General features: G+C 43.4%; 1 protein-coding gene across 6 annotated transcripts; it reads right to left on the reverse strand.

The window, feature by feature from the left end:
- Window positions 1-9,660: 9,660 nt before the first annotated feature.
- Window positions 9,661-51,950, reverse strand: LOC105471549 (ETS homologous factor). 6 transcript variants are annotated; one of them, XM_011724069.3, is made up of 10 exons: window positions 51,781-51,949; window positions 31,386-31,572; window positions 30,863-30,962; window positions 26,958-27,203; window positions 24,524-24,586; window positions 21,967-22,035; window positions 21,780-21,848; window positions 16,346-16,408; window positions 14,217-14,412; window positions 9,662-14,113 (listed from the first exon to the last, which is right to left on the reverse strand). In XM_011724069.3, the coding sequence occupies exons 3-10, from the start codon at window positions 30,957-30,959 to the stop codon at window positions 14,014-14,016; spliced, it is 903 nt and encodes a 300-aa protein (XP_011722371.1). In that variant the 5' UTR covers window positions 30,960-30,962; window positions 31,386-31,572; window positions 51,781-51,949; the 3' UTR covers window positions 9,662-14,013. The 6 variants fall into 6 exon arrangements, with proteins under 6 accessions (XP_011722367.2, XP_011722371.1, XP_070930988.1 ...); XM_011724065.3 differs by lacking the exons at window positions 31,386-31,572; window positions 51,781-51,949 and adding an exon at window positions 40,515-42,015 and having other exon boundaries at window positions 9,661-14,113; window positions 16,346-16,405; XM_071074887.1 differs by lacking the exon at window positions 31,386-31,572 and having other exon boundaries at window positions 16,346-16,405; window positions 51,781-51,950.
- Between the last annotated feature and the right edge of the window lie 20,139 nt (window positions 51,951-72,089).

Raw genomic sequence — 72,089 nt, forward strand, 5'->3', positions numbered from 1 at the left:
TAATTTGACTGTTGCTTTTAAGCTAACAGCTAAAATTCTCTATCTTTTCATATATTTTCTTAATTTTTTTTTGTATTTTTCTCAAACATGTTAATCCTAACTATTTTAAAGTTCACATCTGATCAGTTCAACACTTGGATCTCCCATGGGTCTTTCTATCAGCTAGCTTTTCTCTTGGTTTTGGTCACTTGGTCCTAGTAATTTTTGATTGAATTGCATATGAGAAAGACTCTGAATAATGTTATCTTCCTCCTGAAATGGTTCACCCTTTCCTTCACCGGACAGATAGATTGGGCACTATCAACTTTCTCCAATCAAGGACTAAGCTCATTTGAAGTAGATTTTCAATTACAGCTAGGATCATCTTTGATTTATCTCCTCTTCCTGGAATTCTCAATAAGACTTTGAGGTGTTAACTGGAGGTTTTTCTGCACAGTTGGTCCTGAATTCTAAATCTCATCCCTTTGGTATTCTGAGACTACCAAAATTTCATTCTGTTTTTCAGAGTCTAAGTTCGTTCATCTCCTGCCCCAAGAAGTTTCAAATTGACAAATATTAATGGTAGGGAACTGATATGATGTTGGAATCAGTTATCCAGCCCTTTCTTCTCACTGACATTCTGACCCTTCAAATATTTTTTTGTCTCTTCGGCCTCACAAGACTAAAAATCTCACTGAGTTTCTCTGCCCTCTTAGTAGCTACCCCTTGCTTGGGCCCTCTTTCCAAATCCCAAACTAAAAAATTCCCAGAGATAAAAAGTCACAATGTCCTTTCACATTTCTGCATCTCTCCCTCTTCCTTGGAATTTTGTCCCCTTGAATCCTGGCTGCCATAGCAGCTCTCAATGCCTTCTTGGATTCCTTACATTTTTCCAGCTCCAGATAAATGTTCATGTAAGGAAATAGCTTATGCTCTAAGAGGCAAGCCATCACTACTATGTTCTATTCCTCCTTAACAAGAGTAAGTCCCCTTGTAGGAGCATGAGAAAAAGCTAAACTCCCCAAAATTGGGCCATGTGCCCTCTGTTTTTTGACCTCTGAAGCTTTGTTGCTGTATTTTCTCTACAGAACTGTTTTCCATAAGCCCCTGTCACCAGCTACCTTCACAATTTTATGAACTAGTGCTCTTCATTTTGTAATCAACAGAAAACTTATACTATCTAAAATAAGAACTTATTGGCTGCTGTAACCGAAAAGTTTAATAATAGGGGTTACTTCAGATCTAACCTGGTCCAGGAGTTCATGATATCATCAGGGACCCAGCAAAAGTCCTCCAAAATTTGGTTTGTCCTAACCCTTCCCAATGTGTTGACTTTATCCTCAGGCTAACTTCTCTCATGGAAGCAAACAGATAGTTGCAGTAGTTCTGGGATTTCAATCCTCATATCATTCAATCTTGAGAAAAAGAGTTCTATGCTCCAATATTTCCACCCAAAAGTCCTAAGATTCACTCTGCTTGTGTCATCTGAGGTCATACAATCTGAGGTCACACAGATAACCCTCAAAAAGGATGGAGAATGCTGTGATCTGCTCAACCTGGGTAGTAGGTTCCATGTCTGGAGCTGAAGAAAGAGCTAGTTTCCTCAGAGTCACATAGTTCCCCGTGTAAACTGAGAACTACCAGAAAGAGAGAAGAGAAAAATGTAAACTCAGGAGGAACCAAGAAGAATTCATTACATTATGAAATCTGGCCAACCAAGAGGTGAATCCAAATAAAGAAGTACGAGATGAATAATAAATGTGAAAAAACAGGTGGTAAATATTTGACACACATAGATTTAGATCTAAGATTAAACAACTTTGGGGTTTTGGTTCTGATTTTGTCAAAAAGAATAAAAGTATTTAAACCTCAGTAACATAAAAATAAAAATAGACTAACCCAAAGCAGTAAGTAGGGAAAGTAAAATGTGAGAAACAACACAAGAGTTAACTTTATCATCTTTTACAGCAAGAAGCCAACCAACCCATCTAGAAATGAATGGATTTTGTAAAAGCATAATTACTCCAATGTCAATCTTTTCATAATTTTATTTTTGTAAACTTACAGATATCTTTTGAAGATACGGTATATTAAAAGAACGTTTATTTGAATTGACTCCATCTCTTTTTCTTCAAGTTGAGTTCAAGTCAAACTGACTAATTTTTAATTTTTAAATAGCATGTCAGGTCGTATTTTTATAAAGTTATTTGTCTATACAATTATTCTTTTTAATGAATAACTAATGCATTAATATGACTCAGATACAAAGTTTTGCAAATCTTGATTCACTGCACCCTCTCACTTTCCATCCCTCAATCATCTATCTTTTTATTATTCTAGAACCCTGGAAAGGTGTCTACCAAATGTATATAAGGATTCTTTGAGTTGTGAGATTTGTAGTATACATTTTTTAACTTCCTTTGTATTTTCTATATTTCTTCATTTTTAAAATAATGATCAGACATCAGGTTTTTTAAAGTTATAATATTAGAAATGAAAATGATTACTGTCTTTTAATGGAAATTAAATTCCATGCTTTGGGGGAGGCTTTCCTGGCTGTCAGGACCAGAGATCGCCTTTCTTTTTTCTGCCATCCTGTATCCTAACTTTGCATCACTCACACAACAAACATATTCCCTGAGACCAACACTCTTAGTAGACATGTAGCATATTCCTGTTGCAGGAGCTCCCTGAGAGTCCAATCTGTGATTCCATCATTAGCATTCCTGAGACCAACCAGATTCAAGAAAAGGCAACATCTGTCAAGAGTTTTGAATTTCAACTTACACATGGTGCCCCAGGGACCTGTTTATTTTTACATTTTTGGCAAAAGTCTACTTCCTGTTTCTAAGAAAGCAGACTCAAAGAAAGAAGGGACTTCACTTAGCTGTTCAAACCTCAGGCAGTGCTTCCTTCAGCAGTTTAGGAGTTTCACTGAAAGAAATGCCATTGCTTGGGAGCTGGGTTCAAATCCTAATTCTGCCACTTGGGAAATTTCCATAATCATTCTGAATCTCAGTATCTTCCTTCCAAGGGAAAGATGATAATAATGACAGCACCTAGCTCATAGAGTTAAGTGAAATCATACAGGTAAAGTGCAGTACTTTGTCTGACACAGAGTAAACACTTAATCAATATCAGCCTTCACTGTTACCTGTGAGACAGATCCCCAAGAAGCAGTGTTAGCAGATGGGGATGCAATTCTTAGATCCAAAAGGACAGCATCCCTTGGAACTGGCTAAGGATGTCCAGGGATCCAGGCTCTGCTGATTTTTTCTCCACTCCCCTCCCACCTCCTCAACCCTAAAACTCCACTAGAGATGGCTCAGCATTCACTTTAGCTCCCAGCCCATTCTAGGGGGATAAGGGAAGCCATTTTTAAATAGTGTGGCTGAGATATAAACATTTAAAGAAATGTTGGACTTGATTCAAACTTATTTTCATAAATTCCTGGAACTTTCTGTTTGGAATGGCCTGAGATGATCTAGTCCAATCTACTGATTTACAGGCAAATAAACTAAGACAATAGAGTTTTTAACATTTGTGTAGGGTCCATGGCTACTTAGAGTTACAGCCACACCTGGAAACCAGGCATCCTGTCTCCCTGCAGTTCCCTGTTATTGATCATACTGCAATGTAATACCCTGGTTATTTGGTTCTCTTCCCCAAAAGTATAAGTTCCCACTTAGAACCTCTGCTTTTTCATGAGGAAGCTGAGGCTTGGAGAGGTTAAGCCACTTGTCCAAGGGCACCCACCTTGTAAGTGAAGGTATGTGAATTAAAACAAGGGTTGTTCTAACTCAAAAGTCTATGCTTTTTACCCTGTTAGCCTGTATTCCAGTTTCCTTACTAAAGAAAGAATGGCGCTAGGCACAGCAGCTCATGCCTGTATTCCCAGCACTTTGGAGGCCAAGGTGGGAGGGTTGTTTGAGTCCAGGAGTTCAAGACTAGCCTGGGCAACATAGCAAGCCCCTGTCTCTAAAAAAGAATTTTAAAATTAGCCAGTCGTGGTGATGTGTACCTGTAGTCGCAACCACTTGGGAAGCTGAGGTTGGAGAGCTGCTTGAATCCAGGAGGTTGAGGGTGCAGTAAGCCCTGATTATGCCACTGCCCTCCAGCCTAGGTGACAAAGTGAGATCCTGTCTTAAAAAAAAAAAAAAAGAGAGAGAGAGAGAGAGAAAGAAGAATGGGCATCAATGGAGGCAGCATGGTGGAGTAAAACTGGAAGTGAGATGGGCTCTCATGCTGACCTACTGTGTGAACTTGGACCACTCACAACCTTGTCTTCAGTCTGTCTGGTGCAATACGGCAACACCTAGTGCAGTGAATCTTGATTGTCATCAATTCATAGTTGAAAGTGTTGAATAAGTAAAGCACTTATTTCTTGCACCATGAAGCCATGTCCTTCACTTCTTTTTGCTATCTTTCTCATAGGCCCAGAATCTTGCAAGCAACATCCAGGTGAGATATGTCCTCAGGTCAAAACTAAGAGATGCCCTCTATTTTCACAGCTTCAGCAGGGATCACCGATTCTATCTAGTGTGAATACACTGTTTGTTTTCCTTCTTCTCTTTCTGTTTGCCATTGGAAAAGTCCATTAGTGCTGAATGACATGACTAAACAGTAAAGGAGAGAACAGTTGATGTGTTAATAACTCTTAGGTAAATACCATTTGTTATTGTCACCACTGAGGCTTTCAGAGAGATGGCACCATTCCTGGTCCTGGTCTGTCCTCTTGTTGGCTCTGTCTTTCAACAACCTGGAAAGACAGGTTTGGAGAGGGAAGGAGTCTGAAAGGGATTGGTGAGCAAGAGGAAGGAAGGGTATGGGAAAGGAACAGGGACTCTGAAAGAGACACAGAGAGTAAGAGAGAGAAGGGCAGGCAGACATACAAACAGACAACATGCACACACACACACGACACGACACACACATACACACAGTGAAGCAGAGGAGAGAAGACAGAAGTGATGATTAATGGGATCTTTTACCAGACTCCAGGAACACTCTGTGTCCCTTCCTCAGAAGTGCTGGGACTTTTGCATCCATCATTTCTTAGCAGCGCTGACATGGTCCCTCTGGTTCCATACATCTGCCCTTCCACCAATGTCTAGGATGTGCAGTTCTTCCTCCCTGACTTGGCTGTGGCCCAGAGGGAAGATGACGTTGGCTGGATTTGAGGAATCAGCACAAGAAAGTTGCATGGTATCACCATGCAGGCCAAGAGGAAAGAGGAACTTCCCTGAAGATGTCTCTGCTTTGGGGATGGAAGAGCCCTGTGAATATGGGAGGACCATAGCCAAGAAGATTCACATTGGGTGGAAGGATTTTTGAAGAGGAAAGTGGGAAGACTGGCTTCCCCTTCTAGCCAAGAGCCTGGGTGACCTTGAGTTTGTTCTTTAACCTCTCTAAACTCTTATGACAAGAGTTTGTACCAAATAATCTTCCAGCTCTGGGGCTATGATTTTAAGGCAGATCAGACATCAAATCCTCCTTGAATCTTAGTCCTTACCCAGAGATGGTCAGATATGCCCTTTAACACAGGGTAAAATGGCTGGATGACACCAGTGTTGACTAGTTATCATTGCATTCCCATGCTAGACACTCTAAATATTAATACCTCTCTTTGGGTCATCATAAATTCAAAAATAAGTTTCTTATTTTGTTTAGTGCTTAATTATTTTCTTAATGCTTTCAAAGGAAGACAATAGAGCATCATGTTTAAGACCTAAATTCTGGTTTCAGCCAGACAGCGGTGCAAATATCAGCTCTTCCACATCAGCAGAATGAACTCAGGTACAATTCTTCACCTCTCTGAACCTCAGTTTCCCAAACTTGTCTCGTGAGGTTAGAGTGAGAGTTACAAGAAAAAATAAAATCAAAGTGTTTTGCACAATGCCTGCACATATAAACCCTTTAAAATTATCAAATGGGCCAGGTGTGGTGGCTCACACCTGTAATCCCAGCACTTTGGGAAGCTGAGGCGGGCAGATCACCTGAGGTTGAGAGTCTGAGACCAGCCTGACCAACATGGAGAAATCTGTCTCTACTAAAAATAAAAATAAATAAAAATTAGCCGGGCGTGGTGGTGCACGCCTGTAATCTCAGCTACTCGGGGAGGAGGGGGCTTAGGCAGGAGAATCGCTTGAACCCGGGGGGCGGAGTTTGCGGTGAGCCGAGATCGTGCCATTGCACTTCAGCCTGAGCAACAAGAGTGAAACTCCATCTCAAAAAAAAATTATGAAATGAACAGGGGCTAGAATCTGCTTGATTCCCACAACAACACTGGGAAGAAGGTATGTCTCCATTTCATAGAAGAAGAAACTAAGGAATGGAGGAGTGACAGGTTCATAGTCTCCAGCCAGTTAGAGTTGAAGTCAGGACCAGGAAGAAACAGCCTGTACCTCCCTTATATCATTATGAAGTTTCTTAAGGCTGAACTTTCAAGAGGCTAAACTTTGAGGCAGAGAATGGGAGGAAAGAAGGGGGCTGAGGATTTAATCTTGGGGAACGCAGACAGAGGAATGGGAAGAGAAAGAACTGAAGAACGAATACTCAGGAAAGCAGAAGGGCAAGAATTTCACTGGTGCAGAAAACAAAGGATTAGATTATTTTCCAAAATTAAAGGGGGCAGGGTGTCACCAGTGTCAAAAATCATAAAGACCTTGTAATTTGAAAATAAGCATGTCCTTTATTTATTTATTCATTCTACAAATATTAATGGGGTCAGGGGGACGTGTCAGGCACATCCTCGCTCTAGGAACACATTGGTCAACATGGAAGTTTCTGGCTCCCGTTCTCCAAGAGCTTATGTTCTAGCAGGGATAAGAAATACTATAAAAGTAATGAATTTTTTTTGAGGGGGTTGGGAGACCAGAGTTTTATTATTACTCAAATCAGATTCCTCAAGCATTCGGGGAGAAGTTTTTAAGGATAACTTGGTGGGTGGAGGGAAGCCAGTGAACCAGGAGTGCTGACTGGTCAGAGATAAAATCATAAGGACTTGGTGAACTAATGAATTTTTTAAAATAATTTCAGATACTGTAAGTTCTGTGAAGATTAAATGTGGACAATGTAATAGGAAGCAACGTGAGGTAGGTGGGCAGCTGAAGCAAGTACAATCAGGAAAGCAATGTTTTGAACTGAGACCTGCACAACTGGATGGAACCAGCCACATGAAGACCGAAAGTGCATTGTCGCTAGAGGGAACAGCTGCAGCAAAGTTCCTGACGCAGGAATGAGTTTGACTATGACCTCCAGTAGGGCATTGTCAGTGACTTGATGTGAACAGAGGCCAGATCATGATAATAATGAAGGAGAACTGATTTATAAGGAAAGAGTGCCTAAGGGCAGTTGACTCACGCAAGAAGCTGTTCTTGAAAAGAAGGAATAAAGTGGTATTAGTGCCATTTATAGCAGAATGGGCAGTGGCAACCATTTCTATTTGGGGACCCTCTATTTCCCTTCCCATTTTGGTCATCTCCCCTCAATGCCAATATTCTCAACCAAAAAGCCACATCCTTGGAACATTCATATTAACGACTGTAGGGTATTTTTGGGGTTTGGAGATAGGAATAATCAAATCCTCCCACACCAAGGCTCCACTGACAACATCAAACCTGTTTATACTGGCAGATACTGTCATCACTCCAGCAAACACAGTTATTTGCTTTGGATCTTTATTTTTTGTTCTCTACAATTCAGGGTCACCTTTGGTTTCTAAGGCTCCCGGGAATCCTATTTCACTGTTGGTTAGTTTTGATCACTATCATTTCCACCCTTACCCCACCCTCCCAGGTCAGATTTTAGAGCAGTATTAGCTTATAGAATTTTCTCTGATGATGGAAATGTTTGGTGTCTTCACTGTCCAGTAAAGTAACCATTTAGCCATATGCGACTATTCAGCACTTTAAAAGTGGATAGTGTGACTAGGAACTTAAATTTTAATTTATATAATTGTAAGTAATTTAAACTTAAATTGTCACCTGGGGCTAGTACCTATAGTTTTGAGTAGGTAATTCTAATGAGTTAAAATTGAGGAGAGTTCATGGTTTTCAAAGAGTCACTTTGCAAGATCTTTATGATTACTGAGAAATGCATCAATGCAAATACATAATGCCCAGGTCAGTAAGTAAGGGATTTCTTCTCAAGGAGGAAAAAAAATGGAATAGATTCCATTTTTTGGAATAGATTCCATTTTGCAGAAATATTATCAGAAAATTTATTTAGCCCAAACGTGAAAAATACTACCTCTTCTGAGAAGTAATTTTTAAAGATTAGGAGTGTCCTAAGGGGTGCTGGTTTCACGAGGCCTACTTTGGTGAAAGGTGTCCATCGTCAAATAGGCTTAGGGAAGTGGGCACACTTTTTCCCTCTCTTGTAGATTCACAATGCACATTATTATAGTAAAAACTCTGAGAATTCTTACAGTAAGTAGCTCTGTTTAACTATAGAAACCTCTGTGTGTGTGCGTGTGCGTGTGCGTGTGAGTGTGTCTGTGTAAAAAAAAAATTAGCATCCTGAGAAACTAGAGAAATATTATTGGTAGAACATGGACTTGGGTTGGGGGTGGGAGGGAGGAAAGAGGGACTAGTGTAAACAGTGTCAGATCTACCCCTTATTACTAGCTGTGTGACCCTCAGAAAGTCATTTAATTTTTCTGATCTTCATTTCCCTCATTTGAAAACTGGAGATAATATCTATATATCTAAGTTTATATGAGGATTGAATATAATAATATATGTAAAGAATATTATCATAATTCCTGGGACAAGTGAATCTTCCCAGAATAGTTAGCATTATTATTTTCATGATCATTTATGACATCATGTGATTAAATAGCTGAGATTTTCTGGACCCAGGGAGAAACGTGCTATGAACTACTAGAGCTCACTTACTGCCTAGAGACATTTTTAAGTATTGTATTGGAGACCTGGAGATGAGGGTCATCTTTTCTACCTTTCTTTATATCCAGCATGAATGCTTTCCTGCAATCCATTCTCAAAACAACAGCCAGAGGAATCATTTTAAACCAGAAGTTGGATCATGTCACTCCTCTAGTATCTCCATCGCACGCATGCAAAGGAAAAACTAGAGCCTTCATAATGGCCTCCAAGCTGTATGTGATCTAATCCACCAGTACCTCTGTTTCACCATTTTTTACTATTGCTGGTCTACTCTGGCAAACAGACCTCCTCACTGTTCCCTGGGCATGATAAGGAACACACCCACCTTAGGACCCTCTCATATCCCTTCACTATGGATCACTCCCCCAGTTATCTGTATATCTGTGTGGCTCTTTCCTTTAGATCCTTCAGTTCTTTACTGAAATGTTTCCTTCTTAACACTGCCTAAATTTACAGCACGCCCCTATCGTATTAAGTGCTCTAGCACTCTCTGCTCCTCTATATTTCTTTACTACACATCCGATATGCTATGCATTATTTATTTGTTTGTGTTTTTTCTTGACTGTTTCTACTCAATACAACATAAATTTTATGAGAGCAGAGATTTTTGTCTCTTTCATCCTCTGCTACAATTTGGTGCCTAGAACAACATCTGGCACATAGTAGATGCTCAATAAATGCTTTTTGAGTAAAGTAACACAGAAGCTGTATATGTTCTGTTGTTAGAAATTAAGTGCATTTTCTCTAAGCCCAGCGTTGAATGGCTTATTGAAGAATGAAACACACATTTCCAGGCTGGTCTCTGTGGTTTTTATTAGTGTTTCCTGGGACCCATCAAACAAATAAATGTATTTTGAAAAATATAATTCTTTCATAAATCAGGAATAGTCTGAATTTAACATAGCTTAAAGGGAAAGATTTCTGATTTTTTTTTAATAGTAGCAATAGAGTTGTTTCCCACAAATTGTCAACCCAGGAGTCAGATGGGAAGAAAAACAAGAATTATGCAGATAGCTACAGAAAGATTAATCCCAATTTAGTTAAACTTGTGAAGGCTTGTACATTTCAGAGGTTCATAAGACATAGTCTCAACAGGAATTTTTTTATATAAATGTTCTATCACTAGTTCCAGAAACTGAATTCCAAGAAACAACACTGAGGATAATTCAGCTCTGATATTGTGATTACTGTGATGTTCTTTCATTCATACAGTAAGTATCTGCCCAATACGTAACTACCAAGATCTATTGCATCCTACATAATTAGACAAGCTCCTCACACATATGGGCCCATGCCGTGCACATAGTAGGCACTCGACAAATGTTTGCTTAACTACAGAATAATAATATAATTGCCTTCCTTCTTAACTGTTTTACCTTTTTCTATACTTGATACATTTTAAAAACAACATGCTTGCAAAACTAAAATCTAATATGCATTACTAACTTTATCAAAAGATCCCTCAGTATTTTTCAAAAAGGAAAAAAAATAATAAAAACCAATCCCCAAATACTAAAACTTAGACCTGCTTTACACTTAAATAGCAATTTACATCATATTAACACATTCATAATCTTCATTGGTTAAAACAGGTCAAAGGTTCATTACTGGCTTCTAATACCAGATAAGTCTCACAGTTCCCAACAAGGCAACAGAATTCTCATCCAACATATGTTTACTTGTGGAACCCAACGGCCTGTTTTGGTTTCATTTCAGCGCAAGTGAAGGCAAAATAAAGAGTCTCACAGTAAAATGTTCATAGTAGATAATATGTCCTTGAAGGTTGTGCCATTGTGCTCTTATTCCATTGAAGAAATGATTCACATCCCAATTATAGATATGGTCTCCCAATCAGAAGAGTCTTTTAGGAGACATTCATTCATTCATTGAACAAATATATGTTGTGTACTTGTTTCATGCTAGGTAACAGGAAAATAATAGTGATTGATAAGACATAGTCCCTGTCCTCAAAGAGCTAACAGTCTAGCAAGGCAGGAACTTTGAGAAAAGACCAATGTGTTCAAAGGAAAACTCATAACCTGGATCTCCCTTCTCAGATGGCACATTCAAGAAACTGTTGCTTATGCCCCTGGGAGCCAGAGCCTTGCTTAAGTCTTACCAGGTTAACTATCTAGCAGCCTCAGATGATTTGAGCCTGGTAAGGTCTTAGCAATAGATTTGCTGCCTCAGGTTCCCATGAAAACCTAATAAGGGAGAGGCCTTTCAACTCAGGCATAAGGGGGGTTTAAGGATAACATGATTAGTGACCATGTGGACGTTCAGCACAGGTGAGCTTCTCAAGTGAGAGCCATGCATCCCCAAAAGGAAGGAGGGCTTATCCATAGGACTTTGCTCTCCCTTTCAACACTGTGGTGGGAAGTACTCTGTTCCCACCTCAAGCTGGCATAACTCGATTACTTTACGTTCTCCAAGTCACGAACAGCACGTAGAAAATGCGGCAAACTCAAGTCAAGACAATAGAAAGATATGCTGAGAACTTAATACTCCAGCCTTAATCAGGCACCAGGTGCCAAGAAACCTTCACTCTCAACAAACAACCCAATCCACTAATTATCTGTAGAACTGTTGTAGTTGGTACCCTTCATATTCACTTACACCTTAGCAAAGATTGCTCTTGAATGGAAAGGTTGCAGAAAGAGCCAAAGCCAATTTGAAAGAAGTGAGAAACTTACAGGTTTGAGGAAGGGTGAACTCAGAGAAGGATCTGGCCTCCTTAGATGATGAACAGGCAAAGTCAGAGAAGGAACCGCAGTGAGAGCATTGGTAGATACCCCTAATAAAGTCACACAACTCAGACACACACAGACACACAAATATTCATGCATTATACCCATTCAAGTAACTGGATATTTAATTCCTTCTATGTAATGAACAGTCAAATGCTGGGAAGGCCCCATAGTTCTTTGGCCTTGCTTGTAAAGCAACATATGTCTTTTCTGCAGGAATGTCTGAGTTGCATAGTCAAGATCTTTGCTGTTCATTGTTCCTTTTCTCAGCTCTTTCAGTAACTGTTACTTGACAACACCAAGTTAAACCTTTACAAAGGTGACTAAGTCAGGCAGAAATAAAAATGGATTTGGTTGCACCTTTGGAAACTTATTCATGGCTCCTCCAAGATCATGACCTAGAATGGTTCTCATTATAATTAGGACAAATTTTTGACTCTTCCTACTTCTAGCCTTGTGAATATATTACAAACACTTTGCAACCTTTGAATATGAATTGCTTACCTCTACCAGGTAAGACACTGTGGTAGGTGCTCTATTAGTTGATGAAGAGCACTCCCTCTTACTGATACATGTCTTCATTTGCATATCATTGCTGGAGAAAGAGAGGTAGAATGGAGGAGCAAGCCAAGGACATGAGAGAGCCCAAAAGAAAAGCTGCAAAAGGGATAAGAACATTCAAATCCATTTTCAAAGTGTCTACTGATTCCTGTGCTTCCCACATTGCACGGCTCAATGATAAGTCTCCAGGACCCCCAGAACAATTCCTCTATTGAAGAAGCAGCTTCCAACTCCTTGGTGACAATTGTGCCTGAGCTGAGTTTTCGGTTTATTTTTTTCATCCTTTCTTTCTTTTCTTAAAAACAAAACAAAACAACCCTCTGAGTAAAAAATCTAGGCAATAAACCATTCACTTGGAATCAGTTCAGATGACACAGTAAACAGATAATCCAAAAGACAAAAAATTATGAGAATTAATACCTGCAAAGAGGATTTTCCCTAGAAATTCTTTTCTTGGTGTTTCCTTCTACAATATAATTTTAATTCTGCTTTGTAATTCCAGTGAAAATGTCTTCTACTGTAGTTCCTGCTACATTACTATGTTTACCTTATCTGACATTGGCTCTCATCTGGGGTTCTGAAAAGAAGTTCCTCTAGCTATTTCAACTTACTGCCCCTAACATTTAAAACATAAAGATAGGTTGAGGTTGAAGTCTTACTTTTGCTTCACTCTAAGGAACTAAAAGACCTTACATATCTTTTTCTTCTGAGAATAAACCACCATCCTCATATTGACTAGCTAAACTGGTGGTTCTCAATCGAGGGCAGTTTTGCCCCCCAGGGAACATTTGGTGACGTCTAGAGACATTTTGGATTATCACAGCTGCGGGTGTTCTGGTGTCAAGTGGTTAGAGGTCATCAGTGGATGCTGCTGAACATCTTACAATGCACAGGAAAGCCCTCACCACAAAGAACGTTCCAGCCAAACAATGTCAATTGCGCGGATTGAGAAACCTTGGACTATAGGGATACAAGAGCAAACTCTACAGTCATTTCCACACCACCGTCTCCTTTATCCAACTTATTTTTAAGCACTTGGAGCAAAAAAGAACCAAGCTGGGCTCTCTCTTAAATAGCTAGAAGTAAGCAGAGAGGGCAATTTTTTTAAAGTATTTCACCAACCATCCAAGGGAGAGGAAGGAAGACAGCCCTGGCATCAGATAAACCATTCCTGAATGAGTATAAAGACCCCACCATTATTCTTCTTGCTGATTTAAGTATTCCAAGTCACGTGATTATGCAGAGATTATAGCCAACCTTGAGTTTTGGAAGTCCCCATTCTCCACTCACTGGATCCTAAGGCTCAGGTTAAATTTCCCAGCATCCATCCACTTTGTCCTCACCATCTGAGACCCTGGAATTCAACCTAGCAACCATGTTCACCTCCCTTGACGAAACCATATGGATGCTTACATGTGGGATGCATCACCTTTTTCTAAATCGTGTCACATACAAAACATTTAATGCCCTCTGATTTTTTTTCCTTTCTCTTAGCAAGAAGCACAAGGCTACAAACCCTGTCACTCTTGCAGTGAAAAAGAATTCACAATAGAGGTGAAAACAAATCACAACCACATACAGCATCATATTTCACAGAAAACTGTGTACGTTTTTTCCCCATATAGGACATACTTCAAAGTAACAAAATAATTTTTTTAATCAATTGTAGTGTTTCTTCTTCCCGTTAGAAGTAGTTTCTTCTTCCCCTCATGGTACATAAATATCAGAGAAAAGTAGTCTTTGAAATATTTACGTCCAGGAGTTCTTTGTTTGTGATTAGTTGGTGTGTGTTTTGGTTTGTGTCCAAAGTATTGGCAGCTTCAGTTTTCATTTTCCCTCCATCCTCGGGCATTCTTCCCAAATTTATATACCAGTCTTCGTCCATCCACACGCTCCAGAATTTCTCTTTTGTAGTAGTATCTGTAACAAAGGAGATCGCATAAGGTGACTGATCAGATGAAGGTTGCTAGGTAAATAATGGGTCGTGCAGTCTTATCGTTTTCAGAGACATGAAACTCCTCACCTCATAGCTCGGCTGAGCTTTTCATAAGTCATGCTGCTGTTGTTCTTCTTTTTACCCCATAGCTGAGCCACTGCCTCTGATTTCAAGAACCTGAAGACGCCCTCAGATCGGTCTTCCCATTTTATTAATCCTGGGTTCTTGTCTGGGTTCAAGAGGATGTCGCGGATGAATTCCCATAAGTGAGTCCCTCTCGGGTCTGATGAAAAGCAGAAAGGGAGGTTATTAATGGCCCAAGTCACAGCAAAGGTAGGGCAGAGAGCATTGAGTTGGGTCATCTTCCTCCAAGTAGGAGATACTCATTTCTCCCCTACTTCTCAGGGAAGATGGATCACAGAATTACTAGATGTTGGACATTAAAAAGGTATTTAAGAATAAACTAGCACAGGCGGGACGCGGTGGCTCACGCCTGTAATCCCAGCACTTTGGGAGGCTGAGACGGGCGGATCACGAGGTCAGGAGATCGAGACCATCCTGGCTAACGCTGTGAAACCCCGTTTCTACTAAAAGTACAAAAAATTAGCTGGGCATAGTGGCGGGTGCCTGTAGTCCCAGGCTCAGTCCTACTCGGTCCTACTCGGGAGGCTGAGGCAGGAGAATGGCATGAACCCAGGAGGCAGAGCTTGCAGTGAGCCAAGATCGCGCCACTGCACTCCAGCCTGGGTGACAGAGCGAGACTCCGTCTCAAAAAAAAAAAAAAAAAATAATAATAATAATAATAATAATAATAATAAACTAGCACAATATTTTATTTTACTATTTTATTTTACAAATCAGGAAACTGGGACACAGAGAATTTAAGTGAGTTGATCAGGGTCACAGCTAACTAGTGACATAGCCAAGACTAAGGAATAGGCCTTAGGTCTCCTAAGCCACAGGGAAGTTTCTTCTAGTTATTATTCACAAACTGCTTGGGGTTCATTTCAACCTGTTACTTCCCCAAAGAGCAACTCTCAACCACTTTTATCTAGTACCTCAAGCAATTAAATTGCTTTGACCCAGCAACTGTGTTTCAGCCAAATGCAAATCAATAAGGCTCTAGAATGTTTACTCCCAGAATAGATGAGGGTGGTAGGGAAGGGGGTGGTCATGCAGGGACTGGAGGACCCAAATTGAAAATGAAGCCACTACTGCAATAAGATTATCAACCAAATTCAACTTCACTCCCACTGAATTTGTGATGCCCCACCCTCACCCCACCCACCATTTGAGGGGTTGCATTAATTCAATGTTGTGGGATGATGTGGAATAACAGATAAAAACATTCTAATTCCTTATAATTTCTGGATTACACCTTTTTTTTTTTTTTTTTTTTTTGAGACAGGGTATCACTCTGTGGCTCAGGCTGGAGTGCAGTGGTGCAATTATAGCTCATTGCAGCCTAGACCTCTCTGGCTCAAGCGATCCTCCTGCCTCAGCCTCCCAAGTAGCTGGGACTACAGGCATGTGCCACCATGCCCAGCTAATTCTTGTATTTTTTGTAGAGATGGGGTCTCACCATGTTTCCCAGGCTGGTCTTGAACTCCTGAGCTCAAGTGATCCACCCACCTCGGTCTCCCAAAGTGCTGGGATTACAGGCCTGGATTATACCATCTTGATTTCTTTCTGTGTTCCACCCACAATTCCATGTCTCTGATATTTCATATATGTTCATAAGATTTTATTACTGGAGGAGATCCAACTCCCAAAGAGCAGTGTTGAATCTTAAGAAAAAACAGTCATTTCTTGGAATGGGAACTCCACAAAGGTAGGAGGTCAACATTTAGCAAAAGAAAGGATGATACATCTCAACTGGTTCTTCTTATCTCGCTCCTCTTCCCACCCTTTTCTTCTGGGAGAGATGGAAATTGCTAACCCCATGCCTGAAGCAGTTCTTAGGCACTGGGTGTCTCAGTTTTAGAGCACATATGACAGAACGAGGAGGAAATATCCAGTGAGGCTCCACTTTGAGAAACAGCTGCAGAGGGGGTTACTTTGCTAGCAAGTGATGCCTGTTTTCTCACTCTACCCTGTTTGGGATGAAGACATGAAGGCAGCAGACAGAGGCAATATTTGCTGAAAAACTAGTGGCCTCCAGGTGTGTCCAATGTGATGGGAAGGACAAAAGGCCATCTGAAAGCCAGTCAACTTACTGTGCTTTTTGGTGTGGCACTTGGCAGGGGGGTCTTGCTCCTTTTTCGTATCAGGTGACTCTGCTGAGGAGAAAAATGAGAGCCATTTAACTGACCTATTTTCTATCATTCTCTTTTTACTTCCTGCATCTACTCATTTAAGCAAAATTTACTGAGCACCTACTGCATGCCTGGCACTCTTTGAGTATGTGCTAGTGAACCAAACAAAACAGAGATGATAAATGCTATGGAGAAAAATGATGCAGGGTAAGAAATGGAGATAGATGTATGGACTTGGGAATAATTTGCAATTTGATACAAGGTGGTCATAGGAGACCTCTCTGATTCCACAACCTAAAGAATATGAGGGAGATGGTCATGCAGAGAGCTTGTGCAACAGCCTTCATGTGTAAGACAGAAGTGCAAAGGCCCTGAGGTTGATGCGTGTTTGGTATATGCATGCTATAAGAGGCAGAGAGGGAGGAGCTGAGGTTCTGATCATTAATGCCTTATGGGGCTTTTAAGGACATGACTCTGAGAAAGACGGAAGCCATTGAAAGATTTAGATCATTGAAAAATTTGTTTTGTTTTTTTTTTACATAATACAAAAATGTAAACATTTATAACAAAGGAAGATGGCTTTTAAGCCAGAGGAGTGCCCTTTTTTGGCATGCAAAGTTACATTTTAATCAGCCTGACAAAAGGGCCATTGAGTGGCCCAAGCTCAGTACAGAGGACCATAGTGGACTATGGAAACACAGATTAGTTTAACAAATGACTCATTATGGCAACCTGTGGGACTATTACCAAAGAGGAGATGATGGAGCCAGACCTGGGAAATAAAGATTCTTCTCAGAAAGAAAATTAAATGATCTAGCCGCATATGTGTGAGTGTGAGTGTGTGTGTGTATGTGTGTGTGTGTATTGGGAGGACTAAAGCAGATCTTATGAAGACTCTCACACTCAAAAACCAGCCAATTCTAATACAAAATAGTCCCTAAATACAATCCAATTATTTTAAGAAATTGGGCCAGTAAAACTGATCTCTTCCATGTGCCCTTCCTAACCTAGGGTCCACTGACCCAGTGTGGCCTTCAAGGGCACCTGGACTGACTGAAACCATATGTGAAGGGAGAGGGTTCACAGCACGCATTCAGTTATCAAGAGAGGCCTATTATTCAAAAAAGCTATGAACTGTCAGCCATTAGCTCCTAATTAAATTGGTTAAGAAAAAAAGCTACTGTTTATTGAGCACTTACTATGTACCAGGCACTGTACTATGCACTTTACATGAATCACTTTATTTAATTCACACAATAACTCCATGAGGCAGGTACTAATATGATCCACAGCTTTCAGCTGTGGAGGATCTGAGACACAGAGGGGTCAAATGACTTGTCTAGAGTCACACAGCTGGAATGTGGTGCCAGGATATGAACACAAACAGTTTGAATCCAGAAGCTTTACTCATAACCGCAATTCTATGTCATTTCCAGAAATAGTGGCCTACACATAATCTCCCTTTGCGCATAACAGATTTCACACAAGCCTTTCCTGCCAAGAATCAGGTTCACTTCTATAATGCTCTTGTTAGTGGAAAAGATAATTTCAATCTGACAATTCTGTATTTCCCAACGTTCATGGACCCTTTCACCCATCTTATCACCCAGCTAATCAAGACTCAGTGTTCCCAGCAATTTCTCGAAACGTCATGGCAGGATGGAGAGAGAGATTTAATAAGACCTCAGTAAACGAGAAACCTCTCGTCCTGGTTAAGAATTTCTCTCCTGGCATTGTCACTAGCAGGGCCTGCACCTGACTTGGGTTTCTCTGAAATCCGAGAGGACAAATTCACAGGAAATGCAGAGACTTCACTCTCCCTCCCTGTAGGTTGCAGGGTGAGGTTGCAACATCCCATCAGGATGTAACAATATTGCGACAGGTCTGGCATCCACTCCAGTTTCCAAGTGATACATCACTCTGACAGGGCCACGTTGTACTGCAGACAAAGAGTGGCATTTACCCAGCAGGCCACAAGCAAAGCTCGTTTTCAAATGACATCCAGGAGGGATGCAGGGCCATTCTTTCAGAGCCAGGAGTTGAATTCAGAAAAATACAAGCGTCTCAGTGTATTGGCCTCAATTATTGCTTCTGGGTTCCTAGTTGATCTAGAATCAGTTACTTTAGAGTTCAGGTTCCTTTGTGAATAAGATGAAAACCTTGAACCCTCTCCTCAGAAAAAATGCACACATATGCACACATGAAATTTTGTCAACAATTTCAGGGGGCTGTGGCCCATGTGGCAGTCCATGGACTCCAAAACCCCTAGGCCAGATAAACCATGAGGAAATATTCTTTGAGTTGTCAGCCATTTACCCAAGCTAGGCTCCATCCAGTTTAGGAATGTTCTTTTTTTCATCCCCAAATAAAAATCTTTCCATCATCATAAAAGGGAATAAGCAGTCAAAGGCAAAAGAAGAACCTAACTTCTTCCAGCCGCCTCTTCCTGTTGCAGTGTGCAGGGATAAGCCATGGAATCACTGGCCTGCCTTACCACTGATATCTTTTGATCTTTAACCTCGCTTTAATATGTGTCCTCCTCCTGCCCTAGAATAAAAGTCAAGACTTTGAAGTTAGCCATGTGGTTAAGTGATTCATTCTTATAAAATAATGGCTTGCCCCGGAGAAGTTGTCCAGCCTGGCTTTCTCTTGCTCGGCTCCCAGGCACTCCAGGCCAACGTCCATCCGGTCCAGGCAGGGACAGCAACAAGCCACAGGTTTGTGATGCCCGTGCGAGAGCATGACTTCAGCTAAGCTGCTTCGCAAGAAGCAAAGATTAGAAGCATTTGCATATGATTCAGCTGTGAGCCATTTCTTTACGGGATATACAAATTTCAGTGTTCTAATAGACCGTGCCACCCTAGCTTTAGGCTCAACAAGTCAGTGGATAAACACATCAAGCCCAAGCTAGCATGACAGGCTGGAGGACTGTCGAGCAGAACAGGACACTGGCAGCGGGCATTTTATGAAATGGGCAGATGACAGAGAAATCAAAACAAAGCCTGTTTCCCCACCTGCGTTTATCACAGAGGGCATCAGTTTACGCTGAGCCTCGCCTTAGCTCAGCTGGTAACTAGCATTCAAACATAGAAAGATATTTCACTGCATTCAATTTCACGGGAACTTGAAATATAAAGACTCAGGCAAATGACCAAGGTTTTCCCTGGGGTTCTGGTTCCATGCAGTAGAGACTATCAACTATTCTGAAAGAAACTGACCCATATAAGGCCATAATTAACTATCCTACTGAAGGGCTATTACCCCAACTAATACACCAACCCCAGAGACTGCATTGATTCTTTAGGGCCTGGGTGGTTGATCTCATTTTCCAGCCTGGTTTACAATTACAGGATAGGAATGGGGAGCTGCAGCAAACAAGGATCAGAAGGATAAGGAGAGCAGATTCCTGAACTCATCTTAAGAAGGACTATTGAGGCCAGGCGCGGTGGCTCAAGCCTGTAATCCCAGCACTTTGGGAGGCCGAGACGGGCGGATCAGGAGGTCAGGAGATCGAGACCATCCTGGCTAACACGGTGAAACCCCGTCTCTACTAAAAAATACAAAAAACTAGCCGGGCGAGGTGGCGGGCGCCTGTAGTCCCAGCTACTCGGGAGGCTGAGGCAGGAGAATGGCGGGAACCCGGGAGGCGGAGCTTGCAGTGAGCTGAGATCCGGCCACAGCACTCCAGCCTAGGCGACAGAGCGAGACTCTGTCTCAAAAAAAAAAAAAAAAAAAAAAAAAGAAGGACTATTGAAAAATACAACCGGTGGACTCGGGAGACAGTGAGTTCCTTGCTGCTGCAAATGCGAAAGCAGAAACTGGTCTCTAAGGCCCCTGTTGATTTTGAGATTCTAGAAGGTGTAAGTCAAGATGTAGAAAAGAGGATGGCCCGGCTGTCAGGGCAGCAGAGCTGTAACTATGACGTTTTGGTTTCCTGGGTACCTCAAGACACACTAGCCCCTGAGCCTCAGGAAGTGGTTGGTTCAGCTTTATTCTTAGTTGGAATTTTTTGCCATAAGTCAAAGACCCAACTGGAAGGATGGAAGGATGTGGAGATGACACTGTAGGAAGTCGCAGAGGAACTCAGAGTGTGACTCGAGAGGTTTCCTCAGCCCTGAACCCCGTGGTCTTGACTGAGTGGTAATGATTGCCACAGAAATTTTACCTCGGTTGGCTCAGTTCCCCCAGAATAGCAAATACACAGCCAAGCCTTGACAGTATTTGATCTATTTCCTAATTTTAACAAATACTTCAAGTGACACATAATGCTAAGGGCTACTAGGGGAAGGAGAAGTCGAGAGCTACGCTGGCCTCAGCTTTTAACCTCAAATCCAGAAGCATTTACACTGGCTCCCAGCCCCATCTCATTTAAGGGGCTTGACCCAAACAAAACCTCAAACTAAAACCTTTCATTATTTCAGTTCTCAAAAGCAAAAACAAAAACAGAAAAAAAAAAAAAAAAAGAAGGAAGGAAGGGTTGCAGACTAATTTCTTTCACAAAGACCCAATTAAATCCCAGTTCTGAAGTTGCTCCAAATTTAATTCCAGGAGAGAGGCACTATCATTTGTGACTGATGTCTAAGTGCCATTTCATAGACCCAAAGAGATCCACAAGTTTGTACCCAGATCACAGGAAACCATAAGATCCTCTTTCAACCAATTCCCACGGTGTACATGCCAATGCACCTATTTGTAGGTGGGGGTGGTAATCTGAAATCCCCTCTCCCAGACTCCTAACATCCCAACCTTCTCACCCAGTGTAACCTTAGTTAAGAAGCATGGATAGCCCCAGTTGCATCCAACCTTAACCAAATGCAGCTAATGTGAACATAACTCATAAAATGCAGGTGCTCTGACTGATTAGCGAGCACTGATAAGTCATCAGAATTAGACTTAAAAACTGACAAAATAGTGTAACTGTGGGGATTCTGGAAATTTCCAATGGCTGCCCTTTCACCCAGAAACCATCACTACAGGTTCACGGACCTTTGAACTTCACTATGAGGTATTCTTCCTCTAAAGCCAAATGTAGTTTGTTGAAAATTAAATATAGCCTTATTTCCCATAAGTATGCCCAAATACAAATAATTTTATCAGCTATATTGCAAGAGTAAGGTTTCGTTGAAAATAAAGAAAACCCTAAACAACTTTTATTGTCACAACAGAGTGACTAGTTTTACAGGAGACCAATATTTTGCCTAGAGGATCCCTACTGGTCATCTTCAATGTACAAATATTGCCTCAAACACAAACCTCATCTAATGGTAACTCTATTCCTTCCCTAGCCCTTCAATTAGAAAGACTCCAGCAAGACAGAAATGTAGATTGTTGGTAATTCCCACCAATTCTCCCTAAGTATTAGGCACACCCAGCCTCAGATGTGATGACAGCTTACCAATAGGAAGGTGACTGGTGGTTGTCATGGAGATCTGAGCCCGGCAGAAAGTTTTGCTGTCCAACAGATCTGTGGCCATGAAAAGAAAAGGACAATTAGAGTCCCCCCGCCTCACAACAGAACACTGCAGCTCTTAGACAAACAGAATAAGAATGTAAAGGGCCTTAAGTGTCAGGGAGTTAGTTACCTACTGTGCTACCATAGTTGGTGTCATATAAATAGTTCTCATCTTTCCAGGTGTTCATGATGGAAGGGTCTACAAAAAATAGAGAAGGAGAATAGTCAGTGATCATTTTCCCCAGGGAGAAGAGGCTGCATTTTCTAACTCATTGTTTATCAACAAGGTATAGGGGGGTGAGGAGTGGTCCTCAGAGACAAGGGATACGATTCTGCTTCAGTTGCGTTACTTTATAATAATGTTGTCTAATTCTCCTTTCAGCATCCTTGGGGAAATGGCCTCATCCACGTGTTCCATACCTATTGCATTTTTAGGGAAGTGAGAGAAGTTGCAAGAATGGGAACCTGTCCTAGACCAGTGGTTCCTGGGAATTTTCCTAACCTGGCTTGGCATTGTTTTGCATTCTACTGCATAATCACCACAATATTTTTACCCTGGGGTGTGGTGGGGGGAAGGCCTTGTGAGGGATAAATTTATTTAAATGTATAATAAATAATTAACGAGTATCTTTTTCTATTAATGTCTTCCTTGGAGGGTTAATGATGTTTCTTTCAGGAAGAGTCTAGTCAATCTTATCACAGTTTCTTTGTTGCTGAACTCCAGAGATTTGTCATCCAAGTTGGATGACAGCCCCCTCCCTCTAGGATTTTTCCAATTAGCTTAAAGGATGACATAAAATTCTCAAAACAAAACCAAGGAGAAGGGGTGGAGACTGTTACTAAATCAAACAAACACCTTTTAAGAGTGGAGCCCCATTGCCCCATCGCAGAAAAGAAGTGCTCTTGTACTCTGTCTCTCTCTCTCTTTCTTCTGTGTGCTGCGGTAAGCACATCTCACTTTGATTGACTCTTCAGATTTCAGATTCAAAGGGAACTCCCCTCCACCTACCCCAAATGGAGCTCAACTCCCACACAACCCCTAGATCTGGGCTGGTCTCCAACAGAAGCATTTTGTTTCTTGGCTAGCCAAAAGCTGTAAGATCTCTCACCTTGTCCTCACCAGAAACTTCCTGCTTTCTCCTTACCGCAGACCTAGGTTACTCTCAGCTCCCTTCCTTGCTAGGTTCTGAGTTTTAGGGCCGGGGTGTAAGCCACTGACTGAATTTCATTTTGTTTTTATAGCACAAATGATATAAAACCTGACTTACTGGCTAAGTCCTCCTATTTACGACATAGGGATTTAGCCGGTATTTTAGCTAATAGCTACATGTTTGGACACCCCAAGCCCAATCTCTTGGGGTTACACCCTCTCTCCTTGTTGGGTCACCTTGTACACCTGTTGTTGTCTCTGAAAACAAACTGAACCAAAGAGGTTTGGGGGTGTTGGCCCCTCTATGAGTGTCTTCTCCCCTCCTCCTAGGGTGGACCTTCTTCTCCACCCTTCCACTCAGCTTTTCTGAACTGGCAACACAAGAATGTCTGGATGGTCAAGAAGGAATTATCAAGTTATTTAGGACCTCTCCAGTATTATCCTGGCTCCTTCGGTGCGGCTCTCTGTCAGGTCAAGCAGGGGAGGGGGTGCCATCCTCCTGACCAAGTCCTGCATCCATCTCCAGGGCAATGCCAGGCCCGTAAAGCACAGAACATCCAGATGGCCCATCCCCTGGCCTCTGAAGAGAAGGGCATGGCTAGCAAAGCCTAATTCGCATGCTTAGCAGCTATTGCTTTTTTCTTTAATAATGAATGGTAGGCCAGCCCACTTATAAAAGGGTAAATAACTGCATGGGCCAATTTTGGCCCCAAGTGACTCACAAATCACCTGCATGTCAAATTCTGTCCTTGGTGACTGGGAAACATCCTCAGAGAGGCCTGTGGCAAGCTTGGTTGGCCCATGTGGCTCACAGGCTCCCTGGCATGAACATGGGGAGTGACCTAGGAGCAAGAGTCGCTGCACAATTTTATGATGGCTCATAGACTTTGGAGGACAGTCTCCAGGAGACAGATTTAGGACAGGGGAAAGGAAATGAAAATGAATGTAGATGCTATGAAACTGTAGCCTCTGCTCAGAGCCCAGAATTGTGTCCTTCATATAAAAACACACGGAAGGCAGGAGCTGAGTTGCAGGTACCTTTGTGCATCTCTGCAGAAGCTCCCCAGGGCCCCTAAAAATTTGTTAGCTACAACACCAAGTCAACATCTTCCCCATTTTGGTGAAACACACTCCCCTCAAGGGAGGAGGGAGAGAAGAGGAGACATTGCCCCTTCCTCTTCTCTTTCTAAACTTGGCCAAGTCCAGTCCCTGACACTTTTTGTAGTGGGGAGGCCCACCTTATATTCTGCATTTCCTTGGCTACTGGCCTGAGGTCTGGATGATGCCACAACCAGGAGTAGGAGGTAGAGAAGTGTGGCTTCCCAGAAGTCTATAAATCGGAAATAGGTGGCAGTCACTGGTCACAAGGGCAAGAATGAGGTTCATGGTGGGGGTGGCCTATCAGAGACAGCCAGGGAAAAGGCCTCCCTGCATTTCCTGCAAAAACTTGCTCCCACATTCTCTCTTGCCCTCTCCCAACTATCCTCCCCAGAGCTTTGCCTGACTAGATTGGCTCCCTTTGCCCATTACTACTCACCAGTTTGTTCAGTCTTGACTATGACATTGTGTGTGGACTGGAACAGGTCACTACTGCACTGGCCTGTGAAGGACAGATTGGGATAGTCAGAGAGGATGGAGCCAGAACTGGGTGCTTAAATAAGGACAGAACTGACTTCTTTGCAGAGCTTCTGTCATCCTACTGCCTGGTCATCTATGTTTGTTTATGGGAGGGGGTTTCTCTGTTAGCCTCTACAAACTCAAGCCTGCAGTCTCTGACCCCAGAAAATCAGAAATCTAAGGCACTACATTAGAAGCAATTCTTTGATGTGGTATAGTAAAGGCATCCAGTATGGTGGAAATAGAACTTCAGAAGCCCTGTTTTTCCACTACTAGCTATGAGGAAGGTGTGTGCCCTTTACCTTTCTGGGTCTCAGTTTCCGCATCTGTAACAAGATTAAACTAGATAAGGTCACTAGATGACTTCTAAGGTTCTTTCCCATACTAAGATATGATATGAAAATGAAAATGTAGGGAAAACCATTTTAACTAGCTTGATTCTTCTTTGATTTAAAATCTAATCAAAGCCATCATGATTACATCCAATCTGTGAGATATGTCTGGACAAAATGCAGTGACTCTTTCCTTATTTATGTCTCAGCACATGTACAAGCAGTGCACATCACATGTCCTTGTTTGCTTGCAATTCCTCTCCCATTATCATATATAAAAGCATATATATGCGTGCTCATATATACACACACACACACACACACACACACACACACATATGTAAATGCACAAATGAATCTAGTATGCTTTTCTTCCCCAGACAGATTATAAACATCTCAAGAGCGGAAGTCATGCCTTTAACCTCTCTGACATTCAGTCTTCCCACCTGTAAAATGGGCACAATATTTACTTTGTTGTAAAGTTATTAAATGAATTAACTCACTTACAGTGCCTAGTATAAGTAAATACTCAATAAATGTTAGTTAATAGAATGTCTACACAAAGGCAAACAACAAAAGAGTGAGAAATCTGGCTGGACGTTAGGAATTCAGAGGCTACAGCGGCATGCGGTGAGACCAAACAAGCCATGGGAGGTCAGAGAGGGAAGGTCTAAGACGGCCACAGCACCTCCCAGGCCTCCCTGCCTCAGGCCTCAATTAGGGTAAAGCTTTAAAAGAGTGGATTTAATTGGGGGTGGAGGTAAATATTTTTAATTACTCAAGTGTAAGTCTGATCCTTCTGAAGATTCCTGAGGGTTATTTATAGAGCCTTGTTTGGTTTGATTCTAGTCAAAGAAAAATGAGCAGCCACCAATGTGAGGTGGGTGGGAAGCAGGGTGTGGCCAGGGAGTTGAATGACATCATCTAAAATGGCCTCCGCAGCCACAAGCTCTGCTGCAAGGCCCCAGGTTCTCTCAGTGTTGATGGCTGTTGCCAGGGTATGACTCTGGTTCACAGCCCTGGAGCTCATGCTGCCCAACTCCCGGTTACTTGCCCAAACATGGGTTCTACCAAGACATAAATGCCTTTTCCAGTGCGAACAGGCCAACTCCCTGTTCTTAAATATTGCTACTTTTCAGGATGCCCATAGTTCTCAGAAGAGCTAGATTTTTACAGCCACTATCAGGGGAACCTTATGCCGGTGTCAAAACCATTCTGCAAGGTCAGTTGTCCACCCTACTAGGTCTTACATGTCATTATAGGATGTGTTCGTGTGTGAATAATCTACCATTCAAGGACAACATCTGGAGTGGTGGCCCATCCCTGTGCTAGGGGAAGCCTCAGAGAGACATCTGGGACATTAGGGCAACAGAAATTCCAGAAACCACCACAGAAATATTCCCCATACACGTATCTAGACCATATGTTCTAACCCTTTTTTTAAGTTACAGACCTTTTAAGAATCTGCTGAAGTATTGTGAGTCTTTTCCCCCTCCCAAAATACAAACATAGTTCTAATTTCATATATCTTCTTACCACCCTTAGGACCCTATCTTAAGAACCTAGGTCTAGAAGGTTGTTTGAGGTTGTTTGTGTGTGTGTGTGTGTATATGTGTGTGTGTGTGTGTGTGTTTTGTTTGTTTTGTAACCATGATGATCTTTAACAAGCAAGTGACTGGATGTTAAACTATTGAACCCTGTTTGCAAAGGAAAGAAGACGACATTTTCCAAGGGTAGTAAATACTCTATGAATTCCTAGCCAGCTTTTGTCTTCCTGAGAATTATCACCATAAGGAGAGGATTAAATTACACTGGCGTTTATAAGGGATTAGACACACCAGGTACCCTAGGCTTCAATCCTGTCCTCTCATCTTCCTTCCACTTCCCTGTCTTGGGACATGGTAATTTGGAAGTGAGACCACTCTTTATTGTCCCTGACAAAGAATCCTGTCATCTGCAGAATCTCTGTCCTTCCGGCTGGCTCCTAGCAGGGTAGGGAGAGACACAGAAAGAGAGAGTCACCGTTCCACTTAAGATGCTGCAAGTTGCTGTAGAGGAGCTGCCCCGCCGTCCCTGCCGCTCGGGTGAACTCCTGCAAACTCATGCTGCAGAGGTGCTCGCCGTTGATGTCGAACTCTTGGAAAGGGATACAACTGGCATCCAGCTGGTTGGTGTCCAGGAGGTGCTGGAGCCACTCCCACACCTGGTACTTGGTCCAGTACTGAGGATGAATTTCATGCCACTGGCCTCCAAAAAACCCGCTGGAAACTGCAAAACAGGAGGCAGTCTCGTGAGTGACCCCTGGCTGTTCCTGGCCATAGTATCTGACACAGGGATGCACTATTGGCTGCCAGATATCTCAGAGACACAGCCACAGTCAGTGTATGTGCCAGCATGGTGGATGCAGCAGAAATGCATATTCATGTCCTCCCTAGCATGCTATCTACCCCTGGGCACTGGATGAGAACAAGAGAGCTGAAGTGCTCAGAGCTCATTCCCCCCCTCACCCACAGTAAAATATCATGAGAGCTAGAGCATTGCTATCATTTCAGCAATTTATTAGCTTATTGTTCATACCCAAATAGTTCTGCTCCTCTTTTCTCTCACTCACTCTCTGTCACTTTTTTCTCTCTTATACACACACCACACACACACACACACACACACACACCCCAAACTCAGACCATTTTCAACCAAAAATAAGGCCTGAAATTAAGGTTCTTTTCTATATGATGCCTTTGCTTTTCCTCAAAGTGGTCCAGATTATTGATCTGCTAACTGGACTGATATCCCACTGCCCCAGCCTAGTCATTATAGCTATCATGATGTCACTTCCCTACTCAGTTACCTTTAGTAGTTCTCATCACCCACTGAAATTAGGTATAAAGCTGCCTAGCTAGGCATTGAGGCTCTTCACTAACTCTTGTCTTTTTTCTGTGCTGTTCTTTCAGTTCAGTTTGTGTTCTACCTCTCACTCCTGTTGAATTCCTACCCATCTTTCAAACTCTGACCACCCCTTAAAGTCATCACCAATCCCCCCAAATTGCCTCACTGTCCTCTTACTCTCCAGGAGACATGCTTGGTATTTCTCCTAATGGCTTTGTCATGTTCTGCTTTTCTCTACAAGTCTCTAAGTGCCGTCTTATTCTCCTTTGTAAACTGTATACTTGAGGTCACAGACTGGTTTACTCCTCTTTGTATCACCTATAAAAATGACCTCAGAGACCTTGCCATAGTAGATGCTCACCATATATTTATTTAATGGAATATGTTTTTGAAGAAGAAATAAGGTAGACATCTGAGGAGCTGGGAGGTGCATTTACAAGATGGTGCATTCAGATACTGATGAAGAAGTGCAGTTCATTCACCTGGATAAATATTGCTGAGCCTAATATGTGCTAGCCATCTAAATATGTGACTCATGCTCACTTAAAAAAAAACATTCCATAGCCCGCCCGAAGTTTTGGGGCAATGGAAAAGACAGAGCCAGCATCTGAGGGCATGGAACAGGGTTGAGAGAGCTTACAGTTCCCTTGAGAATAGACGTCGGCAAGGAGCTCTCTTTCAGGAAAGGTGAGTGAGAGGGGCAAGAGGCAAAGACTATTGCATCCCACCAAGCTGAAGCAAGGGAAATCCAACTGAACATGACACATGGATATTCCAGGAAACTCGAGGGTGGACCAGTAGAAGAAAATGTAGTGCAAGAAAACTGTCTCTAACTTTTTCTTCAAGGTCACACCAGATCAGTTCTTCTCAAAATTTAGTATGATCGTGAATCACCAGGGAATATTGTTCAAATGCAGATTCTGATTCAACAGGTCCGGGGAGAGGCCGGAGTTCCTGCATTCCTAGCAAGCTTCCACGTGATGCTGATGTTGCTGGTCTATTGAATTACAAGGAGCTAAAGGCCTTAGAAAGGTTTGACTCCCAGAACGCCCATGGTCCAGCCCACAACACCCTCAGAGGAGAGACTGAAGGGGAAATGTTTCTGACCCAATCCCTCTTCTTCCTCATTCATTCAGAATCCATCCATGGCTTCCAGACCTCAGAAGCACTAAGAGCAGGAGGTCAGGTTTATCTAGTGCACAAAGGTGACCGCCATTAGCAATACCCACCACTCACAGTATGCACTTAGCTCCTCGTACCTCATGGCCAAACAAAAGCAGCCCCCAGTCCTCAACGTGGGCTCTAAAGAGGAAGCCAATAGTCAGGGGTTGGGGGAGGAATGGAACAATCTAACCCAAAAATCTAATTATATGGAAATAGTCCCAGATACACAGACCTTGGGCTGGATCTTTCTATTTCCCCCAATTTTTGGTGCCTCACAAATAAAGCTGTTTAAGGATGGAAAATATATTTTTGTGGCTCCCCAAGTCTTTCATCTTTCTTTTTCTAAAATAATTCTGATGCTATGACAGTACAGCTCCGGTTTTGGCAACAAGAGGCACCAACTTTTAATAACCTAACAGCACATCTAGAATAATCTCATCTGCAAACTTAATATGGTCTAGATTAAAAGATAGTCCCTGCTAGTGTATCTTGTTCAAACTTGGGAAAATCAGGGATTTTTGTCTGAAATTAACTGGGGAGATTCCACATCAGACAGAGAACCCACCAAATTCCTGAAGTTTCAGGAGAAACAATAAAAATTCCTATGAGTTCACATCCTCTCTGCCATTCAACTGATCTCCTTCTCCTCTTCAGTCTTGATCAAGGCTGAGCTTTCTTTGAGATCTCTGGAATTTAAGAAATAAAAGTGGCACCCCAGTTCTACTTCCTGCTGAACACATTTCCCCAACTTTCTTCAGAGCAAGCAGGAGAAATGCTGCCTTCATTGAGGGGCCAGGGTCCGGGGAATGCCAAAGACTTCCAGTTTTATTTGGAATCCACTTTCTGGGTCCTCACAGGGTATCTGAGGCTCACAACAGAAAATGCAACTGCCCAGAAAGTGCAGCAGTTTGGGGGGGGGAGCAGGTGACTGAGTAAGGGAAGCTTACCTGCTCACCCTTTCAACCATGTTTGACTAGGATTCCAAATTAAAAGAGGTGGAGCTCCACATGGATCAGCACTCCCTGCAGAATCACTCTCCCATTATCCTCCCACTCCTGCTTCCTCCCAAGCTCTGGTCACCAACAAACTATCTCCATATTTCAAAGCAAACTCAAACAGCAGAGCCTCTGGCAGGGAGATTAGCAGTGGGTGTGGATCAAGAAGAGGCCCAGAGCTTCCTAAACTCACTGTTGTTGGATGCACAGCTGAATGCCTAAACTGGACGGCTTCACAATGGGGTGTGGGGTTCCTGATTCAGCAACAACTTGATTCAGGGATTCAACTTGATTTAGGGATTCAGCTTCATTCAGGAAGCCACAGGCTTGATCACCAAACCCCCTATACGCCCCACCACCAGGTCCCCTCTTCTTCTAATAGACGTGTTCTAGATTAAAGCACTAGGGAGAACACCTGTTCTCCTTACAAATCTCCTCTCCCCTTTCAAAGAGAGGCCACTGGAAGATGAAAAATAAAGACTAAACTGCTATAACCCTCTCCTTCCTAACCTCTATGCACACACACATACACATGCACACAGACACCCTTTTTCTCCTAGCCTATCTTGGTATCCAGCAAAACACTATTAAAAGCTTCAACAGGGAATCTTTCCTTTAGGCATCTCTTCTACCCGCCTCACTGCCAGGCTGTCAATCTGGAACCTTCAATTTTGGGAGGAGGCAACAGAATATCTCAAATGAGCTTTTGTCTGGAACCCTGGGGGCCGGTAGGGAACTCCAAAATTGAGTTTTCTCCATTCCTTCTTGTCCCACATTTTCTGCTGAAAAGCCTATATTTTTCAAACATTAGGCTGGGAGAAGAAGTAAAGCAAAGAGTCCCCACAGCACAGCAGTGACACCAACACCCACGGGCCCCCTTACCATTGCACGTGGAGTAGCTGTCTGTCCAGGCTGGCGGCTGGTGAAGGAGGTTGTTGCCGGGGTTGAGATTCATTACACCACCTCCTTCCAGAATCATGATCTGTTAGGGGATCAAACAGCCTGTTCAGTCATTGCCTCTTGGATAAATGTCATTTGAAAGTGCAGATCACAGAGTAAATTTAGGAAGAAAATAAAGAGAATTTGTCCTTCCACCCATTGCCTGCCACCCATTGCCAAAGCCTTTTTTGTAAAAGCAAAACTCACAGCAATTAAAAATTTCCAGGTTCAATTTTCATATGCATGAGGCAAGTTTTTACAGCCACCCATTCATAAATGAATAATCTCTGATCAGGAATGAAGCGGGAGGAAAATGCAATACCTGCTCCCAGGGCGAGGCTGGCTGGCATCCAAGTGGTTTTTTTTTTTTATAAAAGTGAAAATGCCAAAGAGATTTTATTTAAAGTATTTAAAGTGCAATTTCAATCAATGAAAATCCAAGCCGGTGGCAGCACAACCCCAGCACCTGTGTGGGAGCTCGGACGGCAATTGCACCTGCACACCCAGTAACAAGTTTTCTCAGTGTGGGTGTCTGCCACAGGCTGGGCTGGTCATCAGACGGCCTCAGTCATATTTTAATAGAGCTCTTCAAGTATCTGGCTTTGCGATAATATCAGGAATCAGTTGGTTTCTCTGACAGACACTGCCCATTTCTGATAAAGAAAAAAAATTTTCCTTTCTGGTAACAATTATAACCATTTTTTTTCTCTCCTGTTAGAGACCTGGAGAATTTAGTGGGTTTCCAAGCCGACCTAAGTAAAAGTGGCTTCCTCAGTCTGTGGGATCATTTTCTCAGTAAAGGACTTGGGAGAAGAGATTTCTTCTGTGGGCCTGTTTGGGTTTATTTTATAGCAATGTAAACATTTTACACTTCAGAAATACTGTCTTCAATTCTCTGGTATTTATAATGTCCCTACTCCCAAGCGGGGCACCCTCCACCTTTCAGACCACAGCCCCAACTGTGTGTTCAGTCATTTAAATGAAGAGCAGCCTGTTTCCAGATCACTATTGGGCAATACCCAGAGGCTGTAAAAGTCACTTGTTCTTTATAAAAATGTTGGGGTAGGGAGAGGAATTCAGCTTTATAGCAGCAATTCATGGAAAATTTTCTGCCTGTTTTGGGGAAATTTTGCATCCTAGGGTATTATCAATGTCAACAGGAGTAAAAATTGCCAATCCAGAGGATTTTCAGCCCTTGGCATTCCGTCCCCTAATTTAGCTACCACTCCTCTGGTTCTGTGTAGGGCCTGTCGGTGGGGAAGGGGGGTCTGCAGAAGGCATATGAATATATTCATGTATTCATTTATTCGACAAGTATTTATCAGCCTAGTAATAGGCTGGGCACTATTCTAGGTGCTGGGGAGAGAGCGGTAATTAAAGGCTGAACTAGGCTGCACACAAACATGTATGATGATTATTAGCATCATCATCACTGTTGTTTGGTAAATAATTAGGACTGAAGTCTAAGTAGAAGGTGGAGAAGGAAAGACAGGAAAGGGGTGGTGGACATTATAACAGCAAAGAGCCACTGGGTGGGAAGGTAAAAGAGCTGGATTCTATGTCCTGCCACCATGTATTGGAGCTTTGAAGCCAGAAGAGCTGGGGTCAATTCCAGGTCTTCCCACTTACTAGGTTACTACTCACCCAGATATGTTACCTAACCTCTCAGAACCCCAGTGTTCTCATATGCAAAATGCAGCTAATCATACCTCGTCTGTACATTGGTTGGAGATTAAATGAGTTTCTGTACCTCGAGCACCTGGCACAAAGTAGGGCACGAATACATGTCAGGTGCTCTGATGAGAAGCGTCATTAGCTCTGTGGATAGGCTGAACCAGAAATGATGCTGGGCCTCAGTTTCCCCACTTGAAAATTTAAAGATGGTGACTATACTGATTCGTAAGTTCCCTTTCTGAAAACCTCTTTGATTCTTACCCTCAGAGAAAGAAAACAAACTCATATCAAACCTTCTTTTCTTTTTCACAATAACTGGGCATTTTCCCATCCAGCTTTGTAGAGCAATTGCCCTAAAGCTAAGAAATCAGATTGGGAACTTCAAGGCGAAAGAAAGTCTCTAAGTCCCCAGACTGGGTGGCTGGGGGAAGGAGGGGGGCCCAGGGCCCAGTCTCTTGTTTGCTCAAGGCTGGGCTTGTTCCTTGCTAGCATTTGCTCAACCACAAGCAGTGGAAAGGTTACTGTTTAACCCTGAAAGGGCTGAAGCTCAGAGCCCAGCCCATTTGCAAGGAGGGATTGGTCTTCCAGGCTCAGGGAGGACAGGCAGGGGAGGGCTTCTCTAAAATTCTTTCACAAGGATTTACCTGCGGGGTTGTTTCAAAGTGGTCATTTCAGTGGCAGCACCTGCCTGGGCCAACTATGCTTCCTGACAAACAGAAAGCAAGGTGGCGTGGAGGCTGAGCACGCAGGCTTTGGAGCTGGAGAGATGCAGACTCAGATTCCAGTTCCCCTGCTTCCTGTGGGTGACCCTGAGCCAGTGCCAAGTCTGTCTAGCCAAATACATTCTGTTCCTCACTTTCTGTACCTGATAAATGGGAACAATACCAAACTCAAAGGGCTGTAAGAATCAAATGAGGTCATGCACATAGAGAGCTCAGCAAGTAGTGAAAAAAAAAAAGAATTTAATAAATGTTGCAGAACAATATGGGCCAGTTCTCCACCTGTGGCCAAATGCCCACAAGCCCCTCTCCTCAGGGCCGACGTCATTTTCCACCCTGACCTTCTGGAAGCATCCAGAACTTCTCCCAACCCGCAGAGATGCCTTTAAGACTATGGGGTGGCAGCTGCCCCATCGCTATCCTCCCACAAAAAGATGGCCTGTGCACAGCCCTGCTCCCTGCTGGCACTCCCTTTCCAAGGAAAAGCAGCCAGCATGGTGAGGGGCCCTTTTTTACAGGGCACATTAAGTGGTTTCCACTCATAAAAGAGTTTGTGTGGCTTAACCCTTAGTGAGTCAGAGTTCACTTGAGCTCACCTGGGCTTGTAAGCAAAGAAGGTCAGAATCTCCGACCGGGCAGGGAGCTGCAAGGAAAGATGTCCTCAGGGTGGGCACATGAGGTCCATGGCCAGTGTAGCTGAAGGCCTTTGGCCAAGTCCTACCCTCCTCTGAGGCACAGTTCTTCAGGTGTAGAGTGAAGACACTTGCCCCCAACAGCCTCACAGGACTGTTGAGATGGAATGAGATCATGGATAACAAATGTGACTTGAGAGTTGTGAAAAAGCCTTGTTATAACCAACTGACCCACACCCCCATATGCTAATGTAGATTTTCTATGGTATATAGTAATTGCTTTCTGGGGTATACAAAGCAATCCTTTTAATTAGAAAGTAGGGGAATTATTGAATGCTCTTATTTCAGCTCCCTACTTTACCTTCAGCATAGCTTTCATTATTTCTTAAAAAAAAAAAAAATACCATCAAATGTGTGGAAGTAGAGATTTCGGAATCTCAGAATCCTGGGTTAGACTCTAGGTCCCATCTTTCAGCCATGTGACCTTGAGCACATTAACCTTTCTGAGCCTCCATTTCTCACACTGGTTTAGAAATGGGAGAGCTGGAGGGGATTGTGGGAGAGTATTCGTGTCTCCTGAGCCTAAAGGCTGTTTTGAAAGATAAATAATTATAGTGGGTCTAAAGGTGTCTTGTCTAGCCCCTGGCAAACTTATTCCCTGTCAAAATCAGTTTCCTTTCCCCTCTTTAAACATTAATTCTCAAGGTGTTCCTCTAACACATTTTATTTCTTCCAGGATTGAATCCCCAGTTCAGAGCCTAAGTGAGAATGACTCTATCCTGGGAATCAAAAGGAAGCTGGGAAAAGAACTTGCTTCTCCCCATCTTCTGCTGGAGGCAGGACCCTCGGATTGGGAGGCAGAGGAGGAATCCTCAGTCGCCCTAGGTTGTGGTTAAAAGCAGAGTTTCTCAACCTCTCCACCACTGAAATGTGGACAGTCCTTTCTGTGGGGGCTGGCCCGTGTATTGTAGGATGTTTAGCAGCACCCCTGGCCCCTACCCTCTAGATGCCAGCAGCACCCCCTCCACGCACACCATGTCCCCGAGGCAAAAACCACCCCCAGTGGAGAATACTGGTTAAAAGCTTGTGGAGGCAAACAGCTCAGGCTTTGCTCTTACTGATGTGACAAACTTGGGCTGTCCTTTAGCCTTCCTGGACTTCCATTTCCTCTCCTGGGGAATAGGCATAGACTTGCTGGAGGGTTAAATGAGACAAGGCACCTCAAAGGCCACAGCAGAGTGCCTGGTACCTATAGAGTAATTGCCTGATCTATGAAGGTTTAAGAGAATACACTGGGTATCAGAGCCACCTTTGTCTGTTCCCAGGTGGTATATATTCTGGAGAGGTAGTATAAATTATTACCTGGGCTATTAAAAACTGCACACACGCAAAGAAAAACTATACCTTTTATTTCAAACTCAAAGAGTGGAGTGTGACCAGGTACGGTGGCTCACGCCTGTAATCCCAGCCCTTTGGGAGGCCGAGGCGGGCGGATCACTTGAGGTCAGGAGTTCGAGACCAGCCTGGCCAACATGGTGAAGCCCCGTCTCTACTAAAAATACAAAACTTAGCCAGGTGTGGTGGTGCATGCCTGTAATCCCAGCTACTTGGAGGGCTGAGCCAGGAGAATCGCTTGAACCCAGGAGGCAGAGGTTGCAGTGAGCCGAGATCATGCCCCTGCACTCCAGCCTGGGCAACAGAGCAAGACTCTGTCTATAAAGAAAAAAAAAAAAAAAAGGAGTGAAATGAAATGTAGATTATCCCGAGATTTTTTTTTCATATATATTCCCCTATCCTTTTTTATAGGTAGGAACAACTGGAGGGAACTGTGTTTGATTTTGAGTCACGACTGATTGTCCAGAGGTTGACATTTGTCCCAAACTTCACCTCTTTGTGTAAGACCCACAGTTGTGGGGCAGAACTGTACTCTTTATTTGAAGAGAAGAGCCCTGTGTGCTACCCGATAGACTGAAGAACTGGCGAGTACATCATGCCAGGCTTCTTGCCAGGACATATTTAACCTCAGGCAGCAAGTCCCCTACAACGTGCCATCAGCTCCCCTAATATTATGGGCCACTGGGGTTTGGCCAATCTGAAATTCTTTTTCCAGCAAGAAAGCACTGTTCTGTGCTGAATGACCACAGCCTGGGACATGGCAGGAGATAGGCCAGCCTCCGCCTCTCACTTCTTTTAAGGGCAGTTTCAGGTAAACACAAACTCCCACAGTGCCCTGAGTTGCTAAGGACTTGGACTACTTCTGCACCAGTCACACACAGAGACACATCCCAGCCCCCTGCGCCTTCTTCTCCTGGCTTGCTTTGTCGAGGACTTGCTTCCAGAAAAGCACCACCCTGACCACCATGCACAGCCTTGACCAATGAAGGGGAGCAGGGAGAGCATTTGGTCTAACCTGAAAGTTTCAGAGTCTCCCATTTTGGCTGCTGGTCAGTAGCAAATATGGGCATAGCAGAAAAGCAGCCTAGTGGTGCCGCATGTCTTGAGGGAAACTCTTAAGTGAGTAAGGGCTCATGATTCAAACGGCCAGGGTTGAAATCTTGGTACTATGGCTTGGTGGGCTATGTTGACCTTGGAGAATTTCTATCCTCTCTACCGCCTCAGTTTCCCCACATAACAAAATTCCACTTTGGAACGTGGAGCTGATATGAGGATTAAATGAGATTGTTTGTAAAGTCACCAGCATAGCATTTCATATGTAGCAAGTGTCTAGTCAATGTCTATGCTTATTAGAGGTTCTGCCCATGAGTCTCTGTGTTGGCTGGCACTGGGGGCATCCTCTTGGTAGGGGTACACTCCTCAGAAGCAAGATCATTGTTGGGAGCCCCAGGCTCTGGAGTTACATGGCCAAAGTTCAAATCTTGGCTTTGCCAATTTCCTAATGGGGCAAGCTTGGACAAGTTATTTAACTTCTTGGGACCTGAGTTTCCTCATCTATAAAATAGAGATGATATGAAAAGCGTTGTTGAAAGACAACAATGAAATTATACCTGTAAAATGCTTGGAAAAGCATGACACATAGTAAATATTTGATAAGTGTTTGCTGGTTTTTAAATAATAATCATAATCATACTTGTAGTTTCTATTTTATTGAACACTTAAGGAGGAAATTAGAGCCAAGTTCATTTCAAGCAAGGCTTCAACGCTCTCTTATCCGTACTGTCTTCTCCAGTTCCAGCTGACTGGCACAGTCGAGCCTAGGACTAGATCTTATGCCTCCCCACTCCCTATCCTGAGAGCTGCTGTGAAGACGCACCATTATGGCTGAGCTATAAACAGCGGGGCTTGGACCCTGCTTGCAGAAGCCATGATGTTTCCCTCTGACTGGGCACAGTTCTTATCCAAAGGATGAAAGCCATCCCTCCTGCCCCCCTTTCTCTCACCAGACACACTGTCAAGGCTGCCAAGAGCAGTGGTAAGGCATATGCTCCTAAACTCTGTGTTGTCAAAGGCTATGCACTACCACATACCATGGCTGGTTTGCAGGTGCAAAAAAAAAAGACCAGGAAGAGCAGCATGTCGTCTAAAACACGAGCCCCTGGCAGAGAACGGCTGACCATTTCTCCATCCTCTGAGTCCCTTAGCACAGAGAATGCTCAAATACTGCAAAGAATACGGTTTGCTACTTGGGAGGCTGAGGCAGGAGAATCGCTGGAACCCGGAAGGCAGAGGTTGTGGTGAGCCGAGATTGCGTCATTGCACTCCAGCCTGAGCAAAAAGAGTGAAACTCCATCTCAAAAAAAAAAAAAAGAATAAGGTTTGGGATTGGGACTGGGGTTGATAGGGACAGATACGCAAGAAGAACCCCTGGGCCACTGGCAGGGAGCTGGAACCACACATCCCAAGGCCCAGGAGGCTCTGCTCAGCCTTGGGATTCCTAACAAGCCCAAGGACTGCTCCACTGGCCTCCCTTCTTAAATATACAGAGCAAACCTCCCAGAAGAGACCAACGCAGGCCAGCTTGGGCCTGCTCAGTTACAGGGAGGTCTTTCTTTTGCTCAGTGATGGGGCTATTTAGACTCAGGATTGAACACTTTAAAAATAATAATAATAATAACTATATTATAGTAATTAGGACTTACTGAATACTTAAAGTGTGCCAGCTCTGCACTGCTGGTTTAAACATATTATCTCAATTAATTCTCACAACAACTCTAGGAGGCATTATGTCATTTAACAGATGGCTTCTCTGAGGCACAAAGGAGTTAGGTGACTTGTTCAAGGTCACACAGTTTAGCAAGGGAAGAGAATTCAAACTCAGACTGTCTTGCAATAAAACCTGGGAACTTGACCACTCTCTGCTGAGAAGAGGGTACTTTGCCAGAGAAGACTCATTCTCACTTTGACCCCCATTCTAGACATGGTCATAGCATTCTCCCTGGACCATCTGCTGCCTTACACCTTTATCAAGTTTACATACATATTATATATATACACATATTCATATGCCTGCATATATACATGCATGCATATATAATGTAAATTATCCCCCTATGACTCAATAAAGTTATTTTAATTTTGTATTTGGGAAATAGACTGGTCCATAATTACTTATGCTTTACCTGAATCAGACCTCAGGCCAGAGAGCATGGTCTGCTCCTGCTGCAAGGGTGAAGGAACACTGGGAGCCACCAGGGCCACAGAGCAGATCTTAACCAGGGCTCACACCTGCGTTCCCTGTCCCCAGCCTCAGGGGACTGAGAGTCAGGGCCACCATCAGCCATCTTCCTAGCTCCCTTATTCATCCAACCACATCATCACCAAACTGCCGCAGAACTGGCTGTCATGTGGGCATCTTTACTCCTGAAGCCAAAGAAGCAATTAGTCCTTTTAAATAATTACTTTTGTGATGACAGTGATACCGACACCATTCTCAGTCCTTAATCAAAGTTACCAGCAGGTAAATTCACAGCATTTGCCCTAAGGATGTTGCAACAGCTTACTGACTTCCTGTTTCAATATGACTGTCGTTTCAAAGGACCACTCCCAAATAAGAGAAAAAAAAAAATCATGTACATGTGAAAGGCAACTGAATATAATACAGACAATCATTTGTGTTTTTACAAATGAATTGAATTATGAATCAAGCTTGGGGAATGTATTTGATTCTCTTGGGATTACATCACAGATAATTTCATAGCCTTATAATGTGTTTTGAAACAGACATTTTTCACGTTCCCAGGGGCAACATCTGAAGTATTATTGCTGGGGTTTCAAGGGTTTTCATGACCAATAATGCGGCACTGGGAGGCCAAGTCTGGATCCATTATAGGTACAATTTATTGACTGTAAGCCATTTGGAAATATACATAGTACGCTGATCTTTATCAGTCTTGGTGTCAGACCCAGGCTAGGCGGCACACACTGACAGTGGCAGGCACCCAAGTTGATCAAAAGACAAGCTTGCCTAAGATGACCCCCAGGGCCTTTATCAAACCCATTCAGATATGATAAAGTAAGAATAGGGCAAGCTTCGGATTGTAAAAGGTCACAGAGGCTTTTGAGGCCTCAAAAGAAGCCTTGCCTCTCCTCTTCTTCCAAACATTTACATCTTCCTGGTTTTGCTTGTTTTCTGTGGGCCTCTGTGGACAACCTATCACTATATTATTTGCCAACTTGAAATAAAATAGGTCCTAATGCTCAGTACCCCCATATTGTTAGATTCAACAATGTTTGATTGCTGAAACCCCAGACCTCTAAACTAAAATCTGCATTTCTAAGAAGCTCCCTTAATGAAGTCTTGAACACTCTCACCATTGAGATTTTCTGGTCTATAGACTCACCCACTTGGCTCCCTTCCCTTTCCCACCACAAGATGACAAACTCCAGGAGACACCAGCCTTGAAAGAAATGTCCATAAATGCAAGCAAGTCCTTATAAAGTCAGAGAAAAAAGATTCAATGTAGAGAATTCAACCTCTAATCCATCTGCAGATAGCCTACTGTTACATTATTTGCCAACTTGAATTAAAGCAGGTAATTGCTTAGTTCTATTAATACCAAATGGTCAAATTCAGCAATGATTGGATACTTAAAAGTATGAGTCTCTGAAGGCCGAACAGACAAATCTGGTCCCAGAATATAGCGCTTGCAGAGGATCTCTCTGATGGTTACTTCCATCAGGAGGACCTCAAGGCTGGCCAAGCCACCCCTTACCCCATCCCACCCCCATCTCAGTCCTTCAAAAGATTACTTAATTACCCTGGACTTAAGCCCTCATACCCAAGACAGTCTCTCAGCCTTTAGCAGAAGGAAACTATCACCTAGAAATGCTTATCCAGCCATTACAATATTGTCTCAGACCCTCTGTAATTCATATATATTTACCAAGTGTCTACTAGATTCCAGGCACTTTGCTAGGTGCTGGGGACACAATAGTAAATAAAACATAGACGCTGCCCTACCCTGATGGACTATTCACAAGGACACGGCTTCCAAAACAATAGTGGCTCCTTCCAAAATCATCTGAGCTCATTCCCCACCTCCTGTTGTGAATGGAATGGGGCAAGAGCGGAGAGAGCCAGGCAACCCTCTCTGGCATTTGAGAATGACCAACCTTGAAAAGTATTTCAACTAGTCTTAAAAGCAGGACCAATCCTCTTCTCGCCGGCAACCCCATGCCCTTGCCTTCACAGAAAACTCTGACTAGGACGTGGAGTTGGCAGACAGGATAATGCTTCTGGGTTTCACAAAGCAGCCTGAGCCAAAACCAATCTCCACTCAGGGCAGAATAAAGCAGTGGGTTGTCCGGATGGCTGAATGTCTCTCTCCAAGACAATGGTGTGTTTATGTGTAGGAGGGTCAGAAGCAGGTTGTTAACATAAAACCCACCGTAAACAGAGCTGTTAATTCAGTTGCTGGCAGGGGCTTCTGTTATCTTCTGAATACCTCCCAGAGGGTATAAGCCCTACCGTTTCATTTGAGTTGGCAGCAGAGTTATTTTTTTGCACCTGTTGCTCTGCTCCGATAACAACGCAGTTAAGCATTGATTTGTAGGAAAATAAACAGAAAAAGGCAAAGAAAGGCATCTGCCCAAACAGCCTGAGCTGGTTTGACTGAGTGTTCATGCCAATTTGTTTTTCCTATAAAAAACCAAAGAAAAACCTGCATTTTCAGTTTGGATGCTACATTTCCACTCCCTTAATATAAAAGAGGGTATCAAATAGGCCAGAGGGAGCTGGCAAGGCTGAGAAGCCAGAAGACACTGTACTTTTCCATTGGCTGGTTCTGTGAGGGCACTCAGGGGTGTCCAAGGTCTGCAGAGTGACATGGCCAGCCTCCAGCCAGCCCAGGTTCAGATCACAAATCAGATTAACAAGGGCAGAGAAAAGACTGCTGGGATACGATCGAAACCAAAACCACACTCTTCCAAATGGTTGACTTCCAAAAGTCAATACAGTTCAGGGAGTAGGTGTAGTCTCTAGGTTACCTCCTAAAGTGGAGGCTCAGTGTACCCAGATCTCAGCCTAGCTTCTCCCCCAGACATCCTACATCCAGCCCTGGGCAAAGAGCATAATTTGAAAACCCTTAGTTCCCAGTCCACAGTTTTCCCATCGCATAAATGAGGCTAGCCACACCTACCTCAGAAGCGGGCTGTGTAGACCCACTCATCTCCTGCCAAGAGATTTGAGGTCTCAGGTCCCAGGTAGAAAGGGCCTGAGATGTGCTAGATGTGATTTCTGTCCTAATCCAAGCATCATCACATGCTCACTTCTCATTAATTTGTCAATGTCACATGATAAGCTAAGTCCAAAAAGGGCCACAAGGAGTTAAACAAATCGCCTAAATGGAGATCATGAACAACATTAATTAAGCAACGGCATCAGCACTCAGCCTTCAGCACACACAGTCAGAGGGAGTTTTTGAATATCTCTTTTTGGCCAGGCGCAGTGGCTCATGTCTGTAATCCCAGCACTTTGGGAGGTCGAGGCGGGCATATCACTTGAGGTCAGGAGTTCGAGACCAATCTAGTCAATGTGACGAAACCCCGTCTCTACTAAAAATATACAAATTAGCCATGCATGGTGGCATGTGCCTGTAGTCCCAGCTACTTGGGAGACTGAGGCAGGAGAATCACTTGAACCCAGGAGGGGGAAGTTGCAGTGAGCCAAGATTGTGCCACTCATTCCCAGCCTGGGCAACCAAGTGAGACTCCATCTCAAAAAATAAAATAAAATAATATAATATAATATCCTTTTTAAGCTTTGTAGAAGAAAGCACAATCAAGGCAACATGCAACATTTCCGCAGACAAATACCTTGCCCCAGTTTTCTGAGGGCCGTGGGGGGTTCATTACTACCAGACCACTGGCTTCATGGGGGAGGGGGGCTTATGGCAGTGGGGAATGGCCTCAGAAATGTTGCCTCTCCAGGAGCATTAAGAACTGGGTGTTCCTACAGGGGAGGGATATGACTGGCTGAGTGTTCCCAGGCATTCTTGTCATGAGCAGCCTAGGGAGTGGAGTGCTTAGAACCAAATCGGGCAGCAGAAAAATAAAAGATTTAACAACACCTTTAGTTGACTGAAAAATAAATAAGACCAGCTGTGCAGGAATGTGGGAAGGGTGGAGGACGGTAAGGGGTGGGGATTGGAGCCAGGGAGGGGTCAGGATGGACTAGGACAATGGATTGGACCATTTCAAGAGTCAAGTTTCCTCATAGGAAAAGACCAAGATGTTCAAGTCAAGGAAAGAGCAACAGCCCCCAGCTCAGAATCTTGAAAACCACATAATTGCAAAACAACAACAAAAACTATGACAGTGATAATAGTTCATATTTGTTGAGGGTTTAAAATGTGCTAGAAATAGAACTAGGCATTACATGAATTACCTCATTTAATCCTCACAATAACCCTGAATGTTAGTACTAATATTAGCACCATTTTACAGAGACAGGTTAAGCAACTTTTCTAAAGATATAAAGCTAGCAAATGGACTGGATATATTACAATAAGTGTACTTGGGAAGGGGTGGGGAAAGCAACATAATTCTTTTGAAATTACTTGAAAATGGATCCTTGTGTTTCTAAAGAGAAGGAGGATGTCTGTTAGGACCTCATACTTTCAATTTCAAAATTGAGATCCTTTAAGCACGGTTCCCACAACTTTTTCCCCCAAATATAAATAGGAGACATATTGATCATCCTTGTGCCCTAATACAGAAGCTCCCTTTCAGTGCAAATCAGTCTGGATGCTACAGAAACACCACTTCACAGCCACTCAAACCCATCTATCAGAACTTCAGTCTGGCTTCCCATTGGAGGCCCCAGATTGACTCAGGGGTTAGGATTGGCTGCCTGAAACCACCTCAGACTTATTAGCCATGATAAAAGAGCAGTAATAACAGGAAGAAAAAAAAAACTTGAAAAATGAAGGGTGAATTATGGCTCTTTTGGAAGAGCACCTGATGTCTTAGCCATCACAGATTTGTCCTGATGACAGGCTTGCTTGTGTTATGAACATCACTGACTGACCAGAGAAAGACCATGAAAATGTTATTGGGGAAGCCTGAATTCCATCCCTGAGACAAAGAAATTGAGGAAAAGTCTTCACTTCTTCCACCATCACTACGTCCATGACCCTGTTTTGAACAATGGAACAATCTATAAAAACCTAGCCCTAAAACACCACCAGAACTTCATGAGACTTATTTCATTAGCATCCTTGCAGCTCAAGAAGCAAATAACATCTGAATTTTCTTACAAGTTAGACGACCTCTTCTTTAGAAGTAGAGTTTTCCTTTTATAGCGATAATCATTCAATAGCAGCAGGCAAGAAAGCCAAGTTTGTTTTTAGATCCTTCCTATGAGAACACTAGACTCATGGCATACCAGGTCTCATATTTCCTTCCAGATCAGACTTTATTCTGCTTCTCCTGGCTCACTGGTTTATGCAGCAAGCCCTCTGGAAAATAAAATCATGAAAAACCCACCAGTATTGCCAGCAACTCCCTACCAGAAAGGTTTTTCAAGGAATTAAATCCCTTCCAGGCAGTTATTCAGCTATCCTTCCAGTTGTTTGGAGGAAACCTTTGGAGCTCAAACAAAACCGTAAAACTCACTAACTCAAAAATGACATCCTCTCTCCTCAACAGGCCGTAGCTTCCTACCAGAGGTTGCGTGGCTGAGCCTGATGAAAATGAGGAGGGGGCCCTCTGCAGCAGCTTCCCAGACTCCCAGCCCCGGGAGCTGTCATACATTCCATTTCACCACAACCAGAGGCAGGACCAGCTACGTCATTTGCAGAGCTCAGTGTAAAAGGAACATGCAGGGCCCTTTGTTCAAAACTTACGAAGAATTTCAAGATGGCAACAGCAGAGCCTTAAACCAAACACGGAAACTTTCTAAGCATGGGGTCCTGTGGAACTGCACGAGTTGCGCACTCATGACATCAACCTTCTCCAAGGGGTCAGTAACCACATTGGCCTTCACCCGTACCCATGTTTCATTACCGTGGGTGGGCAGGGGTCTCTTCTGTCTTTGTTCCATGGACTACCTCCTGAGGTTGTTGGGAGGATTAAACTAAACATGACATTGAACAGGCCTGTAACCACCTGGCTTACAGCAGGCACTCAACAAATTACCATTATCATTCTTATTATCATCTTCATTATGCCAAAGTCTCTTCACAACTCCAAGGCTACCCATAGGCAGGAACATATGGGAAGATCATATTCCCCTTTTGGCAGAGACCATCTACCAGCTGGTGCTGTTCAGAAGTCATTTCATTAGTCGTGTGTGAGAGAATGCTGTAAATGAGGTGTTCTTAACCTTTCAACTGTACGATGGATCTGTTTTGTCATCTAATGAGGCCTACGGGCCTCTTCTCAAAATAATATTTTTACATGACAGAGTAAAATATTATAAGATTAAAAAGAAACTTTGTTTTAAAAGACAATGTCAAAATACTTTTTAAAATAAATGCATATCACTTGCTGGTGCAAAAGTAATTGCAGGGTTTTTAAATTTTTTTGAGACAGAGTCTCATTCTGTTGCCCAGGCTGGAGTGCAGTGGTGTGATCTCAGCTCACTGCAGCCTCTGCCTCCTGGGTCCAAACGATTCTCCTGCCTCAGCCTCCCAAGTAGCTGGGATTACAGGTGTGTGCCACCACCACACCCATATTTTTAGTAGAGATGGAGTTTTGCCATGTTGGTCAGACTGACTATTTTTGTAATTACTTTTAATGGCAAGAACCACAATTAATTTTGCACCAACCTGATAACAATATATGTGCTTCTTCATTAATACATTAAATAAGAATATCTACCTAGTGCAAATCTAACTTGATATAAAATACCCACATTTTGTGATATATGTAATAGGTGTAATAAGACATGAAAATGTGATTTCTCTTGGTGACAGTCACAGTTGCAGTTAATACTACCATGGAGTTTTGCCTACATTCATATTGAAAGAAAATATTAAATTCTAGTTAGAGAGTATTGAAAATAAAGACGATTTTTTTTTACATCCAAGTTCACAGAACCTGAATTTACCCTTGGACCCCAGGTTAGGGATCCTTGCTGTTTTACTAATAACAAGAACTACTTGTTCAATTCAAATGGACTCTAGAAACCACATTTGCATGACCAGAAACCTCATTTGAATAATTTACCAAGAGGTAGACCCCAGAGTGCCTGGGCAAAAGAAGTAATTTTTTTCCCCAAAGCCTCTAGAATGCCCAAGATTCAAGACCTCAGCATCAGTGGTCAGTAGACATCTGGAGACTTGATCAAGAATTTTAGAGGTGGGCAATAGTATACTCACTCCTAAAAGCTAGTCATGTGAACTGCCTGGAGGAGAATCAGTATTTTCTGCAGGTCCCTATGTGCCAGGCATCAGGACACAAGGACAGGAACGTGCTGTGTACCCAATCACCCCAGGTCTCCCAGGACCTCCTTGGTGATGGTTTGCAGCTGACTCAAAACAAGGTTCAATTTGGAGGTCCCCTCTTAATATGGTTCATCCATCTCCCTGCTACCCACCTTCCCAGTAAAAACCCTATTGCATTTCTTTCCCAAGGTCACAGTGAAGAACCAATGTTGATCTCTACACACACACACACACACACACACACACACATACACACACACAACCAAAATCCCGGAATTTAATACACATTCACTCTGACCCAACAGAAACTCACTGAAAACACCCAAATTGAAGATTTCCCTTGATGTCCATTCCACAAATTACTAATTTTTACTCACAAGGTTTTGTTCGGGTGCTTTCACATTCTTTGTTAATTTAATCCTTACAACAGCCCAGTGCAGTAGACGTTATTAACTCCATTTGCCAGATGAGAAAATTTAGATGCTACAGCTTATATAACTCACTCAAAGTCATTCAACTATCCAGTGGTAGAGTCCAACTTGAGCTCAGATATCTGGACTCTAAGTCCAGTGTTCTTCACACCACATCTCAGCAGTTTCCAAGCCATAAAATCTCTTAGCCTTCTACCCCTTCAGATACACATGCAGTCAAATTTTACTCCATCAACATTCCTTGACCCATGGCCTTCTGCCTACTGGAATTAAGATGACTAAAAGGTGAGCTAGCTGCACTCTAATTTTCTAAGTGGGCATGATCGAGACAGAGGCTGAATTTAGAGTCAAATCTAGAGTACACTGCAAAGACAAAGCAAGTTTTATCATTAGTCAGCGTCATGACAAGATTGAAAATTGCTCTCATCTTTCAGACTCTGCTCACCTTATTGTCCAGAATATATCATCGGCCATACTGAGGAGATTTTTTTTAAGGTTCCTAAGAAGAAGCCTGGAATAACCTCCACAAGATGACCATATTTTCCAATCTCCATTACTCTATTCAAAAAGTAGAAGATCCTCTTCTTATTCCAGGAAAAGCTCAACAGACTTTTGGGGGACGTTGTATCAGGCTGAGAAAGGGCTGGACAGGCAACCGAAATTTTTTGAAGCCACAATTGGGCCAATAAGAGCCCACACCCCAAGATTATTTATTGTGCTTCTGTGATAGAAAGTGGGGTGGAGAAGCAGCTATGAAATTTTATGTTCATAATTACAACAACATCAAAGAAAAAGGACATTGAGACAGGGTCATACAAAAGTAAAAATAAGTTGTTATGGTAAAATGGCAGGGTTAATGAAGTGGTCTATTAGTCTAAAAATCCAACTATTATAATAGGCATTTTGGTTTCTTTTTATTTTTGGCTTTGTTTTAATCAGAAAGCACGTCTTGTATGCACTTACACTGGCCATATTTTAAATAAGTAGGCAAGTACCCCTAATAACAACTAAGATGTTTCTGAGTAAAGAAGTGAGGAAGGCTCCAAGGGCCAGGGTGTGTGGCAAGATAGGAGGAGGAGAGATAATGTGGACCAATTGACCAGAACAAGGGGCCCAGCCCTGTAAAACAAACCGAAGACAGAATGTGGTTAGGTGCTTGTGAAATAAGTTTTCATAGGAGTATTTTACAGGGTGTCTCTTTTAAAACAAGGTCAATTAAAACCCCAGGAGCCTCTTTAAATGGGCCACCCTGCTTGGTCCTGTTGCAAGTTCTGGTTTCTCCAGATATAAGGTTGAGGCTTTCTGGGTACATCAGGGTCTCCAGGTTAGGGTGCTCAATGTTTAGGTCAGCCACAGGCTCTTCCTCTAGGAGAAGTGAGTCCACATACATTCGAGCTACTCAATAAGCCATGGATAATCAGTCAAGCAAGCTCATCAGTACCATACAAACTCAGTAGACACCATGAGTGCCTAAATGTCCATTTTCTGGCAGGTTGCTTTGGCTTTTTATGGAAGATACCAGTAGAGCACCTGCCCCTGTGCTTACATGGTTCCCTGCCATCACAAAACAGTCTGTTTCGTCCACTTCTACATTCCCACCAGCTTGAGACACATGAGGCAAATTGACACAGCTGGGATGTTGTCATGGGAGTGGATTCTAACATCCCTAATAAAGACTCTAGGTGTCAGATCTTAGTACCTCCACTAGGTATAGCCCTTAGCCAAAATTCTGAAGGCCCTAAAGAATCCATTTAAGGGCTCTTGCTAACCTTTCCTGCCTCATCCTTAGAAGGCTTCTCCCACCTGTTCTCAGTTCTCACAGATTCGTGCTTATCCTGCCGACCCCCAGGCACTCCCACCACTCCCAATCACCACAGCCAAAGAATCTGAGGGTTAAAATGGATCTTAAAGATGATTAGGCTCAAACCCTTTTGTCCAGAGGTGGAAACTAAAGCTTGGCAAAGGAGAACGTGTGCTCTGGGCCACATCGCTCTGCCAGTGCTAGAAGACCAGTTCCCTAGACTACTGCCTGGGTACCGCCTCACATCCCACCTTCCCTGCACTGTGCTCCCATCACTCCAAAGCTGGAGTTCAAAATTCTTCAGGGAAGATTCTTAAATAAATATTTCCACCCCCCTCTGAAGTATAATAAACATTGTAGCAAATAACTCTGAGGGATCCCTGGAAATCTTTACTTCAGCACATCCTGGCTTCCGGACATCAATGCCGTTTAGCTTGAAACTATGTCCCACCCTAAGAATAGCTGTGGTGAGGAGCCATTCTCCTCACTGTACTGTTTGTTTCCTGCACAGCTTAGTAGCTTGGCCCTTTGAAACCTGTTCAATTTAAGTAAACACGTTTTTAATAACAACACGATTGTTTGCTCATTAGAACAAATCTATTATTTTAAAATCATATTCCTAAAAATTAGATCTGAAAAGTGTCAAATAAAGTTAATTATCTATGCCCTCCTTTCAGTTATACAGCAAGAGATTTAAGAGAACCTGGGCAAGGTGTGGCTGCCCTCCTGCATCTGTCTTCAGATGGCGATCCCTGCCACAGACCCGGCTTACCCAAGCTGAAAGCCACAGCGCCGCGTTCGGTTTCCCAGTAACAAAGGCAGGGTGAGAATGTGGTCTCTAGACACCCAGGCTACAGTGGAGCCAATGCCTCCCAACCAGGGCCCCACCCACAACAGAAATGAGTGTCACGTCGACTCTACCAGAGAGCGATCTTAACAAGAGAAATGGGCTGAAACAGCAGCAACACGGTATCCCTGAAAATCAGGTTCAAGCTTTAGATTGAGTTCCTTAAAACCACGACATTGCTTCTCAAGTGTGTTAGCAGATTCTGCCACGAGATTCTTGCTCGCCACCCGACCCCTAACCCAGAGGTCTTTGTAATCACATCTGTATGAAAGGGCATAGAGATGACTCCATCTGGAGGAAGGGAGAAAAGACAGTAACTTCTCAATTATATAAACTTCTGTGTCTGTGCTTGATACTGTGACATGAAGCAGGGTCTTGCCCTGGGCTTTCAGAAAAGCAAGATGGTCGAACAATCACAACCCAGTGCTCAAATCCCCAAATTTGTGGAGATTGGGTGGGGCGGGGGCATGGGAAAGATATGGAGGAAATAAAACATCGCAAGATTCCAGAAAGTGAAATTCTACTTCCTTAGAAGTGAACTTTGGCCAAAAGCACTCACGTTCTGACCTGAGACCCAATAGGAGTTCCTTACAGTTTCCAATTCGCTAATTGAATTCAACCTAGTAAACCTTTTAACCTCTCAGTTTCCATTTTGTCTCATACCTTAAAGGAGTCAGAAAGATATTGAAAGAAGATCAGGGTAAAGTTGGTCAATTAATGGGAGCATTTAGGGTACCCATAAACATGGAATCGCAAGTGGGAATGTAATAAGGCTTTCCTGATGTCCACAAAGGTCAAAGACACTTCCATTGGGAGATCACATAATAGATTAAAAATGAAAACAATACGGCTGGGCACGGTGGCTCAAGCCTATAATCCCAGCACTTTGGGAGGCTGAGAAGGGCGGATCACCTGAGGTCAGGAGTTCAAAACCAGCCTGGCTAACATGGTGAAACCCCGTCTCTACTAAAAATACAAAACTTAGCCGGGCATAGTGGTGAGCACATGCAATCCCAGCTGCTCGGGAGACTGAGTTGGGAGAATCACTTGAACCTGGGACGTGGAGGTTGCATTGAGCTGAGATCACGCCACTGCACTCCAGGCTGGGCGACAGAGAGATACTCCGTCTCAAAAAAAAGCCCAAAAAGGATTGTTTGAATTTAACAAATAGGTGCTTTTTAACCAAAGAAAAAGAACAAATACAATTGATTTTGAGCCTTTCCATAACAAATGAGGCCTGAATCAAACACATCACCCTACCCACACTACCTTGAAAGGTCTTGAGGAAGGCCACCGTCTTGCACGGTTATGTAAGAGAACTTACAGCGCAGCTATTCCCTCAAAGTGACTTTCATTTAAAATGCCTCTCTAAAATATTTTGGAAACATAGTGAAGTATTGTCTCCATTACATTTATTATTTTTTCAAGTTCAACTACAGACCTCCAAATGACTCTCAATTCGCATTCCATCATGGTTTTTAAATACCATTAGCCATTGGTGTGAAAATAGTGTTGTCTATGTGACTCCGTATTACAAGAAGATGGAATTGGTGAGTTATTTCATCGTCCTGGAATTTTAGGTCACAAAAAGAAGAAAAGTGGATCCTCTGCAAACTCCAAATGCAGCTATTAAAGTCATTCTTAAAATCTCTTAAGAGCCTTTTCTGATAGTATCTCCTAGCCATGAAACTCTTCCTAATAACGTATCTTCTTCTCTTCTGTTAGAAATAAATTTTTCCCTTGACCCCAGTGGAATTAACACACAGCCACACAGAATCTCTAATTGCGCTTTTACACATTGAAAGACTATCTGAACACATCTTCACCTCCATGGCTGCAGAACCAACTCCTGAATTAGACCTTCCACCAGTAAGTTATTGGAATCCATTCGCTCACTGTCTCGCTGTTACCAAGGTGAGTGCAGACAACCAGCAGAGGCCCCTGTGAACTTGGACTCAGAATCATACACTCTCCATCTTAAAAACACACGCTCCCACTATCCTGGGAGCATGGTAAATCAGCAAAGACGGATGGTGAAAATGTCGCTTTCTCACCTCAGTCTGATATTCACCAACAAGAAGTTAATTTCCTACTGTTCCCAGATCAGTCCACACTGGGGCTAACACTTCTCCACAATTTGTCCACGCAAAATCAAAAGAATCCCTGGCTTAGAAGGCATTTGTTGCTGCTGAGTCACAACTGCCTGTCTGATCATAGTCTCCCAAAATGGAGTAAACAAAGGGTTAGTTTGTCCCCTTGTTATACAGTGAAGCCCTTTGCCAAAATTGATTTTTGTTTTTTCTGGATTTTTGTTTTTTTTAGATATTCAGCTCTCCCAATACCCCTGCCTGCCATGGCTGCCTGGCCACTTTTTCCAGTGTGATTGTGTATATTCTTGCCTATTTCAAGCCATTTTCCAGTCCTGGAACATATTAAAAACAAATTGGCCTTTCCCTATAGCTCATGAGTCAGAAAAATTACCAGCAGAAGATATCTCTAGAAAGCGAGACCGTGTACTCTGAGCCCTAACAGCTACTTAGCCAACCAGTTCTTCACTGAGCTATATCAGAGCCACCTATCTCTAGCTGCCTATTTGTTTCAGAAGAATTCAACCCAGGGGAATGGTTTTGCCACATAGGCATAGGGAAGCAAGGGGGCTTTTAAATTCACAGAGATTAGAAGTCCAAACAATGCAGGAAATTCACAGATAATATCCAAAGTAGCCAGCCTGCCCTCCAAAATAAAATTCTGATTTGACCCAGTGAGGTAAGCCCAGGTAAGGTGAGCTTCACTTCCTGCCAGCCGTCTCCAAGAGTCTCTTCTAGTTTCATCTGTCTGGTTTAAAGCAGGCTTCTCTTTCCACTCAGGTGTTTGGATTCCAGACTCAAAAGAAGTTTTAAAAATCAGGACTTACCTCATTTACCTAAAGATTCTGGGTGGGAAATCCAATAGCTGTGGCTGATGGAGGGGAAGCAGCAGGCTGCAATCTCACCAGCTCCTACAGGGATGGGGCACCACGGGCGTTATCAAGTCTGAGCCCTCATCAGAGTGAAGATAAATGCATATGACAATAATTTTAAATCATTTTGTAGGATGTTAAGCAATAAGCTACCAACCGGGAATTCCCTAAGTCACTTCCCCCTCTTCTGATTGGCTACCTAGCCCTTTAAAAAAATAAAATAAAGGATTACAAACATTGGCTCATTTGCATTTGGCCAACTCACACGTTAGTGTTCAAACAAAACAGGTCTAACCAGGTAATGCCTGTGTCTCAAGAACAGAGAGACAACCTGTTAATGGATGAGGAATTGATTTGGTGGTGACTGTTCTTTTCAGCTCAGAGGCTGTTTCAGGTGAAAAGCACCCTGTTCACCAAAGACACCATCAGGAAAGGGGAATGTAAAAGCAAAGTGAGTAGAAGTTCAAATCTGGAGGAGATGATGGTATAGGGGGGCCCTCTTAAGCACCTGTCTCATTTATTAGTCTGTATTTAGTCCACCCTGCTTTGGCATCAAGATCTTTGCCCTAGCTGTATAAGTACCAGGCTCTGAAGGGGCTCCCAGCAAGTTCCCTCTCCAGGCACCACGACTGCCTTCTTGACAGAGACTCTTGGCAATTCAATGGACTTTGAAAAGCCTATCTCCCCTGGCCCCAGGTAAGAGCCTTGAGAGGTTTGAAAGGGAAGATCCTGGGAGGGAGGGTCCCTTCTGAGGAGATGTTCAGGTCAAGCAGTCAACTCTCAAATATGCAAGAGCTGATTATCCGGTTGGTGGATTATCTAGGTTCTTCACTTCCTCTTGACACTTACATGATCTTTTTAAAAAGGTTTATTGACACTCCCTGTAGGAGTTAGAGATGAGAAGACCAAAATGCTGAAACTGGAAATAAAAAAGCAGAGTTTGGACAAGAAGAAGGTGGAATATTAGGGAGGATCTACAGATTTAAATACCCATGCAACCTCTATTCCCTTGGGCCAAGGGACATTTGGGGAGTTACCTGTACCTGCTTCACTGGGTCACAAATGTACCTTCTTTCATATGGGTGAGTGACTGCTCCTAGCAAAGAGAAATACATCCCCCAACCATTAACTTTCTCTATCGAACCTTCCAGGACACTGGCCTGGCATGAGCAAAGTGTCTAAGCAGATTTCTTTGACTCAACGGGGCTCCCCTTTGTGGGAGAGGGAAGGGAAGTTGAGATTTGGCAACGAGATGAAGATTTTGTGATCAAAACCAAGAAATCCCTTGTGTTAAAAAAAAAAAGAAAAAAGAAAAAAGTTCTGCTTATGGGCAAAGGCTGACCAAATAGAATAAAAACTGGTTATTATATTAAGGGGGAACAGTGAGTGAGCAGTAGTATTAGTCTTTTCTTACTTATTTTTCTAGTTTCAACATGAATTCGGAGGTTTCTGAAAGTGTAAAAGACTCAGTGGGAGGACAAGGGTGGACTTGGGAAGGTCTTGGAAGCTGGGCAGGTCTTGAAGAAGGTCTTGAGGCTTTGGGCAGTGCAGTTTAGGGGAGTTCTAACAAGCCCCTCTGCCTCCCTAACCTGCCCCAGACATTCCCACCCTTTCCTACAGTTCAACCCTGTGAACTTGCCAAGAGCCCTGTAAAAATGCAAATGTAAACCCCGCCCCACACACACACTGATAAAAACAACAAATGTCATTATTGCCCATTATCACATTAGCCCCAATTAGTCTATCAGTTCCAGATCTGAGAGCAGGGCCCTAAGGGAATGGCCTGCTGGAGTTTTGCTTGAGAGACAAATCAGGCACAACCTGACGTAACTACATTCCACCCACTGCAGGGCATTTGTGTGTGGTGATGGTGAAGGGGGGTGGGTGGGGGGCACACGTGAGAAAAGGGAAGCATTAGTGCTAGAGCCCGAGGGACTCCAGGGAAACAAACTTGGCCTTCTTTACCCCATTGCCTGAGATTAACCTGAGACAGCAGGGTGGGAGTAGAAGGGGTAGGGTTGTGTGGTCAAGAGGTAGTGAACTTCAAATGCAACCCCAAAAGTGATGTGGCTCTCTGACCCAGTCCCAGTCACCTTTAATTATAGGCCCTTTAATTTCTAGCTGAAGAATTCTGGTTAAATCTCCATTTCTTTATCCACTTGTATTTAGTCCATTAGATTGGAGGACTCCTGAGAAGAGTCATATTGGGGTGGTAATGGTGGGAGGGGAGGGAAAGATGTCACCTCATACTCACAAGCCACTTTATTTGTGGAGGGTTTTTTTGGTAAATAAAGTACCTAAAAGTGTGCCTGCTACTTAGTGGGTACTTATTAAGTATTGATTCTTCTTTTCACTTGGGTCTTAGTTGAAACTTCCAGAAGAAAAACAAAAATGAAAACAATACCCCTCTCCCCCAACCTAAAAAAACAAAAAGCTAGAATTGCAGGTATATTGCATCCATAGGGAAAGTCCTCTGGAGTTTGAGGTCTTTCACCCTACTGCCAACTTCAACAAGACAGCACTGGCAACAGGGATGGATAGATAGATAGATAGATAGATAGATAGATAGATAGATAGATAGATAGATAGATAGATATGATGGGATGGGATGGATATCTCAAGGCCTTCTACTACAAGTCTCAGATACATCAAGTATGTTGTTTATCGATACGAAGTTTAAAGTATGATCACAAAATCATCAAACACAGCAGATCCTTTATATGGACACATTGTAAGTTCTCGAGGACTCTGGCAAGAGAGACACCAACACTTGTTCTGTGCTCCTGGATTCTCTGGGGGGCTGATAAAGACATAGCAAAGTGAACAGAGTGATAAACAAAGCTGATTGTCTTTATTCTGTGGAAGGGAAGAATCAAGAGTGAGAGGCCAAGCAGCTTGCCCTCAAATCAACTGAAACAAACTCTAGAAACCCAATTACTCTGCATAGAAATCTTTCTGGTCTTTCCTACAGATCAAGGCCCGATTACTGTCTCCAACCTGTGCACAGACACAGAGCCTTTGAGTCAAGTCCTGTGCTGGTCCCCACAGAGGAAAAGGGGAACAGAGCAAAGCAAACCAGGTTGCGTGTGGTGGGCTGGAGACTGGGAGATCAGTTGGGTTGTCTCCTAGAAGATCCAAATTGTAAAACCAAAAAACCCTAGGGATCTTAATTCCCAAATCAAGGCCAGGACAAATAATCTTTTTAAGCCAAGTACCAGGCCTTAAGGAATCTCAGTCTTAACACCAACACAGGCTGTGGCTACAAGATTCATGGGAGCTGTGTGCTTGCTTTGCAAGAAAGAGGATGCTCACATACGTTACACAATACCTTTTAACTAGAGGGCCTATATTTATTTTTGAAAGCAAGTCTGTGTTTGTATATATTTCTGTCTATCATCTCCTCCTAATGACATGATGTTACCTCCAGGGCAGAATGTGGCATCTATTTAGTGAAAGCTATACAAGAATATTAATGTAAGACCAATGGGAAGAAGAAACTCTTTCTGGTCTTGTGAAACTCATGGGGAGGGGGAATTAAATCGAGCAGAATATGATCATTTATTACACTGGTTACAGTCAAAGAAGGAACAGAATTAATAAGTATCATTTTGCCTCTTAATGCTACTCCCCTCTAAAGGTCACATTTCCCAAATCTTTTGGTTTTGGATTAGATGAGGTTCCTGGGGATCTTCATTATCCTCTAAGGACAAGCTTCATGGTCTCTGAAGGGGGCACCTGAGTTCTGTTTGGGAGGTCACACATTGACAGTTGTTCTAACAGGTTGATGTGAAACACACCAGTCATGCCTCCTGCCATTATGCCTGTGTGCCTGCATTCTGAGCAAATCCTGGCCCAGTGGCATTTGCCACTGGTGTGCCAAGGTGCGGCCACTTTGGTGCTGGAGGAGGAGAGGGTGGCTCACTCTTCCTGGGAAGAATGACCCACTGCGTACACACACACATGCATGCCCGTACACATACACACCACACACAAACACACACAAAACTCAGGCATCTGAGCATGTTGCTAAACTTACCCAAGCACCAAGGATGAATTTTCTGGACTCCTCTTTCATATCTTAATTATTCTCAAGACACCTCCATTCTTGCCTAAACTAATTTGCCCCTGCCCTATTCCTTTGGCCTTGTCTGTATTTTATTAATCTCTTTCTGGCCTTATCTTTCCCCGCAAACAGCTTTACACAGTTCCCTGACTTAAAGCCAACCTCACTGCTACGATAAGCATTTTGGTTCTTAAATCCAACTGTCTTCAGTTTCTTCACAGTATTTCCATCAGGTCTTCAAGAAGGCTCATTTCTCAGTCTCAGAAAGGGAGGGAAGATCATGAAAAAGGTGGCCATTTTCAGGCAACATTCCTGTGGCCAGAATGTCTTCTTTTTTGTACGAGGAAGAGTTCTTTGTAAGTATAGCACTTAGGATGTTTTGTTTGTTTTTCCAGGTATTATTCTTTTTATATTGACAAATAAAATTTGTATATATTTATGGAGTAAAACATGACATTCTGACTTGTCATATGTGTGTGTGTGTATACATATATATGTGTATGTATACACACACACACACATTGTAGAATGGCTAAATTGAGCTAATTAGCGTGGGCATTACCTCACATACTTGCCATTTTTGTGTGTGGTGAAAACACAATCTACTCTCTTAGCAATTTGCAAATACATGATACATCGTTATTGACTATATTTACCATGCTGTACAATTAGATAGCAATTGTTTTAACATAAGAACTCTTTTTCTACTATCATGGAATCCCAAAATATAAAAAAGATTAAAGAAATGCAGCCATATATGAACCGGAGGTAGGGCAGCTACAGCCCCGCCCCCTTGTTTTCCCTTCCCTACCCTCGTAGGCATCCAGCCTTCTCTGCTATATAGTTCTCCCTGCTGTGTCCTTTCTAAGCTAATGGAGCATCCAAATTACCTTTACAAATTCAGACTCCCGAGTTCCTCCACTCATCTACCAAATCAGCAAACACCTCCAAGGGTGAGGTGACAGTGGAGAAAACCATCGGTTTTGCATTCTTCATTGTCCATTCATATTTAGTGGGCTCCCACATTGTTCCATGGATAATCAACCAGAGAACTCCATTCATGCCACTCAAGAGGATATTTTGGTACAGCCAACCTTGTGTAAAGGTCTCAGGGCCCGGCCTCTTTCACCCAGGAACCATGAGAGACAGCAAACTCTTAGGCCCAAGTAGAAAATGTATAAAATCTCCATCCAGATGCCTAATTATTTGGGATAACCTGTGGTGTCAAAAGACCAGGGACTCTCAGAGCCTATTCCAACAGACTTAGAAAAGCAAGGTGGCTCTGCTCCCTCAGAAGCAGCCTGATGTGGTGAAAAGGACATCGTTTTTAGAGCCAGACAGCCTAGGACAACTTTGTCATATTTGTTCAAACTTTAGGTCTCAGTTTCCCTATCTGTTTATTGGGGATATTAACATACTCAGTAAGCTGTTTGGGGAGTTAAATGAGAAACAGTACAAAGCATTAGGAGATTGCATGGCACTTGGTGGCTCTCTGGAAATGCTTATTTACTCCCTCCACTAAGTGTAGAGCTTGAACCCCAATACCTCCACCTTAGGAAGGAATGAAGTTTCATATGAGTGGCCAGAGAACTAACCCTCCATGTTTCTAAGAAAAAGTAGAAGAGGCCAGGTACGGTGGCGCATGCCTGTAATCCCAGCACTTTGGGAGGCTGAGTTCAGGAGTTCAAGACCAGCCTGGCCAACATAGTGAAACCCCATCTCTACTAAACATACAAAAATTAGCTGGGCATGGTGGTGGGTGCTTGTAATCCTAGGTACTTGAGAGGCTGAAGCAGCAGAATCCCTTGAACCTGGTAGATGGAGGTTGCAGTGAGCCAAGATCACACCATTGCACTCCAATCTGGGCAACAAGAGGGAAAATCCATCTGAAATAAGAAAGAAAGAGAAAAGGAAAGAAAGAAAGAAAGAAAGAAAGAAAGAAAGAAAGAAAGAAAGAAAGAAAGAAAGAAAGAAAGAAAGAAAGAAAGAAAGAGAGAGAGAGAGAGAGAGAGAGAGAGAGAGAGAAAGAAAGAAAGAAAGAAAGAAAGAAAGAAAGAAAGAAAGAAAGAAAGAAAGAAAGAAAGAAAGAAAGGAAGGAAGGAAGGAAGGAAGGAAGGAAGGAAGGAAGGAAGGAAGGAAGGAAGGAAGGAAGGAAGGAAGGAAGGAAGGAAGGAAGGAAGGCAGGCAAGCAAAGGAAAGGAAAGGAAAAAGTAAGAGAAGGAGGTGAAGCTGGAGTGGCATAGAAAAAAGAAACAGAATAGTGATTATTAGTATTCGTTAAGTTTTAATCTTGTCCCAGTGACTAGACTAAGAATTTAATTTGCATTATTTCATTTAAGCCTCACAAAAACTCAATCAGACAGGTTCTATTCATTTTCTCACTTTACAGATGAGAAAACCAAGCCTCACGAGCCTGAGGCTTGCACATGGCCAAGGTTGCACAGTAAATAAGACAAGTAGCTGGAGCTCAGACCCGACAGTGTCATTGCAAAACAAGATCTCTTAACCGCAATCCCCTCCAGAAAAGAGAAGCTTTGCAGCTGGCTGAAATTTGAATTACAAGATCTTAGACATGGAAAGTCAAGCTCAGCTCTGGAATGCAATTAGAAATGTGAATGTTTCTCAGAAGAGAGATATCAGAAAGCTAAAATGAAAACAAAAAGTATAAAATATACAAACAGGTTTGGATCTTGTAGAACAATGTTTAGCCCCTGCCCTTCAGAACCAAATATTTAAAAAGCTAAATGCTCAGAATAAGAATTGAGGGGAAATCCATTGGCAAAGTTGTGACTTGGCCTTGCCTGGGAAGTCATGGGGCTCTTGTGGTACAAAGGTCACTCTGCCACCCACCAGGCTTAATAGCACTGAGCAAGCTAAACACCCCAGGGAGATCCTTAGGCATTTGGATCCAGAAACAGCAGAGAGGAATAAAGCAAAGAGTCGCTGTGATAACAAAGGCATTAAATATGAAGGTCAAGGGCAGTAGTGAAACCTAATTGGGGTGAGGGTCACTATCAGTTTCTCCATCCTCATTCTTCATATGCAATTGAGAGTGTATCAAAGTAGTATAAAATCAACCAGACTGCTGCCCATAATGCATTTCAGATAGAAAGCAGGAGATCCAGACCAGCTCATGCTCATGGAAAGATGCATCTACAAACCTTCTGGAAGTGATATCAGAGAGCTGGCAGCACATCCACTGCAACTATGCAAAGAGACTCATTTGTATAAATAAATTATCCATTCAGTTCATTCAAAACATATGCACCTGAACACTGGTGGAATGTCAGGAAAGAAGCCCTTGGAATTATTTCTGAATAGGGAAATTCAGATGAAATCTCCCAATATGTGTCATGGCATGTCTATGACTTTTGTCCCCTCTCTCTCCCCGACCCCTATTCTTAGCAATCACATGTGAGTCCAGGGTTTAGAATTAGTCAATCTGTCTTCCTGGACAAGGAAAGTATGCCAAAAAGTACTATTTTGAGACTTAGTTTCTTTTATGACAAGGCCCTAGGAAAGTTTGATGAGAATTTTGATTTATATTTAAAGGTTAATAGCTCTGAAATTCTGAGAACCAAAAAGTATTATGTAGGTGGGTGTACAGTAAAACTGAAATAAGGAAGTCTTCTGCAAACTGAGCCAAAAATCTGCATAGTCAGTGCATCTGAAAAGTTTTCGTGTGAGGATAGCCCTGCTGTGAAACAGACCAACCACACTCGGCTCACTTCCTTACCGTGGAAACATGGAGGCCATTAAGCTTGGTTATGCTGGAAAGAATGGGGTAAGGAGAGCAAGGGGAAACAGACATCTCTGACAAGGAGAGTGGGAGAGAAGGGCATGCCTGGCTTGCTGTGGACTTTGTCGATTAATGCCAAAGATACTTTAAAGTCTGCTTAAGGTTTATGATCCTCAAATTCATCAGTCTGTGGCTCTCCAGGAGTTGCCAGAACCACCAGGGCAGAAAACCTCAGGGAGTCCAACTTTAGATCTCACAATTGTGCATGGTTGTAGTGGGGGATGGTGCTCTTGGCAAACATCTGATTTTTGCAAATCCATTTTCTTTCCAGCTTGGCAGGTCACCTTAACTTGGAAGTTCAATGCCCAGCTGGGAATAATATGCTTGTTAGGGGATGGGCCAACGGTCTGTGAACTTGAGCCTTGGCTGGGGGTAACATTCTTTGCACAACCAGGTAAAACAAGCCTGGAAAGCCACAGCATCATGCCACTGCAGGCATCATTGCCAGGCACCCAGACCCACTGGGGGTCACTGCATGGCCCATGGCCTTACTCAGAGTAGACCTGTTCTCTCTTTGAACTGCAATCCCTCCCATTCCTCAGAGCTGTTGGCAGCAAGCATGGGGGAGAAGGCAGAGCTGCTGGGAAAGAGGGCAAAGTGAGACCAAGAAGGGAAAAGACAGAGAGAGAGAGAGAGAGAGCAGTTCTTGCATATTTCATCCTGATGACCATCGAGAGACTTTGAAATGCCCCCCACAAACTTGCATTGATAATATTTCTTACCATGTTAGTCACAATTCTGCCAAAATTTTATGCACATGTCTTCCACTCAGTACTTCCTCACATGTGTAGTCTTCTCAAAAAGCAACCGAATCATTTCTTCTTTCAAAAATCTTTGTAGGTCCCCCAATTGCTGGAGCTGTGGCCCTCAGAGGGAAGTACACCTACCTCAGGTAGCAGGCAAGATGATTCTAAGTTCGAATCATAAGTTTTATTTTAACAGCCATGTGTGTTTGATATGAAAACAAATGTAAAGTTAAAAAGCAAGTCACTTGAAGGAAAAGCATTAAATCAGTAATATAGGTGGGTACACAGACATGCAAATATGGTGACAATGGAATGAGAGAGGTTGAAATTTGGAGGAAAAAAAAATGGCTTAAAGACAGGCAGTCCAAACTCCCTGAGGGTGCGGTATTCTCCGTCCTCCACCACCTGGTCTCCACTGACATGTCCAGTCCTCAAGCCCTTGGTCTCCAACTCTACCTCACAGTGTCCACCCCAGGTACAGTGGACCCACGTCACTTCCACACAAGCATTCTGTGCTCCTCTGCTTCCTGATCCCAACACGTGGTACCCAAACCATTTCCAATGCCATTTCTCCATTCAGTCTTCCTCATATTGCCTTCATCAGAATTTAAATCTCCCTGGACTGTTGGTTTGCACTTGGAACTATTCAATAGTCTACATTCCACCAATGTTTCTGGAGTTTCTGCCATGTGTTGGGCACTGTGCTGGGCACTGGGGCTTCAGTTATAGAAGTAAAAAAGAAAAGAATTCCTGCCCTCATGCAATGTAGATTCAGATGGAGCAAGATGACAGCATGTTTCCTATTCTGCCATGTGGGGTTAGTTTGGAGCACTATTTTTCCACATTCAGCCTGGTGAACTGAGGCAGACAGGGCTTTTCATCATGGCCAAATACCCAGAAAGTCCTGACATGACTCCTTCCAAGGACGAGGGCATTCAAACCTGATTGTTGAACTGAACAAGCAGGTTGAATTGAAAAGACGTCTTTGCAGAAAGAAACAGTGCAGAGTTGCTTCTGCCATTCCCTCTGCGTCCTCCTCTTCTCTCGCTTATCCCCATCCCCTTTCCAGGCCCACCAACCAACCCTCCACGGGCAGGCTGCATATAGAGTAAGCAACTCATCTTAGATTTTCCTGACTTTGGCACTGAATGCCCCACATCCTAGAAAACTGTATATTTCCAGGCAAACCAGGAAGGTTGGTCAATCTAGACGCATGCACATAGATTTTGCTCCAATACTGCTTTCTCCAACAGCTATGTGTCCTCAGGCAATTACCTACCATCTCTGAGCCCCTATTGTCTCATCTACAGATGGCAATAATACCATCCCCCAAGGCTGCTGTGAAGATTAAAGATATAATGTAAGTTTAGGGAGATTACCTTGCACCATGAATGGTTGCTGTGATTAATACTGTTGGTGGACTGAGAGCAGTGCAAAAAGAGAGCACTGTGCTGAATCAAAGAACCTCTGATCTGGTGAATGCCTGCTAAACAGCCATCTCTCTTTTGGAGGCTGACATGTCAATGGTCATGTGGCCACGATGGACATAGTTTGGCCAGGGTCTCTGAATGGCAGGAAACAAGAGACTTGCTGCCAAAGTGCTGTAAACCAAACCCTCAATCTACCCAGCTCTGCCTTATTATTTTTATTAAGCACTTACTATGTGCCAGATACTAAGATCTCATTTAATCCTCACAAAGGCCCCACAAAGTAGCATGATAATCCACCATCTTAAGGATGAGGACATTGAAGCTGAGAGACATTAACTTACCCAAGGTTACACTGCTGGAAAGGACAGATAGAAACCAGGTCTGCCTGATCTCAGAGCTTCTACCCCTAAGCACCACCTACCCATCCATAAGAAAAACATCCTCTCCCTGTGCCCTGGCAGGAGCTGACAGCTTTGCTCCCCTTCACATAGAAGGAAACTGGCATTTTACTAGGCACTGGGCAATCTGCTAAGTCTTGGAAGAAAGGGGAATTAGCAGGCGAGCCCTTGCTTGCTGGGAGATGGTTTACCCTGAAACCCTTCTGGGTTTCCCAGAACCCTGAGTAAATATTAACATAATCTCATTACATTGCTCATTATGTTGCTTCAGATTGAGGATAAAACATAGAAGCAACCTGGGCCAATATACCCTTGTGGTTTGAATGGATTTTTTTTTTCAGCCCAGCAGTCTAATTTATGCATACAGCATGATGGAGAAGAGGGTTCCTGACTTGGAAACAGACTGGGGTTTTCATCCCAAGTCTACCACTACTAGCTATGCCACTCTGGACAACTTGAGGCTCAGTTCTCCCATCTGTAAAATGGGTGTAAGTTTGTCCCAGCATCAGCATTAGCATCCACATGCTTGCAGTTTGCTAGGCACTATCCTTGCGTCTTTGCATCAATTCCTCTCAAAAGCTCTTGGAAGCAGTTACCATTTTTATCTCTATTTTATAGTTGAGGAAATCAAGGTGTAGACAAGTTAGGAAGGTTGGGCCAAGGTCATACCTCTAGATAAGTGGCAGAGCCAGGTCTGAAACCCACCTAAGAACCTTGCTCTTTATCCCTGTGTTACTACTTGTATAACCTGTGCTGTAAAGTTTTTATTGGGATGACACGTATGAACGTGCCTGGCTCACAGGTCACCTATGATAGCATCCTCTGTTCCGTAATTCTCTGCCACTGCTCCTTACGCATGCCTGGAAAGAAGAGAGAGGGGCTCACCCTCTCCGTGGGAGCACCCACACCTTACCAAACTGCACTGCTCTCCAGGGTGACAGCGAATGATTCACCAGTTTGGATAAGCACAAGTGAGCCTGCTAGTGACTCAGGGACAAGCAGGGACCAAGGAAAGAGCCTCTACCTACAGAACAAAGCCAGACAGCAACTTGTGATGGAGATAATTACAGGCTGTAATGGCAACACCAAGGCCAAGGGCTGTCTAGTTTATACGGTAATTAATCACAACCTCAAAGACTTTGAGGAGGTCTGGAGGCTCCACCAGGACCCTGGGGACCAACTAGGATTTTAAAAACAAAAACCAAAACCGAAAAAACTTCCCCCAGTCCCTATTGCCACACTGTATAATCTCCTCGCCTTTCCTCCCAGCGTACGCCCAGGCCCAAGTCCCCCAACACTGCCCCCAACTAGCTCAGTATTCTCAAAAAGGGTGGGAGGAGGGCATAGGGTTGGGAATGTGGTAGAGCTGTCAAATATACACAAATCTACAATGTCAGTTCAAAAATGGAGGCCATGATCCTTTGCATTGTCTTGTAACAGGATAAAAATAGCTCATCTTTCATCAAGATAGAAGAAGAAAACCTACCACTATCATATCTGGTAATCTACAACACCACCCTCTACCTCCAAGTTGAACCCTGCCATGCTGAAATCGAAGCTATATGAAGCATTTTGATTTAAAGACAGATAGACCTAAGTTTGTATTCCAGATTTGCCACATGTGGTTGTGTGACCTTGACCTTGGCCAAGTAATTTGACTTCTCCAAGCTTCTGCTTCATCTTTTTTTTTTTATGTGGATCCTGACAGTGCTAACTCTATAAAGTTAAGAGGATTAAATTAGATAACACACGTAAAAGGCTACTTTTGTCAGTCATTTCATGTATTATTCCTATAATTCTGAATCCTGTCTCCTCCTTCCCCAGCACATAGCCATCTATCTTACACAATTTCCATTCATCACCATCTCCATAGTGCTCTTGTCTTGATCCTCTGTCCCTGCTTACGAGAATTTTAAAATGGGCCCAGTTGAACTGGAGACCAACTCCAATGTCAAGTTCTTAATTATTTGGTCATCACACACGTGCCAGCAGTGGGGCCTGTCTTCTTAGTGATCCAGTTCCAGAACTTTCCATTGGCCCCTTGTTTTAGGTTGCAGAGGCTGGAAAGGCCCCTTTTCCCCACCCAGGCCATCCCTTTCTGAATGCTCACTGTCTCACCTATACACAGCACCAGAGGTCATGGGATACTTCCATGGAAACGCTATTTGGTTGCCTGGTGTTTTGCATTTTGTAACACCAAGGCCTGATAGAACCAGGTTGTGGGACCAGCCACAGCTTGACAATGACAAAGCCACACTTTTTAAAACACCTTGACCTCCTCATACCTTCCTCATCTCTCTATCATCCTTCAAAATACAACCGAGATCTGTGTGTCAGAACTTTCAATAACAACAATAATAATAATTTCTTGTGTGAGGTGCAAAACTATCTGCTTAAAGTACATTTCTCCATTGCTGCTAGATTTTATGTTTGGAAATGTGAATATTCATTCCATTGAACCCTCAAAGCCAGTTTCCCAAATACCCTAGGGCTGGTTCCTACCATTTTATTGGGTAACCATGTCTCAGATGGCCCTACCTACTGGTGTTACATAAGAACAGGCTTGTCAGACAGAGGAGCAGAGTGATGAAGCAGGCAGTGGCCACATGACCAGTTGAGGGAGGATGAGAGTTTCATGGTTTTAAAAGCCTCAGCAAGGCCAGGGCAGTGGTTCATGCCTGTAATCCCAGCACTTTGAGAGGCCAAGGCTGGCAGATCACCTGAGGTTGGGAGTTCGAGACCAGCCTGACCAACATGGAGAAACTCCATCTCTACTAAGAATACAATATTAGCCAGGTGTGGTGGCACATGCCTGTAATCCCAGCTACTTGGAAGGCTGAGGCAGGAGAATCGCTTGAACCTGGGAGGCAGAGGTTGCAGTGAGCTGAGATCATGCCATTGCACTGCAGCCTGGGCAACAAGAGTGAAACTTGGTCTGGAAAAAAAAAAAAGCCTCAGCAGGCCAGGTGTGGTGGCTCACGCCTGTAATCCCAGCACTTTGGGAAGCCAAAGCAGGCAAATCACTTAAGGCCAGGAGTTTGAGACCAGCCTGGCCAACATGGCAAAACCCCATCTCTACCAAGAATAAAAAAATTAGCCAGGTGGGCCGGGCGTGGTGGCTCACGCCTGTAATCCCAGCACTTTGGGAGGCCGAGGCGGGCGGATCACAAGGTCAGGAGATCAAGACCACGGTGAAACCCCGTTTCTACTAAAAAAAAATACAAAAAAAATTAGCCAGGCGCGGTGGCGGACACCTGTAGTCCCAGCTACTCAGGAGGCTGAGGCAGGAGAATGGCGTGAACCCGGGAGGCGGAGCTTTCAGTGAGCCGAGATTGCGCCACTGCACTCCAGCCCGGGCGACAGAGTGAGATTCCCTCTCAAAAAAAAAAAAAAAAAAAATTAGCCAGGTGTGGTGGCACACACCTATAGTCCCAGCTACTCCGGAGGCTGAGACATGACAGTCACTTGAACCTGAGAGACAGAGGTTGAAGTGAGTGGAGATCACACCACTGCACTCCAGCTTGGGCAACAGAGCAAGACCTTGTCTCATAAAAAAAGCTTCAGCAGAGGTGGTAACGCCTGTGGTTGGTCCAGGCATGGAAGGCAGGCACTCTGTTTGTGGGAGGGTATATTTGTACAGTCTTTATGAAGAGCAATTTGGTAGTACCTACCAAAATTCAAGATGCTCGTATCCTTTGAGTCAGCAACCCTATTTCTAGGGATTTCTCTCATAGATATATGTACAAAAGATCGCAAAAAATATATGATGAAAAATCGTAACTAACTTTAATGTTTACCAAAAGGAAAATGCTAAATAAACTATGGTTCACCTAAACCATGAAGTAATATTAAAAAGACAGATCTATATGCCACAATGCTGAAAGAGTTCCATGTAATGTGAATAAACAAGCTAAAAAACAAAGCTTATAATATGATTGTATTTTTTGTTTGAATATATATATTTTGTACATGTCTGGGAGGATATACAACAAACAATAGTTGCTGCTAGGGGTGAGATTGGGGGAAAAGTTCATCCTTTTTTAAATTTTATGACAGATATATTTGTTCATATTTATATCGATTTTTATATAGATATATATTTGTATCTTATATGATAAAAATATTTCAAAGAATAGATTTCTCAGTTCCTCTCCTTCCATCCCTCTGGTAGACTATTCCAGCAAAGCAGTTCCTAATAATCCCAAATAAACACTTATTCAGAGCTTTGCAGTTTACAAAGCAATTAAAAAAAAAAAAAAAACTCGTTCAAATCTCACACCATCACCATGACATGATTCCCATTTTACAGATGAGGAAACAGAGGCTCAGTGAGGAAAAGTGCTTCTGCCCCAGGTCAAATGCCTGGTGGCTGTGAGAGCCAAGACTGGAAGCTCAGGTCGTCCATATCTAGCACCAGGCACCTTTTCCAGCTCTCTCCAACTGATACCTGCTATACCTCTTCCATGGCCAAAGTCAGATAGATCTTCTCTGGCACAGGTGAAAACGAGACCTAGCCATGCCTTAGAAATTTGAGGGTGGAAGGGAGAAGAGCAGAGAGAGAAGGGGAGGTGCAGGGCATGGTATAGAAGAAAGGTTAAAAAGTATTTGAAAAGGCACAAGTGCCTTGGCATCCTGTTCTATAATTAAATGCATAGGCCATCAGCAAACCAGGTAAGCAAGACCCTAACCGGGGCCTCCTTCCTGTGCCTGCTTTGTCATTTGAGGACGAGTCATTTGTCACCACCTTGCTGTGAGCTGCATGTGAGCTGAGCCTAAACACCAGTGTGATGCTGCCCAAGAGCACCATAGGGAGCTGTCCCCAGAGCCACAGGTTGGAGAAGAGGAGATCCCAGAGGCCTTTCTGGCCTTTCTATAATGTGCATCTCCTTATTCAACATCCTTCGATGGCTCCCATGCCCTTTGGAATAAAATCCAGCCTCCATGACACTATTCACAAGGCCCTCTGTGACCAGGCACCTACCTGTTTCTGCAGCCTCATCTCCAGCTTTCTCTCACCTGGCTTTGTACATACTGGCTGCTTTCATTTCCCCAAACAGGCAAGACATTCTCCCATTCTCTTTCTATCTCCTTCCTCCCCCAGTCCCCACATTATTGCATAGACTGCCCCACATGCCTGGGCACCTTTACTCTCTGTCTTCCCTGGCTAACTGCTACTCATCCTTAGACCCCAACCCAAACACAGCTTCCCCAGGGGCCTTTCCTGATGACCCCACCCCACCACCATTCAGTCCCCACCTGAGTTGTTGCTTCTCTGCTCCAGAGTCTTCCTCTCTCCAGCACGTACTGTACTTTGTGGTAATGCCTCATGTACTTCCTCCCTCTTGAGCTGGACTATCACAGCGGCTGGGGCATTCTAGGAATCCACAAATATGTATTGAATGAATGGAGAATGACACGGTATGGATGCCACCCCACAGCAGATGACAGGTATCAGACTTCAAGAATGAAACTTAGCCTCACTGGCTTGGCAGGTGTCACATAAATCCCACTGCCTTGGTCCACATGGCCAGTTTCTCTCTGTCAATGCCTAGGAAATCGTAAGTCTTCAATGACAGGCATGTTGAAAAGGGCAGTGACCAAGGGAAGGTTGATTCATTGTGAGAAATTTCTGGCAGGTTCTAACCACAACTCCTTAGGGATAAAAACAGAACACCCTCAGGTTTACAAGGTGGTAATAGAACCAAAGGGCTGAGACCAGTGTCAAGAGGTCATTGAATTCATTCCCCTGCCTTCAGGCAAAACTGGCTCAGTCACAGACCAGTGGGTGTTTCCTTATATTATTAGCAGGAGTTATTATTATTATTATTTTCATTAATAGCAGTATACCAAGGTTTTTATTAAAAATAAGCACTCGCAGGGAACATGGTGGGTGCCTGCCTGCATCACCCTTCCCAATACTCAACAGAACACAGAATCTGGTCTCAACAATGTAAGGTCTGACTCCATCCCCCTCACGTCAGCATGATTGCTCAGTGGGAGAATTGAAGCAAGCAGGTTCTCATTTAGAAGAGACCAAAGAAAATGTTCCAGAATCAGGCTTTGGGCACTCTCTCTCACAACAGCCCAAAGCATATGCAAAGTCATGGGGCCACCATCAGGCATCCACTTTGCTATTTACAATCGACCCAGCTGTTTCCCTGTGCAGAGGGCACGCAGTTTAGAGTCCTGTCCATCCATGACCTCGTCTGATCCTCACAGTAACACGTGCATCCAAGGAATGGCAAGAAGCCAAAGGTGGGACAGGCTGTAGGTTGGGTCACCAGAGTTCTCAAAACCAAGTGGATGAGTGGGCTTGAGTAAGGAATGAAGACATTCGATCACCAGTCGGACCCTCCGCACTTTATATGCTGCTTCTCAGTCTAAAAAGAGTCCACGTAGTCAATAAATATGTGAGCACCTACTATATTCCAAGTACTGTTCCAGAGTCTAGAAATACAACAATGAACAGATTTTTAAAAGACAAAACAAAACCAAAAACCCTGCCCTCGTGGAGCTTACATTCTGGTGCTGTGGTGTAAGCCACTTTAAGTAACATGGTTTTAGATGATAGGTGGACCTGGAATTAATCAATATTGAATCACATAATGAGAAATGTGTGCCCTTTCCAATTCTCTTAATTCAATCCTTCACAGACTTTAGAGGAGGTCTCAGTTGGCTGATATCCCCCTTCAATGAAAGGAGCACAGGCTGCAAGATCCAATGAGAAGTTAATTCCAGCCTTGGGCTTCATCCTATTTATTAACAGTTACCTTCTAGGTGTAGCCTGGGTTGCTAATTTTACATTAAAGGTAGTGATATTGTTGCTTTGTAAATAAATGCACATTCTTTAATAAGTGAGTCATTTATTTAAAAAAAAAACCTAAGAGGCTAATAGTACAAGTGGTAAATGAATATAGCAAAACACTGGATGTTTAGAAGACTTGAACTAGGTGGGGCCCTGAGCTTAGGAATAGCCAAGAGCACTTCTGCTTCTAAAGACCCAGACAAACTAAGGTTGCCTCACTTTTAGAGCGGGATAATCTAAAGGTTCACTCACTGCTTCTTGTTTTGTTTTGAGACAGAGTTTCTCTCTGCTGCCCCAGCCCAACTGCAGTGGTACGATCTCCGCTCACTTGCAACCTCTGCCTCCTGGGTGTGAGAAATTATCATGCCTCAGCCTCCCGAGTAGCTGGGACTGCAGCGCACCACCACACCCAGCTAATTTTTGTATTTTTTTTAGTAGAGACAGGGTTTCATCATGTTGGCCAGGCTGAACTCAAACTCCCAATCTCAGGTGATCCACCTGCCTTGGCCTCCTAAAGCGCTGGGATTACAGGTGTGAACCACCGCACCCAGACACACCACCTCATATTTTAATTAATCCCACCCCTGTCACCTTCATCTCTCCACCCACTCTCCAGCAGCCACTGCACTCAATGCACACCATCTCGAGGAGGGACACCATGAGGGCTAAGCCTGGAGCCTGACAGCAAACACCCTACCCTTCCTCCTAGCTGCCAAGGATTTCTCTCTCTTATCTCAATCCCCACACCTTCACTGAAGGCAAAGGTCACTCCAGGAAGCTCCCCAAAGTTAATTACCCCTCATTCTCAGAAGCCAACAACCTCTTACTCCAAATAGGGAAGAGCCATTCAGTCCCTTCGAACCCGGCTTCTCCTTAGGTCAATGAGTTCTGCACAAGCTCAGTATCAGAATCACCTGGGAGCTTTACCAAAATACAGGTGCCTCGCTGCCTACCACCGATTTGCTGAATCAGTCACTTCAAGATAGTGCCCGGAAAGCTGTATTTTGTGCCCCTTTGGAGAGTCCAATGTTCAGCCAGATTTAGAAGCTAATATTCTTCATTGGAAACAACTTCTCCATAGGCTCTTTATTTGGCCAAGTAACAACCCACAATTATCTTATCAAGGCAGGAAGTGTGTTGTTTAGTACACAGGCTTTGGAGTTGAGCAAACCTGGATTCAAATCCTGGGCCCACCACAAGGAAGTGACCAAGTGGCCTCAGGTTAGCTGCTTAACAACCCTGTGCCTCAGTTGCCCCAGCTATAAAATGGGGGTATCAATGGCACCTACTCATCATCAGGTTGTTTGAAGGATTCCATAATCTAATGTATGCAAAATGCATTATGCACTGGCTTGGAGTAAAAGCGAAAAAAATACCAGCCATAGTAAATGTGGATTGGTTTTATCTTGGTAATCAAAGGGGGCTCAAAGTGGTTTGCAGGGAAGACAAGAGGAGAAGAGGACAGAGTAGAGTGAGAGGGAAGGCAAGCTGAAATAATCTTTGATGTTCGGATCTTATTTGCCACTTTCCCTTTAACAAGTGAGGCTCTAAGGCCAGAGGCCAGGATTCTAGGTCATTCCTCACCCCTTTCCTCACCTTCTGATCTAGAGGTCCCACACTGGATAGGTGGCCAAAGTTGCTGAGTGACCCACAGATGTGGGGCAGACATTCATCAAGAGAAATCAACTGAGTGGACCATTGAGAAGAGCAAACTAGGACCCCTGTGCAAGGTTAGTAGTAAGGGAGCTTGGGAAGGCCCTACTCTTCCCTGACACACAGCAGGTACTCCCGTCTCCCCTCCACTAGCATACTTCTTTTCTTCATTTGGAAATGGAGGACTCTTTCCTTGTGGTGGATGATCAGTTCACTCACTCATTTACTGGTTCCCTCATTCAGTAAATCCCCACTGAGTGCCTGCTGGGCACCTCATCCTGTGCACATAAAATCTGCTGCTGGGACCAGACATCTCGGGCTTGCCTCCTGGTTTTACTAATTAGGAACCTGGGATCCAAGAAGGTGAAATGACTCAGCCACAGTCTCGCAGCCGGCAGGTGGTAGCACTGGATTTAGATCCAAGTGTCCTGACTTGCACTCCACACACTGCCTGCATGAAGGGCGTGGCCAAGTTCCATAAGGAAATCTGTCTCTTCACCTCCATCATGCACCTGGCACAATGTCTGGAGCTCGGTAATTGTTGGCAGGTGGAATGAATAGTTTGAAAACGAAATCTGAGAATGATTGTGAAACTAACACAAAAACAGAAAACCGAACACCGCATTCTCACTCATAAGTGGGAGTTGAAAATTGAGAACACATGGACACAGGGAGGGGAATATCACACACCAGGGCCTGTCGGGGGGTGGGGGGCTAGGGAAGGGAGAGCATTAGGAGAAATACCTAATGGAGATCATGGGTTGATGGGTGCAGCAAACCACCATGGCACATATATACCTATGTAACAAACCTGCATGTTCTGCACATTGTACCCCAGAACTTAAACCATAATTAAAAAAAAGAGAGACCTGGCTCACGCCTGTAATCCCAGCACTTTGGGAGGCCAAGGCGGGCGGATCACAAGGTCAGGAGATCGAGACCATCCTGGCTAACACGGTGAAACCCCATCTCTACTAAAAATACAAAAAATTACCTGGGCATGGTGGCGGGTGCCTGTAGTCCCAGTTGCTGGGGAGGCTGGGGCAGGAGAATGGTGTGAACCCGGGAGGCGGAGCTTGCAGTGAGCCGAGATCGCGCCACTGCACTCCAGCCTGGGCGACAGAGCGAGACTCCATCTCAAAAAAAAAAAAAAAAGAAAAGAAAACTAAACCTGTATTGAGCATAGAGCCATATAATGTGAAAAAGGCAGTGCTTCTCAAACTGTAATGTGCACACCAATCACCTGAGCGAGATCTTGTTAAAATCTCGCTTGCTAATTTGGGGAGTTTGGGGTCAGCTGGGGATTCTATAGTCGTAGCAAGCTTCTGGGTGATACTGACATTGCCAATACCAGACCAGAACCTGAACAA

This window comes from Macaca nemestrina, chromosome 12, assembly GCF_043159975.1.
Source record: "Macaca nemestrina isolate mMacNem1 chromosome 12, mMacNem.hap1, whole genome shotgun sequence".
Taxonomy (NCBI): Eukaryota; Metazoa; Chordata; class Mammalia; order Primates; family Cercopithecidae; genus Macaca; species Macaca nemestrina.

What these genes read in the sequence shown, in the direction of transcription:
- LOC105471549 (XM_011724064.3), bottom strand. Translation starts at nt 40,577, where the DNA reads ATGGGGTTGCCGGCGAGAAGAGGATTGGTCCTGCTTTTAAGACTAGTT. An exon ending in TAGTTGAAATACTTTTCAAG is followed by an intron (nt 30,963 to 40,514) that starts GTTGGTCATTCT and finishes ATCCCCTAACAG; the next exon opens with ATCATGATTCTGGAAGGAGG. An exon ending in CAGCTACTCCACGTGCAATG is followed by an intron (nt 27,204 to 30,862) that starts GTAAGGGGGCCC and finishes CCTGTTTTGCAG; the next exon opens with TTTCCAGCGGGTTTTTTGGA.